We start from the raw sequence: 70,340 nt of genomic DNA, 5'->3' as shown, positions 1-70,340 counted from the left end.
CTCTTGGAGAGACTAGAACTGGAAGTACGGTCGCCGGGATGATCTGGTGATGCTGACAATCGGCTCTTGGAGAGACTAGGACTGGCGCGCGGTAACCGGGTTTCAACAAGGTTGAAGGTTTGCTCCGGGGAGGCTTTGTAATCGCTGGGATTGATTGATTTGAGAGAGGTCCTTTCTTTGTCCTTGAAACCTGGTATTTATAACAAGGGTTTCGACTGTTCCTTGCTATAGAAGGATTATTGATTGAAGTTTCCTATTCAATCTCTACTACTTGACTCCAATAAGGTTTCGTTTTCCTTATGGATCACAGAATGGGCGAAGCTGTAACCCAAACACAAGTAAGCTTATTTTTGGGCTGCAGGTATCGGCCCGCTGTGCTAAATCCACTAAAGGATCTTGCCAAAATTACTTTTGGGCTCAAACATTGCCCCCCAGGCCCCGAAATCAGGCCCGCGAAGATGTAACTGATTGAAGGGGACTAAAACGACACGTCGATTGCTTGATACGATATTATTAATGAGGGTTGCGTCATTTCGCTTGCGAAAACACCTTTATGTCGTGTCGTTTCCCTCACAAAATTTCTTATTTAAACCTGCAGCCATTTCAGACCTGTCACATCAGAAACTCTTTTAGTCTCCTAAACCCAGAAACCCTCTTACTGCCAACATCTTCCTCACAGAAACCCATAAATGGCTCCCCCAAAGAAGATAGTCATCGATCAAGAAGAAGAACTGAGTGAACAGGTTGCCCACTCTTGGGGAACCAGCATTGGTGCCCGCATTCGTCTCCGCACCACTATCCAGAGACCCCTACTCATCCAGTTCCCAAACCACCATGTCGGACTGGGCCCAGCGCCGCGAGACTCTATTCCGGCCGATGCCATCGCCTTCTATGGCCTGCTCGTTCGTCGGCCCATCCCAGTCCTCCGAAGGACTCCTGGGGATTTCAACAGTTGGGGTGATGTGCCAGAAAGTCTGCGATGTCTTGTCCCTTTACTGCTTTCTAGGGAACGTATTGTAGTGAGAATTCGGACATGGCTAGTACCCACTTACCAATGCGGCCTCTCAGAATAGGTCACGACAGCATGTACTTAACCAGGTCGGTTTGAGCGATGATGCAAGTAGTAAAGGCTAACATGTAGTGTCGCAACTTGTATGCTGAGAAGTACAATGTGTACAATGTAAGACACATATTTTCCATAGGAGTATACCTTGTTTCGCAATCTGTAAGTGTCCTACTGCGGTAGAAAATGGCGTGCTCGACGCCTTCCTCATCATCCTGGGTAAGTAGGCTGCCAATGGAAGCCTCAGCTGCTGAAATATAGTTTTAATGGAAATCCAGCTCTCGAGGGAACAAGCACTGGCGGGCTCGCTAGGTAGGCCTTGATTCTGTCGAAAGCCTCTTGATGTTTAGGCTCCCATACAAACTCGTTCTGACCCTGCAGCTTCAGCAATGGAGAGAAGGGCTGGATTTTACCTGCAGAGTTAGAGATGAAACGTCTCAGAAAGTTGATCTTACCCAGTAAATGCTGCAATTCCTTTTTCGTTTGCGGAGGGGATGCATTGATGACTGCGCTTGCCTTGTCTTCAGGGACCTCAATTCCTCTCTGATGGACAATGAATCCCAGAAAATCTCCTGCTTGAACTCCAAAAACGCATTTAGCGGGATTCATCTTGAGCATGTGTTCCCGCAGGCGCTCGAATAACTTTCTGAGATCTGTGATGTGGTCTCCTCCCTTCTGAGACTTCACAACTACGTCATCAATGTAAACCTCTAAAATCTTCCCCATGATGTCATGGAAGATCAGGTTCATGGCTCTCTGATACGTTGCTCCAGCATTCTTCAGTCCAAAAGGCATAACCACATATTCAAAAACGCCCGCGAACCCAGGACACCGGAATGCGGTTTTATGTCTGTCTTCTTTTGCAACAGGAATCTGGTGATACCCTGCGGTGCCGTCCATGAAGGATAACAATTCATGTCCTGCTACGACATCTACTAACATATCCGCGACCGGCATGGGGTAGACATCTTTAGGTGTAGCGATATTAAGGTCTCTGTAGTCTACGCAGACCCTCATTTTGCCATTCTTCTTGCGAACAGGCACTATATTAGATAGCCACTGATTGTATTTGGCTACCTTGATAATGCCTGATTTATGCATTTTTTCGACTTCCTCCTTGACGAGGACTTGGGTTTCTGAATTCATTCTTCGTGGCTCTTGTTTCACAGGCCTCTTGTCAGGGAGTGTTGGCAGTTGATGGCAAACCAAGTCCGGTGATAGGCCGGCATGTCTTCATACTTCTCCGCGAAACAGTCTTTGAATTCTAGTAATAAGTCAATGAGCCTCTGTTTCTCGCTAGGTTCTAAGCAAGTGCTGATAGCCACTTCCATAGGCTCATCTGCTGTTCCAAGATTGACCTTCTCGGTAGGGTCTCTGACCTTAGGAGGTGTATCGTCCAGCGCTGCCAGAGCGAGCTGAATATCTACCTTATCTTCTTGTTCCTCATCAGAGAGTTCTTCATTGACGGCCTCTAAGGTCGCGACTTGATCATAGGCCTCTTTTTCCACTAAGTACGATGATAGTCTTTCGTACAACGAGTGGAAGGCCTCTATCTCTTCCTCTGGGAGGTCATAATCCATTAATCGTTTAAGGGTTTGGGCACAGTGTGGCCAGGCCTTTCCAAGCCTTCTTTTGCGAGCGTAAGCCCCCACCGTGCCAATTCAGAGGCCGTCACCCCTGTGGAGCAGCCTTTGTCATCGATGCCACTGACCTGCAATGGAGTGATAGGCTCCAAATAGTACCTGGCATCTACATAATTAGCGGAAACTGGGAATGGATGAGGATCCTCTTTAATCACCTCAGCTTTATATGTCTCCCTGTTCCACATAATTAGTTCCTGATGGAGAGTTGACAGAACACAGTAACTCCGGTGGATCCAGTCTCTGCCCAAAATAGCATTGTAGGCCGCATAACAATCTGTCACAAAGAAAGCATAAACTCCCTCTGCAGGGCCAACCTTGATGCGTAAGAAAAGTAATCCCACGGTCTTTGTCACAGTCCCCGCGAAGTTCTTGAGCGTGAGGGACATAGACTGGATTTTCTCTTTCTTGATTCTGAGCAAGTGCATGGTCCTGGTAGTGATGACATTAATGACAGCTCCAGTATCAACCATGATCTTGCTAACTTTGATGCCGCCAACTTCTGCTGTGATATATAGAGGTCTCATGTGTTGGACCATAGCAGGTGTTGGCATGGTGAAGCTCATGAAGAATTCTTTGCTGTAAGCATCCTCCGTTTCAAGAAAGACAGCCTCTTCCACAGGTGTCGTGACTGCCGATGTGATCTGCAAGGGCTGTGCACTATTTTCCTCAGCTTCTACGCAGTCCTGAGCGGCGACTGGTAATGCATACCTCACGGGGAACAGGTAAACCATGTTGCAAGACGTGTCCGTCATATCTGTCTCCTCCATGTCATCTTCCAAGTTAAGCTTGGGTTCGTTGACAAGGGTGTCAGTGTTGAATTTCTTAGCCAACCGATCTACCAACGACTCCTCTGTGAGGCCTTTTACCTCACACTACTTGTGTTCCTGTATCACGGGAGCCTGCTTAGGGGAGTCTGACTTCGGTTCCCTTGCTATGCTTACCTCTAGGGGAGCGACTACTACACTCTGGACCTTTTTTGGTCTCCACTATAAAGTATCGGTAGTCTTGTCCTTGCCCCCCAGTCTCTCAAAAACCGAAGATTTAGCTTCTAGTTCTTGGCGAAACAACCTGCGCCTGACATGTGGTCGCCGAGTCGGCGAACTCTCCTTTCGAGCTAGCGGAGGTGTTCTCTCCTCAGTGATCCTGCAAAAAACACTGGGCTTAGATGCCCCTGTTGCTGAGCTCGCTTGTTTTTGAAGGCTGCGGGGAGCCATTAATGGCTTAGCAGCTAGTGCCTCCATCTCCTTCTGATACTGCTCAGGTGATTTGACCAATTGCGAAGGCTTGATCAGGCCCTGGTCCAGAGCCTCTAGCGCGCGCTTGGCTTCCCCAAACCTGCGCTGTAGTTTCCTCTTCTTGGAAAGGCTTATTTCTACTGCCTTCTACCACTTTCCTTTCTTGATGGTGGCGGTTGGAGCAAGCGGGATATAGGGCTTGGTCAGAATGTCTTTGTGCTTGTTCGTAGCCTTCTCCTCTTGTTTCTGATCAACCACGGCCTCTTTCAGCTTCTTGAACAAATTGGAGTCCTTTGGGGATGGTGGTGACTCCATTTTCTCTTTTCTCTTGGGCTAGAAGGTTGATAGTTTCGCGATGGCGAGGCCCACCTGATGGGCGGGAGAGAGCCAAAACGAAATGTCTGCTCGACCTCTTCATGTGACACTTGGATGCCACACTCTTCCTTGCATCGCGAGCATAGGACCACGGGTGAAGCATGACCAACTGGTTTAGCTTTCTTCTTTGCAGGGGTCTCATCCTCGGCAGATTTTCCTTCTCGCCCCTTTGTACTCAAATCCAAGGTTGGTTTCCTCTAGTTCTGCTTGGCCCAGTTCACATCGACCATATTGATCCCAATGTCAGGAAAAGGGTTCAGGTCTACAAGCGCTGTTACACCCCATATCTGAGATACCCTTTTTACTGAGTTGCATGAAATTCTTTATGGTTACCGTTTGCGGTTATAATTTTAACGTTTAGGGGGTGGTTAAAAATTGACTTTTTGTGAGTTAATAATTTGAGAAAATTTCCTTCATGAAAGTTGTAGAGGGCGTTAAACCGAGCGCGTGCATATGTGGTACGTAAAAATCGGAGTTCGTATGCAAAAGTTATGAGTGAATTACGAAAATTACTGTTCATGGTAAATTTTGAATATATATGGAAAGTTACCCGGGTAGGTTTCCAAAACCGGAAACCCACCCCTCTTTCTCTCTCCTCTCCCCCGACTCTCCCCCTTTCTCCTTCGGGTTTTCTTCCTCCCTCCGATTCCTCACTTTCCGGCCACCATCCGGCGTGCAACCGGTCACCACAGGGGCGCCTCAACCCGCTCGTGATACTAGTGACCTGGGATTGGGGAGTTTTGGCCGTGAAAGCCTGGATCGAAGCAAGAAGTGCTCCGGTTGCAGTTTTGGGATTTTGCCGATTCCCGGCCATTCCGGCCACCATATTCCCATCGAAGGTTCGGTTTTTGATGGAGATTATTTCCCCTAAGGTGGTTCATTCCAATTTGTATTGTAGAAGTCGAATTGACAATTTTTCATTTCTAGGGTTCTTGAAGCTTCGGGGCTTTCCTTCACCGGCTTGATTCGGCCACTTTGAGGTAAAATTGGATGATGTTGTAGTTTGGAAGTTGTTTGGGCTTGTTGTGTAGATGCTAGTGCCGGAGTTTGGTGGTTATCGGAGGAGGTCGCCGCCGGCGCGTGGTCCCCACGCGCCGCCACTGTAGGTAGCGCGTGGAGGCGCGTAAAGCGGTGTTTTAATTGTCGTTTTAACCCCTTATACTCTATAACGATCGTAGTTTGTAATGTATGAAGTTTGGTGGAAATTGGAGGAATTACGAATTGTGTTTAATTGATTAATTAACGATTTATGTGAATTCGATCGCCGGAATTCTTTCGAATTCACTCTAGAATTTATTTATCGATGATTGAATATGGATGGAGTATTAAGGATGGAAATTGTAGAGGGTTGAGGAGTCGAATGTTAGGAAGGGGGATGTTTTAAATTTCCAATTAAGTATCGTAAAGTTAAAGTTCCGTCCTGTGAATTATATATTTATGATTGTTATTCGTACAGGACGAGAGGAGTCTCCATACGAGGAGAATCACGAGCGACGTCAGGATTGACCGCATATAGTGAGTGGACCTTTGATTTTAATTGATGCATGCAAATTATATTCCGCAAGTTTTGAGTTTATCGATTTATCAATTTAATTATCGAGCATTTTATTTTGGTTTGGATTATTGAATGATTTATTGGTTTGAACTTTTGAATTTAGATTCATTATGCTCGATTTGAGGATTTTGATTTATGCGGATTCGGAAATCTATACTTATTTATACCCTATTTATATTTGAACCTGAGATGAGCTTGGCGTGCGGGGTCACGTCTTTATTCATTGGATTCCGATTTTTCGAGATAAGTGGGGAAATTATACAGATTTACTGGCTTTTGATGATCTTCTTCCTCACCATACGCGGGTCATGTGAATAGGTCTCCTCCTCACTTACTTTGTGTTTGTGAGTGGCAGTGAGGTAGCTTTCTCCTCCTCACATGGGTGGTAGTCGAGGTGATATTCTCCTCCTCACACAATCTATGTGTGAATGGAAGTTGAGGTTATTAGTTCTCCTCCTCGCACAATCTATGTGTGAGTGGCAGTCGAGGGTAGGTTGAGCCTGAGGGGCTCCATTCCTGTATGGTGAACCCATTTTTCCCCATGTTCTTTTATTGTTGTTCTTGACTAGCGGGGCTAGTCGGTTTTTTTTTTAATTATCGCATGCATCGGGAGTTTTATTGAGATAAATGTGGAAAAGTATAAAACCCTTTTTCTTTCAATTATTTATTTTTGTCCACTCACGCTAACGTTTTTATATACTTTTCCCTGGGCCCTTCGGTTTCAAATGCCCAGATTGCAGTATTGTTGCTCGGTGTACGAGTGTGAGCCATAGTGACCACACCTGCTTCCGCCATCACCTTCCGTAGGTTACCTGTTTAACCTACTGCACTCCTTGTCTATTTATATTCCTAGAATGCTCTGATTACTAAGGGATATGTAACCCAAACTTGTATGAATTATATTTGAGGTCCATGACCTAACTTTGGTGATTGTAGTAACTTGTACCCTTTGGAGATTATGTATGATGATATTAGCTTTGGGATGATTGTTTGAATTTGGGAGCAGGGTGGCTCCAGGAGTTGTGGTTGGATAATTAGAAGTGAATTTTGGTTTTCCGCAGGTTTTTGGGTTAACCATTTTTAAGGGAGGTTATGCCGAAATTTTTGGTAAATCTCCTTCAAAGGTGGGTCCCGCAGGGCCACTTCGGACTCCAGGGTGGAATTCGGGGTGGGTCTTGTCAAGCGCTGCCGCCGTTACTAGAGCTTCCACCTGCAAACTGCCATTATTAAGCCATACCTGAATCTGGTCTTTGAGCTTCACACAGTCCGCGGTATTGTGATTCCACAAGTTGTGGAATTTGCAGTATTTCTTCCCTTTCAGCTGGTCTGGTCGAGGAAAAGGTCCAAAGTCGGTTTTCACCATCTTCGCGGCGATCATCTCATCCAGAATCTCATGTGCCTTATTGGCATCATATGTATATGTCGCGAATTCAGGTTTGGTGAAGGCCATCGATTTGAGCTTGACAGGTTCCTTGGAAATTTTCAGTTGCTTCAGGGATGGATTCTTCCTCCCGATTAGTTCATAAGCAGCGATATCATTCTCCTCTTCCTCATCGTCATCCTGAAGCACTTCTTCACTGTGATGATGGTAGTAAGGGTCATAAGTAGCCGGCTGGTAGCTCAGGGCCGCTACGGTGCGATGTTTTCCTGGTACATATGTCCCTTTGGACTCATTCTTCCTTGCGTCAGTTTCTCTGAGGAGATGTTCAAAGCTGCCCACCTCTGTGATGAGTTCTCCCATTGACTGGATCATGCTGCCATGTTGCTTCTTTCGCTGACGAGATTCTAAACCCTTGACCGCCAGCTTGACTAACTCTTTCTCAGGCAGGATGACGTTCAGCTTGGCTTTCTGAATTTGGAAGCGCTGAAGATAGGCCACAGCGGACTCTGTAGGTTGTTGGGCCATCTGAGTGAGAGAAGTCAAGTCAACCTCAGGCTCAATGGCTCCGAAGGTTTCTCGGAAAAACTTTTCCATTGCGGGCCAATCCTCCACTGTTCCTGGTCGAAGTTTGGAAAACCGTCTAAAGGCAGCTCCCGAAAGAGAAGTACCAATATCCTGCATTTGAGGATATCATCATTCTGGTACTGGCCGCATTGCACCCTAAACCTGGCCAAATGGGTTGCCGCATTCTCGGTGTCTTTCCCTGAAAAAGTAGAAAATATGATATTTTTATAACCCCTAGGAAAGGGCGAGAGCATTATATGCGGTGGGAAAGGTCCCTCATAGACCTCATCCATTTGGGCCCTAGGATTAGCCAGCATGATCATTTCCTCTACCTCTTCACGTCTTACATATTCTAGGCCCGGAGGAGGAGGAGGGGGTGTTGCCACAGTATGGCCAGCAGCCTGCAAGGGTATTGCTTGGTTTACAGTCACTGTCCCTTCTCCTACATGTACAACGCGGGTTGTAGCTGGTTGCTGAAGAGTCACTGCTGGCATAGGCGTTTCTTTTGCCAAGGCTGTTATCTTAATTAGGTTACCAGCCTAGTTATTCCCATAATAGCTTCCTGGCAGTTCTTGGTATATGTTTTCTGCCCCATCGCTGTCGTATTGAACAAATGTGGTAGAGTCGGACGAAGTTCCACCAACTTTTGATGCCTGATGCTTCTGTCTGGTGGTCTGTCTGCATGACGAGGTGGCATTTTCTTTGCTGCCGCTGATAACCAGAGCTTGCTCTTTATTTTTTAGTGGTGTAGCAGCAACGGTTGCGGAAGGTGTAGCGGTATTGCTGCTAACCTTCTCTCGCTGATTCTGCCGCTCGTACTTGCTCGAACCAGACGGCTGGCCAAGGGAGCCAAGGATAGCGTTAGGATCCCCTAAAGCTTTGTTCAACACTTCTCGTGCCTGGTTCAATTCGGCTCTTTGCATGGCCACCTCGGTTGCGAGGTTAGCGCCATCCTTGCGAAGACCTGCCATATCTGACGCAGTCTGCTTGGTTTGGTTCGTGATAGCCTCCATGATTTCTTTCTGGCACTGATTCTGCTCACTAGCAATACCTGTGGCATGAGCCCTTACTACATTCTCTGATTCTGCGATTTGTTGCTTAGTATCCTCTGCATGTCGGGTAATGCGCTGGTCTAGTTCGCGTATGAGCTAGTCTATTTTCGCTGTTTCCCTTTCAAAATCAGCGGCCATCTTCTTGCGATGATTTTCAATATTCTCCATGATGATCGCGAACCGTACCTCGGAGGTCGCTCCCTCTGGAATAGGCTTCGCAACGAAAGCCTCTCTTTCTCCACTTTCCACTGTATTGGAGACAGCGGTAGTGATAACAAGCTCACTGGCCTGATTGGTAGTGACACTCTGACCCTCAGTAGCGGTCGGGTGATTCTCTTCCCGTTCAGTTGACATATCGGGTGATTGGGAATGACGAGAAAATCTTTGAGTCACTTGTTCTTCAGAAAGACCACAACAGTCCGCGCGAGAATGCGGTCTGTAACTGGAGGTCTTATGCTTTGAGCAGTTAGCGTAAACTTTTTGGCAAGGGTTTTTGCTTGACTTCCCAATGGCTACGTTCACGAAGAGACACTATTGGCGTCCCACTGGGCGTGCCAAAATGTTTGGCTCCAAAACCAGTTGGCGTGCAAACTGTCTCTTTTGAGCGTGTGGGCGGGCGTGCCAGCACCTTGGGGTGCAGTCGTCGGGGGAGTCCCTTGACCTGACTTCTTCTTCAAGCGTTGTGGACGAGGAGAGCACCAACCTCGCCACAAGGTTCTTCTCTAGCCTTCCGAGAAAGGACTTCTTGCCTTACGGATAAGGACTTTGGATGTGATCTCTTCGCGTCACCGAATCGATACTCAACGTTGTAGGCTGAGCAGAGCAATCACTGGGAAGTTTGGAGAAAGCACGGGTTTTGCTAAAGCGTGACTTTAGCTTCGCTGGGTTGCGAGGGCATTACCCTTACTTCGCTGGTTGAGGGAGTCTCGGTGGCAGTGGTACTGGCAGTCGGCTCTTGGAGAGACTAGGACTGGAAGTACGGTCGCCGGGTTGATCTGGTGATGCTGACAATTGGCTCTTGGAGAGACTATGACTGGCGCGCGGTTACCGGGTTTCAACGAGGTTGAAGGTTTTCTCCGGGGAGGCTTTGTAATCGCTAGGATTGATTGATTTGAGAGAGGTCCTTTCTTTGTCCTTGAAACCTGGTATTTATAACTAGGGTTTCGACTGTTCCTTGCTATAGAAGGATTATTGATTGAAGTTTCCTATTCAATCTCTGCTACTTGACTCCAATAATAAGGTTTCGTTTTCCTTATGGATCACGGAATGGGCGAAGCTGTAACCCAAACCCAAGTAGGCTTATTTTTGGGCCGCAGGTATCGGCCCGCTATGCTAAATCCACTAAAGGATCTTACCAAAATTACTTTTGGGCTCAAACAGTTTCATATGCCCCCTCCTTGTTCCGTTGTAATTCAGGTCAAAACTAATAAATCTCTGCCACTGTAAGTTAACTGAATTTTGATTAGAAGACTGTAGATATTTATACACCTTGGTGAAATATGTTCTCAGGAATCAGAGGAAGGGGACTGGCACATTCCAGTGGTGTCAGAACATGGTTATGAAGCTGAAAGAATGTGGTTATGCATTATGCGAGCTAAATCACATGAGGCAAGGAAGGATTATGTGTTAGAATCAACATGGACTTGTCACACATTAACATATAGTAAATTGATAATTAGCTTAATGTCAAGACTAGTTCAACATGGACACAAACTGTAAATCAATATTGTAACTTAATGAAAGAGTGTATCAATTCATTATGGTAAGTAATCCTATTCTTGGTCTGCAAGAAAGACTACAATGATGTGATACATTAAGAATCTAACTAGGAAACCTAAACCGATAAGGACTGCTTTAATGCATGGGATGCTTCTTGAAGTTTAAATCTCCTATATATATGGATGAATTGGTCCCTATTGCCACCGACGTTAATTGCATAAGTTCTGTCCATTGAGAAGCAAGGTTGGTAAGCAACAGAAGGCTATATTCTAGTGATCGAATTTGCAGCTGCAGAAGATGGAATCCATGCCAGTAATTGCTGAAGGTAAGTCTTGATCCTTGTGTGATTGTTGTCGAGTTGATTTGCATATGTTGTGAGCATGAATGTATGGTTTTACAATTGGTATCAGAGCATAGGCTCACAAATATGAATTTAGTTTTGCTTGACATGAAAAACGTTTTAGGGTTTTGCAAAACAAAAAAAATAAAAAAAAATCTTTTGCTTTACGAGTTAACAGGCAGTGTAATAGGCCACTGCCTGTTAACAACTCTGTCCCAGTCGCAGCAAGGTCATGATCCAGGCCCAAACCCGACCCAAAACCTTAAGAACAAAGGATCGTTGTCCTTGCAACGGTCAATTTTGATCAAGACGAAGGTCTGGAACTAAATTTGGAAAACACGCGAGATGTTTTCATCTCGAGAGGGGATTCAAAACCCCGATTACTGTGAATCAAGAAGCCAATAGAGTCGATTGCTGCATCTGGATATCGAATTCATGCTTCCGTTGTGATTTTTAAGCAGCAAATTGGGGAAAAAGCAAAATCAGGTTTTTCTGAGAAATTGGTTTCGATTTATAGCATGATTATTAAGTTTTTTGATTGTGGTCAAGAACCCTAGTTGCATTCCCAGCGTGCATTAGGCTAGAGTAGATGGTGACCGGATGAAATTTACAATTTTTTGATTGTTTATATGGTATTGCATCTGTGATCGTGTGACAATGTATGAAGAATTAGAATCTCCCAAAATTTTACACATTGTTGAAACTGAAGATGCAAGAGCTTAATTTTCTTATAAAGACTATGATCTGGGTAGAATGTAAGGTTAAAAGCTCATGAGTTTTGTGGTTTTCTGTTGGCATAAGTGAACATGGTGGATAAAGCATCCTTCATTGATGTTGGCAGAAAACATATGGTATAACAAAACTAAAATTGTGTCTAGTGTTTTAAAACTTTGCTTTTGTTTATCTTCCAAAGAAGTGGTCAAGTGAAGTTTTAGAATTCAAGACAGCAGTATGCGTGCTTAATGGAAATATATTTGGATATTTGGAAATTTTTTCTTTTGTCTAAAGATGGGTATGAATTTCCTTGGATAACATGTTTCGATTCTGCAACTAGACCTGAAGGTAATTTGTGAGTGTAACAAATTCATGGTTTTATTTACAAATATATGGGCCGGCAACATAAGATGGTTCAAATTAAAATCGCGAATGTCTAAATGAGTGTATTTCATTTTAGAGTGATGCTCATAAGATGTAAAATGATTAGATTCACATATTTCTTAAACCATTTCATAAGGTTTGTAGATCATGGTATTCTCTGCATCTTTTTGAGTTATTGATTCTAAAGTCATATATCAAGCGTGTATCGTGTGAATACTCTAATGCTTGAATTGTCTGTGCATTATATTATCCATATCAGGTTGTTTTTCATTAGTGCAATCACTTATGGTACATTAACTGAATTTCTGTAGATGCAGAACCTCATAACAAGGGATTTGCTAGGTCAGCTACCAGAACTGGCATTGAGTCACAACCGTTGAAAATTGCGAACCACAAATATACTAAACACCGACCCCAAGAAATTCTCAAGAATCTCAAATATATTCTATCAGGTTCCACAATCTCGAATCATCGTTCCATAATACCAGAAATTGAGACTGCAGAGAAGATTGGTGGATGTACCATTGACTTTCAAATATGAAGTTAATGGCTATCTTGTTCAGAACTTTCACCTAGGCACATAGGTCACAAACTCCCAATCAATGTTTTTTGGATTAATTTCAGTTTACCCCCCTGAGGTTTGGGGGTGTTATCATTTCATCCCATGTACTTTCAATTTTGAATTTTTACCCCCTAAACTTTCCAATTTCAATCAACCGTATCCAATTTCTACTATTCCGTCCAAATTGGACGTTAAGTTTGACTTTTGAGGGCTAAAATGGTCATTTCGACATAAAAAATTAAAAAAATAATTAAAAATTAAAAAAATAATTTATTTATTTATTTTTATTTTTATTTTTTTTCTGTTTCTTCATTTTTTTTATTTTTATTTTGTCTTCAACCTATACACCACAAGTTATAATAGTTTTATAAAAACAAAAAAATACTCTACGTGGTTGAAAGCCGCTCGCTGGTCTATGATATTTGTGATATATCTCTGATAAAGTGAAGAATTTTAGGATATATCCCCAATAAAGTGAAGAAATATTTGTAAAAAATAATTTTACACTTTATCTGTAAATAAATATCTGTATATCCCCAATAAAGTGAAGAAATATCTGTGTAAATCATTTTTGGTTTACGATATTTGTGATATATCTCCAATAAATTGAAGAATTTTATGATATATCCCCAATAAAGTGAAGAAATATTTGTCAAAAATGATTTTACACTTTATCTATAAATATCTGTATATCCCCAATAAAGTGAAGAAATATCTGTGTAAAATTATTTTTTACAGATATTTATTTACAGATAAAGTGTAAAATATTTTTTACAGATATTTCTTCACTTTATTGGAGATATATCCTAAATTCTTCACTTTATCGGAGATATGTCACAAATATCGTAGACCAGCGAGCGGCTTTCAACTACCTAGAGTATTTTTTTGTTTTCATAAACCTATTATAACTTGTGGTGTATAGGTTGAAGACAAAATAAAATAAAAAAATAATAAATAAATAAAAAAAGCGAAGAAACAGAAAAAAAAAAAAAAAAAAAAAGAAGAAAAAGAAAAAAAAAAGCGAAGAAACCGAAAAAAGAAAAAACTAAAAAACTAAAAAACAGAAAAAAATAATTTTTTTTAAATTTTTTAATGTTGAAATGACCATTTTAGCCCTCAAAAGTCAAACTTAACGTCCAATTTGGACGGAATAGTAAAAATTGGACACGGCTGATTGAAATTTGAAAGTTTAGGGGGTAAAAATTTTAAATTGAAAGTACAGGGGTGAATGATGACACCCCCAAATCTCAGGGAGGGTAAACTGAAATTAATCCATGTTTTTTTTTATAGCTGGGAGCTGAGTTTCTAGTTGGAGAAGTATGTAGATTGCCACTGAAGAAAGCACTTTTTGCTATCAGATTTTTGCAGCTTAGAGCTAGATTTTGTTCTTCTCCTTTTGCACGCGTATTAGTGCAAAATTGAATTATTGGAAGAATAATAGGAATATGATGGTCCTCGTATGGACCATTATCTGTATACTCTTTCTGTAGCATTTGACTTCATATTCATGGTGCTTTGTATGTAATTGCAATTTTTTTAATTTTTTTTTTGGGGTGAAATATGAGATATATATGATTTATGATTTAAACTATTAGCTCAATTAAATAATCTAGCCTTCTGAATGATAATATAGATTAAGATAATCCAAATAGAATCTAATCACATTGTGCACTGCAGCTCAGCCATGAATCTCCTACTGAATAAATCAGGAAATAAAAAAATTACCAAAACAAAAAGTAATAATATGTAAATTCTCTCACATGCACATTTCATGTTTGATCAAGCTAATCTGTGACTACAAACAATCATCTCCTATTAGTTAAAGCAAAGTAGTTGATTAGTTTTGATTGGATTTGATTTGAACCGAGGAAATCTTATAATTTTGTCATAACCCTAGTAAAAGAATAGTTACAGAGATTTCATCCACAAGTCACCGTAAATATTTTAAAGGAAATTTCCTATGATCGAGTTGTCAGATCGATACTGATCACTGCATGATTTTTTAAACTGTTCTCTTCTAAATTGAAAAGTACGAGACTAATGAATTTTCAAGCGCTGAGCTGTGAATCAATTGCCTCAAACAAGTAACTATAATCATCATCATCATCATCATCATCATGTAGTTTTAGTTAAGAATTTATGTACTTATTGCATCAGTAACTAAAGAATGAACTTGCTTTTGTATTTGATAGAGAATTCTCCTATGTGAACAATTCACCCACAAGCTTGCTCTTACAAGAACTAGATGGCGTGAGACTTTGCCGAGGCATAGCGCACGTTTTTCATGTGCCCGTAATTCTTCCGCATACCATTTCACTTTCATCTTTATTAATATTGAAATTCTGTCACCAACATGTGTGTAGACCGAAAGTAAATAGATCTTAAACTAATAACTTAAATATGAAATAAAAATTGAAAATAAAATTTCCCTTTTAATACTAACAAGAAGAGAATATCCTGAATCTGAAAGGGACCCAAAGTGCTATTTAAACCAGTGACAAAAACCTCGTCCTCCACTCCCTTAAAGCTTCTGCCTTTTTTTTAGTTGCAGAATCTCACTCCCTCACTCTCTGTCTTTCTCTCTCTTAACTAATATCTACAAGTACAAACATGCTTACCCTGAATCTCAACAGTCCTTCCATCACTGTCACTTTCTCCAAATCCACCCATCACTACCCCATCAATGCCTCCCCCTCTTCCCTCCCCAACACAAGATTCCCCACCTCATCTGCTCTGCTCCACACACCCACCAAGCGTTTCACCAGAATCTATGCCCACCCATTTGGATTCTCCTCAAAACCCACTTCCCAGATCCATGGTTTGAACCCAAAGTTCCCATCTTTCTTCTCCTCCAAACCCAGATCCCAAACCCCAAAAGCTTCTTCTGCATCAGAAGCCAACCCCAATGGAGATATTGAACCCACAGTTCCAAAGCCTAAAGTCACAACCGCCCAGCTTTCCTTAATCTTTGGGCTCTGGTACTTCCAGAACATTGTCTTCAATATCTACAACAAGAAGGCACTGAATGTTTTCCCATTCCCATGGCTTCTTTTTATGTGCACGTTTTTTATTACTTTCGTTTTTAAGTCTTTGGTTTTGTGATCAGCTATCTCTAGAGATGATGAAGAATCAAATGAAAATATAAGGTAAGCTTGTCATTGTCTAGATATTGTTGAAATGTTTCCTCCTTCGGTCCTCCTTTTAATCAGATTGCTAAATTTTACCCATTTTATGCAGGGATTCTGGAAATCCGGCCTCTCGGAAAACTATTGACAAGCATGAATTTGACAGAGAGGAAGCAATGCCACTTTTCTTGTACACTTACTCACACAAACCGTCTTTGTCCAAGGATAATGCGAATTCAGCTTTAGGTGACATTGTGTTTTCATATGTATGGTATTTGTATTCTTTCATGAATTGTCTGTAATTAACATGGACTTCCTCCATGTAGTGCCTGTTCGTGATGGTCTATCAATCCTTTCCAAAAGTCCAAATCCCGCATTTCATTTCCAGGTGTTAATGTCTAAAAGTCTAGCGGTAGCTGGACCTTAGTTAACGCTGATCCGGCAGGCGGATCGATACCTTTGTTGTGAATGGTTCCCGTTACCTGTCAAATAAAATACAATGGGCGTCAGAGGGAGACCGCGCCGGGCGGTCTTCAACTCTCCGATGCCTAAGTTAGTCAATGTATTTATGTTGACAAAGTAACAGTAGGTAAGTATTGAATGCGTAATAAATGAGGAGAGAGGAGAGGACCTTTTATAGGTGAGGAAGAGGATGATCTTCTCCTTGTTTTCGATGTGGGACTGATGGTGCTTCAGTTCCCAGTTTCAGTAGCTTCTGATGCCATCTTGACACGGCGCGTGGCGGCGCGTCGGCGGTGCTTTGGGGTTGATCCGGGGCTCAGGCGGTAACCCGGCTAACTGTCTTTACGTCAGTCACTCATATGGTGGGCGTTGGTACCCCCGGTGGTACCATGAGCGTGGCTCATTACAGCTAATTATGCTTGCAAATGGACATGCATGTACAAGTCCCCCAAATTCCCAGTCAAGGAGGGCAATCTTGGTTGGGGAGTTGATCGGCGGTTTGAAGCGTTTCTCCCGCTAGACTTTGCAGAAGCATAATTAGCGTCAGTGCGTTGTCAACCATGGATTTACTGAGCAAACGCTTTGTGCCCTTTCGGGTGGGCCCCTGCTAGGCCCCCCAGGGAGTCCCCCACTCCCCGGCTAAGATGGACCTCCGGATGGTCGTTGTTATTGTTTGTTGAGGGGGAGCTGCACGGAGCAGCGCTGCACGGAGCAGAGGGTGTTGGGTTGCGAGCCCAATCTTAGCACCCAGGTGACGGGGGTCAACGTACCTGATCAGGGCTGTCGTAGACTGTTGACTAGTCCCCGTGTCCCGTAGGGACATTCTGACCGTAACTCCGCGTGGCGGCGTTGTCAGAGAGGCGTGGCCTCGGGATCCGCCGCTGGCGGAAGTCCCCCCGCTAGATGTAGCAGGAAGCAGCGTTAAGTAGACGTGCTTGGTATTTTATTGAGCGGTGTTGCGCTGAATAAAGTACGCAGCTTGTCAGATGAGAAATGGGGTCAGCCAGCGGTGCGCTGTGTAGCGGAGGACGCCCCGTTTACCAAATGAGGAGAGAAGCTCCGCCGGCGGGGTTTCGCTCAGCGGAGACTCCGTCACTTGGAAGATGACAAGTGAGGATCCGCTGGCGGGGTTTCGCTCAGCGGAGACTCCGTCACTTGGGAGATGCAAGTGAGGATCCGCTGGCGGGGTTTCGCTCAGCGGAGACTCCGTCACTTGGGAGATGCAAGTGAGGATCCGCTGACGGGGTTTCGCTCAGCGGAGACTCCGTCACTTGGAAGATGACAAGTGAGGATCCGCTGGCGGGGTTTCGCTCAGCGGAGACTCCGTCACTTGGGAGATGCAAGTGAGGATCCGCTGGCGGGGTTTCGCTCAGCGGAGACTCCGTCGCTTGGGAGATGACAAGTGAGGATCCGCTGGCGGGGTTTCGCTCAGCGGAGACTCCGTCGCTTGGGAGATGACAAGTGAGGATCCGCTGGCGGGGTTTCGCTCAGCGGAGACTCCGTCACTTGGGAGATGACAAGTGAGGATCCGCTGGCGGGGTTTCGCTCAGCGGAGACTCCGGCACTTGGGAGATGACAAGTGAGGATCCGCTGGCGGGGTTTCGCTCAGCGGAGACTCCGTCACTTGGGAGATGACAAGTGAGGATCCGCTGGCGGGGTTTCGCTCAGCGGAGACTCCGTCACTTGGGAGATGACAAGTGAGGATGGATCCGCTGGGCGGGGTTTTCGCTCAGCGGAGACTTGCCATGGTTGGGGGGTTTACTTGTCAGGTGGTGACTTCCCTTGGAAGCCAAAGAATGATGACGGTGGACACGTGGCTAACTCTGAGAGGGTTAGCGTCTGGAGGCTTGCCTCCTAAGCCTAGCCGTCTTCTCGTCATTAATGCGAGTAATGATGGATCTCGTAACCGAGGCGACGCCTCGGTTAATCCAGGGAGTTAATGAAGACGTGGGACACGTGTACGGTTGGTACGTGATGTAGTTTTGTAGCGGACGGCTCAGGATTATTTGATGTTGACATAAAAAGGGGGAACTGAGCGAGTTTCGACATTTCTGGAAAATCTTCAAATCTGAGTTGCCTGCTTCGAGCCTTGTTCGCCTGCGAATTGCGAAGGAGATCTCCGGGCTTGCGTGGAGTAGTCGGACTGGAGAGGACGAAAACTGTTAGTGAAGACGAACTGCACTCCAAAGTCTTCGACGTGAGGTTGGTATTTCGGATCCTCTTCCTGTTTCATTGAATCTGCAATGGTGGTTTCTGGGTTTTGGTATTTCTGTTAATGGTATGATATTGCCTCTGTGCTGTTTTCGGAGGGTGTAGGGAGAGATTTGAGGGAGGTTATGGTGTTTGACAGAAAGTTGGGGTTTTGGGTTTTGCTAGACGGTCTAATCTGGGTTGAGCGTGCGGTTGTTTTTGTTTTGGTATTTTTGTGGGTAGTTGTTCTTGGCATCTTTGGCTGTATCTGATGTGAGAGTAGGTTAGATCTGTATTTGTGCTAACTGATGTGGGTTTTAGGGTTTGGGATGGCCAACGTCATAGATATTTCGAGCAGTGAGGATTCCGGGTCTGACGTGTCGTTCAGCGTGGCGGATATGACCTTTATTGACTCGTTGCGTCCGTCTGCCCATGCAGGAACCTCACTGCCAGAACCGCTTGAAGTTGAGCCACTTCGGACCATCCCCTGGGAAATAGCTATGGATCGTGGCTCGCGTCCAGAGAGCTCTAGGGCGGGTGAGTTGGCTAGGCGTGACGAGCGCTTGGCGAGCAATAGCGCTGCTAGCGGCTCCGCTGGCGAAGGGGAAGCGCCGGGCCAAAATGTCGAGTCGGCGTGGTACCTCTCAGATGGCACCGCCGTTGACGAGGCAGGTGGGCGGATGGATGCCGCCGCTGTTAACCGGATGAAGCGGACGTTCCGGTTGCCGGGCTCGGTGAAGCTGCGCCCCCCGACAGCGGATGAGAAGGCCTCGATGCTCCCAGCGGGATGTGCTGCCGTGCACGAGGCCATATTCCGCCAAGGAGTGACATTCCCGCTAGTGCCCAATCTCCAAATTCTTGTGTGCGAGTTTGGGCTTGCCTTTGGGCAGATCTGTCCCAACATGTGGCGGTTGCTGTTGGCGATGAACTCCCTGTGGCGCTTGTCGGGGTGCGAGGGGCCTACCGTGGCGGAAGTGCTTCACTTCTACGAGCTAGTGTATGTGAAGCGCCGAGGTTGCAGAGGGTGCGTGAACCTAAGCCGCCGCCAGGGAGCGCCCAAGTTGATTGAGAACTTAAGGGACTCAATGTCCTACTGGCGGGGGACCTTCTGCGTCGCCACAGATGGCTGGGAGTACCATACTAGGTCGAATGTGGAGGGGCCGACGTTTAAGACTAAGTCGGAATTCCAGCCCATCCGAGGTTGGCAACTGGTTTCCGCTAAAACTAACTGGCGGTTTCAAACTTTTGCAAACCTGCGGTTTTTGCTAATGATTATTGTGTTTGTGCAGCGGGACTAAGGTATATTCTGACGCGCGAAGAGGAGTGTCGCGTGGCGAGGATCCGCGGCTGCTGGCGGAACCGCAATTTGCTTGACTTCCGTCTTCTGACCGGTTGGGAATTGCTGGTTGACCTGGGGCTAACTCGCTCTATTGGTGAGAGCCACTCCGCCACACCTCATCATTTTTTTTTTTTTTTTTTTTTTTTTTTTGATCCGGACTGACGGGTGTTTGTGTTTTTCTTTTCAGAAACCCCGCCCGGTAACAAATCTAGTCGCGACGCTTTCGAAAAAGCAATGGATCGTGCCGAGATAGAAAATTTTCTGGAGGCTATGTATGCCGAGGGGTTGGCGGCCCAGCAGACGGTGGTGAACCCGGAGACGCTGGTGCTGAGCCAGTCTGAGGTTGCGGTGGAGCTGCCGATGCCGCACCACTCCCATCTGGGTGAGGATGGCCTGCCGGTAGTGCAGGCGGACACCCAAGTGGGTGGCGGGGAGAGGGGGAATGTTGGTACAAGGCCGCGGGAGCGGATGCCTACCACCCGGCGCGGTCCTCAAAAGAAGACGGTGCAGCCGACGGGGACTGCCACCGAGTCCCGGGGTGAGCCGCCGGTGCGGGTGACGAGGACCGCTGCTGGGACACAACGGGCGTTGGAGAAAAAACGCCGGCAGCCTGACTCCCCCGTCGAGGAAGAGGAAGAAGAGGTGGTGATCGGAGTCCGCCAACAAAAGAAGGCTCGAGAAGCTGCGTCGAAGGGTGCAGTGGCGGAGGGGGAGGCAGCAGCCGTCAGTGATCTGGACTCCTTTGCCGAGTATGCGCCATTCATGACAGAAGGGGAGCGGGCGTTCCTTTTCCATTTGTGCGAGCGGCTGGGGTTCGGGGGTCTGGCGGGCATATCGCGCCCGACGGCAATTGACCAATCGCCCTTCAGCTCGGCGTTTGGTCAAATATCTGCGGGGTTACATGATATGTTCGAGGCGGCGTCTAAGCAGCCCCGGATTGAGGAAGAGCTCAGGGGGGAGATCGGAGGTCTCCAGAGGGAGCTAGCGGAGGCCAAGGAGAGATTGGCGGAGGCCGAGCAGGGGCTGGCCAAGGCGGAGTGTGACTATGCGGACGCCCGCGGCAAGCTTAATGCGGCCATAAGGCGGGACCTGGAGAGGAATGAACGCGTCTCCCAGTTGGAGCAGGAGATCGCATTGCTGCAGGAGCGGATAGCCGCTAAAGATAAGAAGCTCATCATTGTGCAGCGGGAGTCTGCCGCCAGACTGGGTGAGATGCAGCGGCTGGACGGGGAGGTCAACCGCCTGAAAAATGAACAGAGTTCTTCTGCAGCCGCCGCCGTTGAAGCGTTCAAGATGTCGGCGGAGTATAAAAAGACATTGACCGAAGCGGCGAAGTCTGGGGCCCGGGCAAATATAGACATGTTGACGCGGAAGGGCGCCATTGACTTTGTAAAGGCGTCACAGCCCGACGTGCCGGTGGTCGAGGGTGTCCCGCCGGAGACAGAAGTCGTGCCTCCCACTGCGGCAGGTACCCATTCGGGCAGCGGGGAAAGTGGCTCCCATCCGCCGGAAAGGTCCCGGCAGACTCCCCAGCAGACCCCGTCGGAGGTGTCACGTGCCGGATTTCTGGAGGCACACACCCGGGCGGATGGTACAATGGAGACTCCCAGTCCGACAGCTCGAGGGTCCGATCAGGCGAGCCGATCGGTCGTGCCGCCGCCAGTTGAAGCCGGAGAAGCCGAAGACAACCGCTGAAGCCAGCTGAGACTTCCATAGGGTTTTTTTTTTTTTACACTGTAATAATGAACTATTTTGGGTGGGGAGTCCCAGCCCTGAAATGAAATTTCAGAGTTTGACGTTTGTCATGATGTGTTTGTACCGCTAGAGTTTTGACGTAGAGATTTTTCTTTTGCCAAGCAATGAAACATTAAAGGAATTAAAATTGGTCCAAGTGCACCACGTAGCGGACGTGGTCCGCTGACGATTCCTGGCGTTGCCAGTTGCCCTCAGTGCTAGACTTGGTAACAATGGTTTGAATAATTCCTCGTTTCATTGATAGCTGACTGATCAGCGTTTACAAAAGAGGGGTAGTACCCGTTGGGTAGCTTCCCTTAGCTAAATATTGAACAAAAATTTAGCTAAGTCAAGATGCTCTTGGGTAGCGGCATGACTATTTGTAATAATACCGAAGGTGTTCGATATTCCAAGGGTGGGTCGTTGTGACGCCGTCCTTGTCCATTAAGTAGAAGGTGCCCGGGCTAACGACTTCCACAATTTTGTATGGACCTTCCCAAGTTGGGCGAAGCTTTGTTGGCGGTGGAATGACTTCCTTCATTACCCAGTCCCCCAGTTGGAGGTTCCGGGCCTTGACTCTGGCGTTGTAGAAACGCGATACCCGCTGCTTGTTTTGCAGGTTGCATAGGTGGGCCCTGTGTCGCTTTTCCTCCAGGAGGTCCTTGTCCAGGTTGATGCCGTCAGTGTTGGTCTCTGGGCGGTAGCCCTCGACTCTGGCGGTAGGTTGAGAGACCTCAATGGGCAGGACAGCCTCCGTTCCGAACATCATGCAGAAGGGAGTTTCACCTGTTGCGGAAGTTGGGGTTGTTCTGATGGCCCATAGAACTTCCGGGAGTTTCTCCGCCCATAGACCCTTTGCTTTGTCGAGTTTTTTCTTCAGCAGCCTTTTGATTATCTTGTTTGCTGCTTCGACCTGACCGTTGGTCTGGGGGTGGGCGACAGATGCAAAACTCATCTTAGTACCCAAGTTGGCGGTGAAAGAGATGAGCTCCTTGTTGTTGAATTGTGTGCCATTGTCGGTGATTATCGTGTGTGGGACACCGTAACGGCAGTAGATGTTCTTCCAGAGGAAGTGAATTACCTTGGCGGTAGTTATTGCTGTTAGTGGTTCCGCCTCTATCCACTTGCTGTCGTAGTCGATAGCCACTATAATGTACTTGAACTGGCCCTTGGCGGTTTGAAATTTTCCCATCAGATCCAGGCCCCAAGTTGAGTGGATCCATGGGGCGACGATGACCGATAGTGGTTCCGCCGGTGCATGCGGGATGTCAGCAAATTGTTGGCACTTGTGGCATGATCTTGCTACCTGGCGGGCATCGTCGCCGAGAGTAGGCCAAAAATAGCCTTGTCGCATTGTGCGATTGGCTAAGGATCTGGCGCCTGAATGGTTTCCGCATTCTCCGCTATGAATTGCTGCCAGAACGACCTTTCCCTCCTCTGGGGTTAGGCAGCGGAGGTTGGGATGGGTGAATCCCTGGCGGTACAGCTTGCCGTTCTGGATGTTGTAGCGGGTTGCCCTCCGCTGGAGTTGTCGCGCCTTAACCTTGTCGTCCGGCAATGTGCCGTTGCGCTTGTACTCAATGACTTCGTCCATCCAGCTGGTATTGACCTCAATGTTGAAGATCTCCGCCAGGGTTTTTGTGATACTTGGCTTGTCAAGACATTCCACTCTTGTGTCCGCTGGACTCTGATGTGGCTGGGCGGTTGCTAGCCTTGCCAGTGAATCAGCCTTGGCGTTCTTTTCCCTGGGGATTTGTGTGATGTTATGAAATTTGAATTTCTTGAGGAGTGTCTTAACGTACCCCAAGTATGCCGCTAACTGTTGGTCCTTGGCCTGGAAGCTGTCATTGACCTGATTAACGACCAACTGGGAATCACTAAAGATGTTGACGCTGTCAGCCCCTGAATCGATGGCGAGGAGTAGGCCGGCAATGAGTGCTTCGTATTCCGCCATGTTGTTGGAGGCTTTGAAGTTGAATTTTAGTGCGTATTCCACATTCAGCCCCCCAGGGCCTGTGAGGATGACTCCTGCGCCGCTGGCCTTGGCGCTGGCGGAGCCGTCCACATGCAGGTTCCAATCTGATTGTAGGGGAGCTGGCTCCTTAGCGGTGACCATTTCCGTCCCGGGCTCATTCTCCGTGCTGGGACTGGGCTGGCGCTCAGTGAGCTCGGCGATGAAGTCCGCTACCGCCTGACCCTTCATGGCGGTTCTTGGCTTGTAGTCTATGTCAAATTCACTGAGCTCGATGGCCCACTTGCTGAGGCGCCCTGAATGTTCAGGGTTCTGCATTACCTGTCTCAGTGGTTGATTGGTCAGCACGTGGATTGTGTGCGCTTGAAAATACTGGCGGAGGCGCCTGGCGGCAACGATGAGTGCAAGAGCTAGCTGTTCTAAGGGTGGATACCTTGTTTCTGCCCCGTTCATGCCCCTGCCGGCGTAGAAAACTGGGAGCTCGTCCTGTCCCTCCCGCCGGACAATGGCGCAACTCACCGCTGATACCGATACCGCTAGGTATATGAACAGTGTCTCTCCTTGCACAGGGATAGAGAGTAGTGGGACTGCCGCCAGGTAATCCTTCAAGCCCTGAAACGCCGCCTGACATTCTGGGTTCCAGTTGATGACTTTCTTGTGAGTTGTTTTGAGGAGTTTGAAAAATGGGGCACACCTGTCAGTGAGCCTGGAGATGAATCGAGAGAGGGCGGTTAACTTGCCTTGGAGGCATTGGACGTGTACCTTATACTCAGGGTCTGCCAGGTCGAGTATGGCCTGCACCTTGTCCGGGTTAGCCTCGATGCCTCGTTCACTGACGATATAACCCAGAAATTTGCTGGCGGTGACGCCAAAGAAGCATTTTTCTGGGTTGAGGCGCATGCCATAGGCCAGGAGGATGGTAACTATGATCTTGAGGTTTGCCACGTGTCCGCTGGCCTTTATACTCTTGACCAACATGTCGTCCACGTAGACCTCGATTATCTTGCCCAAATGTTCAGCGAACATAGCATTCATCAGCCGCTGATAAGTTGCTCCGGCGTTCTTCAGACCGAAAGGCATAACATTGTAGCAATAGAGGCCCTTGTCGGTGGTGAAGGTGGTACACTCCTGATCGCTGGGATGCATCTTGATCTGATTGTAGCCGGAGAAAGCGTCCATCATGCTGAGGAGTTCATGCCCGGCGGTTGCGTCAACCAGCTGATCAATGCGTGGGAGAGGGAAACTGTCCTTTGGGCACGCCTTGTTGAGATTTTTGAAGTCGACACACATCCGCCACTTGCCGCTAGGCTTCTTGACCATGACCAGGTTGGAGATCCATTGGGGATAGATTACCTGGCGGATGAATCCAATGCCCTGGAGTTTGGCGACCTCTTCTCCTATGGCGCGGTATTTCTCCTCGTCGAAGGCCCTTCGCCTCTGCTTGATGGGATGGAAGGATGGCTTAATGGTTAGTTTGTGTGTGATGATTTCGGGAGAGATACCTGGCATGTCCGCATATGACCATGCGAAAACGGCGGCGTTGTCCCGCAGGAATTGAGTGAGTTCTGCGGCTACTTCTGGGTCTAGCTGAGCTCCTATGCGGACTGTCCGCTCTGGGTGCTCGTCAGAGATGCTGATGACCTTCAACGATGTTTCAGGATTGACCGGTTCCTTCCTTACGTATTTCTCCTCCTCATCCCTAGGATCCTCGAAGATATCCGGTGGCGGTGCCTGATTTCCTACCGTTAGGATTTCGTGGCGGCGGGTTGACCGCGCAATGGTGGTAGAGTAGCATTCTCGTGCCAGTTGCTGACTTCCCCTGACACAGCCTGTGCCGTTGGGTGTGGGGAACTTCATGAGAAGCATGTATCCGGCGATGATGCATTTGAGCTTGTTGAGTGCCGGCCGTCCTATGATGGCGTTATACGAACTGAAACAGTCCACAATTATAAATTCGGTATGTACCTCCGCCATACATGGACTGGAGCCGATGGTTAACCGCATGTAGTCAGAGCCCAGCGGCTGAGTGATATCGCCGGAGAAGCTAAGCAACGGCTCATGGTCTTGTAGTAGTTTCTTGTTCCGCTTAAGGTTGTTGTAACAACCGCTGAATATGACATTGACAGCAGATCCGCTATCCACCAAGATTCTTCCTACTGACCATCTGTCGAGAATGGCATCGATCAGGAATGGGTCGTCATGGGGTAGATGCACTCCTCGCTCCTCCTCCTCTGAGAAGGTGATGGGCTCCCAACCAGACTTTGGGAGTTTGGTGGATCTCTCGTAGCGGATGTTACAGACTTCCTTTGGGTGATTGGCGCGTGCGTAACGCTTTCTTGCCCTGTGAGACATGTTGGTGATTGGAGCCCCGCCGTCGATGGTGTTGATGCGGCCCAGTGGCTCAATGTTGGCAATCACAGGTGGCGGTTGGCGCACCTTGAATTGATCCATCTTGCCGTCCCGGTATAGGGTCTCAATGGTTGTTTTGAGAGCGTTGCAACTGTTGGTATTGTGACCGCTGTCCTCGTGGTACTTGCACCACATGCCGGTGTTTCTTGGCTTACCCTTTTTGGGGAATCTCGGCGAGGGTGGCGGTGGTATCTGATCCTTGCACTGATTGTAAATCTCCTCGTACGAGGCTGTGAGGACGGTGAACACTGCATACCGCTGAGAGGATTCCGTCTGCTTGTTGCGATTGTCCCCCTGGGATTGGCGGTTGCCCTTGTAGTGGTTGTCTTTCTGCCTCTTGCTTTGGTAACCGCCCTGCTGCCACTCCCTCTTCTTGTCAGCTGGCGGTGCAGTGGGGGCTTTGCTGGCGGTCTCTTGATGGCTGGAGGAGGGTTGAGATGACTTTGTTGGTGTTGCTGGTGGCGGTGGGGTTTCTCCATATGTGATAAACTCTGCCTGGGCATGAATGACCGCCTCACTCATAAGGTGATCATACGCCGCATTTGGATGATTGTAGTTGAGGTGATATAGGAATGGTCCCTTGAGGAGTCCCTGCTTGAAAGCCGCCGAAGCCATTGTTTTATCGAGATCGCGGCACTGAGATGCTGCCGCTCGCCATCTTGTGACGAATGCCTTCAATGATTCGTCCCCTCCCTGTCTGACGCCAAACAACTGGCTCGTGTTGTGATGACCGGCGGACAACAAGATGAATCGAGAGAGGAAAGCATGAGATAATGCGTGGAATGAGTCGATGGACCCTGGCGGACACTCGAAAAACCAACTCATTGCCTCACTATCCAGCGTTTCGCTGAACAAGTGGCACAGGGTGGCGTCATCAAATCCCTTGTTGTTGGTGACCTTCTTGAACGTGTCCATGTGGACGAAGGGATCGGTCTTACCGCTATAATGTGACATTTTTGGGGTCTTTGCAAACGCTGGTCTGACGGCTTGCAAAATTGTGGCGGTGAATGGGCCTGGCCTGGACGCGAAGAGTGGGTTTGGGGCTGGCGCCGGGGTGCCTGCCTCCGCCAGGATTAATCTCCGTTCTAATTGCTGCATCCTCTCCAAAATTTGGGTGGTTGCGTCGCCAGCGGGGCCCGCTCGGGCGTTCCGCGGAGCGAACACCCGCCCGGGAATGGGTAGATTACCCTCAGTCCTTGTTCTAGTCCTCGAGTGGTGGGTGCGCAGCGATGACTCCGCCTCCTGCTCCGGCAGTTGTGGGATAGGGGGTGGTCCCATTCCTACCAGCTCAGGTGGGCTTAGCGGTACCTGCATTTGCACGATGGGTCCTATACCAGCGGTAGGCCGGCTGTGTCTGGTGCTGTGTGACTGCTCACTTCGTGCAGGGTTGGCGTTTGCGTCCAGCGTTCGCCTTAGTTCGTCGAAACGTGTCATCAGCGTGGCCACTTGGTTTTGGGCCTCCGCCTTCTCCTTGCGTTCCTGCTCGCGCTCTCTGTTTGCTTTGTGGAGGTCCGCCAGCGCCAATTCATACAAGGCGGTGAGGTCCTGACCTGGGGGACGGCTGCTGCTTGGATTTGTTTCACCGCCTGGGTTGACCGGGGTGTTGAATAGTGCACGGTTGATGCTTACCGCTGGGCGGGCGGGTTGGGGAACGGCGGACTGGTCTGCCTGCTCCCCGATATTTCCCCCGCTACCGTTAGTCATGGTAACTGTGATGGGATGACCTTCCGTTCAAGGATTCCCACAGACGGCGCCAATGTTAATGTCTAAAAGTCTAGCGGTAGCTGGACCTTAGTTAACGCTGATCCGGCAGGCGGATCGATACCTTTGTTGTGAATGGTTCCCGTTACCTGTCAAATAAAATACAATGGGCGTCAGAGGGAGACCGCGCCGGGCGGTCTTCAACTCTCCGATGCCTAAGTTAGTCAATGTATTTATGTTGACAAAGTAACAGTAGGTAAGTATTGAATGCGTAATAAATGAGGAGAGAGGAGAGGACCTTTTATAGGTGAGGAAGAGGATGATCTTCTCCTTGTTTTCGATGTGGGACTGATGGTGCTTCAGTTCCCAGTTTCAGTAGCTTCTGATGCCATCTTGACACGGCGCGTGGCGGCGCGTCGGCGGTGCTTTGGGGTTGATCCGGGGCTCAGGCGGTAACCCGGCTAACTGTCTTTACGTCAGTCACTCATATGGTGGGCGTTGGTACCCCCGGTGGTACCATGAGCGTGGCTCATTATAGCTAATTATGCTTGCAAATGGACATGCATGTACACCAGGTTAGTTGTAGACTTGTAGCAGATTGCAGAATAGTGCATATATAACATTTTATTTTAAGTTTTAGTTTCATTCCATTTATGTCCCTAGTCTCCATTTAACTCGTGTGTTGGTGCTCTATTGCAGGAAACTCGGAAGAACGGACGCAGTACCAGGAGATCTGGGCAGAGTGGTGACTTTTTTTCACTCATGAGACGAGCTAAACGAGCAATGTGAAGGCTCTTAAAAGGCTCTGGCCATAGATGAACTTAGTGTTAGCTAGGTTCATGTTGATGCATATATATATATACACACACGCGCGCGGACGCAATCACAATTCAAGACTAGTGCTTGTTCATATTCGTAAAAATAGGTGGTAACCAGATATTATATAGCTACCGATGGCAACTTAAAGTACAAAGAATTTCAATAATGATTTCTTAACACTACATTACAAATTCAGTGGATTTTTGGCTGATACATAATGCAGACAACCTACGAGATATGTTGGTTTACTATCGAGGAAGATTTGGAGTTGGGTCACTCTCCAAGTATAATGAGAAATTCATTGCGGGAGCCACTATTTGTGCTTTACAAAAGAGAAGGGAAAGGTGGAATTCACAAATCCTTCGTTTTCTTTATAACTAGCCTTCCTCCACGCGCGTGAGCGCGTGCGGAAGTGCGGTGCTCGGGTGTGCAATTAATCTTTGTTTGATTTATTATGATTATTTTGTATTGTAACAAATCCTGTAAATGAAGTTGGATTTTATTGCAAATGGAAGTGTTTTACAATCCAGCAGGAGTAGAAGCACTGACAGTGGAGATAATCTTGCATATACCTGAAGATATCATTGCAAATTAGTAAGGCAAAAGTCGGCCAATATTACTCTGGTAAAACTTATCAAAGAATTTATCAAATAGATGTTGTAATAAAACAGGAGAGAACTAAATATCATTTATCCAAGAACATGAGGCAATGATAAACTGTAACGTACATATTTCGGGGGAATGTGTAACAAAAAGCATTGCCAAATTATAAATTTTCTATAATACCCTATATTTATAATTCAATTCAAATGCATTGCAATAATTTATAGTGTGTTCTTACTTAGACTTTGTAATCCATTTTGGTTAGATAAAGGTGTTGTAAGGTTTGACCTCGATAGATCTAAGCATATGTACCTGAGCAATAATCATAGGACCTCCTTGAGAAGCAAATGGTTTCTCTTTTTTCATCATATCCACGATCAATCTAGTGAAATTCATCATGTCATTCTGCCAAAAACAAAAAATAATGTTACCTACAAAGGTTGAATACTTGAACTGAATTAGGTAAAGTGAAAGTGATTTCAATTACCATGAAAACATCATTTTCTGTTAGAGGGAAAATTTATACATTTACTTCTAAAAACAGGCATAAAACATGACCAAACTTTGAAAAGTTAGGCTGGTTTCCAAAGCATAAACATTTAAAAATTATCTGCTATGTCAACGAAGATGTGAGGGTTTCTAAAATCTAACCTTCTCATCTCCTTGATTTTCAAGCCCCAAATGAATAGCCGTCTACTGAATCCTTCCCTCTGATTCATCTAGACAATGGTCCTTGGAACTTCTATCGTCTAGTTTCACCTGCTTTTCACACATTAAGAGAGAAATAAGTCAAGATTTCACACAATGGTTTACATAAATTTAACATCTTTTAACTGATATCTATTTTTGAGATTTTACATATGTAAAGCATAATTATTCTTATTTCCAAACTAAAGTTTTAATTCCTCTATGCAAGAAGTCAATTGGATGTCTTCAGAACCTAATCTATACATCAATTAATGTGATTACAAAATAGATGCAGCCAGTTAAAGCAAACATATCAATTCATTTGGTATCAGAGCTACATATGTATGTGTATACTTCCAGACTTCAATATAGCAAGGAAATAAAGGCCACATGGTTATCTTGTTCTCTCTAGTTATTAGTTAATAACCTTTTGGCAGACAAAAGCAAAAACCTCAACAATCACATATTGGTCGAATTATTGGTAACACAGGCATAACCTTTTTCCTTACCTTCAGTTTCTTCTCTGACCTTTCTGCAATTCCCACTATTTCAGAATATAATTAGCTTCCTCTGCTCGATTTCAAAATAAGAAGTATCTCCCTCTTTCTTCTCTTATCTATAGGCATGCTGCATGCAACTCTATCTCCCTCTCTCTGCCTCTCTTTAACACAGTCTAGTATTATATTGTGAAGAGTGAACTGTTCAAATTAGAACCACAAATTGACTCAAAATAAGAAAAAGGGGAAAACCCAGATCAAGTCAGAGCAAACCCTTCACTTTGAAAGCGATCGTACCATTCCCCATGATCAATCATTTTCTTTGTCCACCAAAAACTAAGAACAAATATTACAACATCGCATGCATCCAAAAAAAAAAAAAAAACTATCCATTAAATTCATCAAATTACATAAACGAAACCTATTACAAATCTTCTTCCTTTTTGTTCCTTGTATCTTCTTCCTTCCATTTAGGTAATTCTTTTGTACTTTTCAACTATATAATAATAAGCAGACGTGAAGGAAAACCCAGCACACTTGCAATATGAGTTTGATTTCAAGTGAGAGAACACAGACAAAATCTCTGTCACCCACAAAACCGCAGTCACAACTAGCCAAAATTGCATCCAATCAATCGCACCCAAAATTCAAAACCAAAATGTCAAACCAATCGACCAAATAAGAAGCTTACCTGAACGGTTGAACCTCAATATATCAAAGATATATGATTGCTCAATCGGATCCTCCGATTCGATCAAATGGATGCTCAATCAGATATTCCGATTTGACCAAATGAGCTCAATTACGCACGCATTGGTCTGGGTTTGTTTTGGATTCTTTGTTTTTGATCTGAAAATCTTGCCGATTGGTGTTTGGCGCTTGCGGTTTTGGATTCTAGTTGCTTCTCTTCTTTCTTCTGAACTTTTTCTTCTCTCCCTCACTCTCTGTCTGGCTGAACTTTTTCTCTATGTCGGCAGAATCCAGATCGAAGCTCTCATTGATATCTCCGTCTCCCATCATATCAAAACCACGGGAAACACCGCGCCAAAACCATCCACAGAAGCCACCTGTCTCCTTTCTGTTTCTCTGTAAATCATGAGCAAAAACAGGGGCAAAGTCGGAAGTTCGAAAGTTTCTCAATAGTACCTAACGGTCAACAAATTATTAGACCAAATACCAAAAAGAACACTAATTTCCCAGCAAGAAACAAAACCCCCACAAAACTCATTCTGCCAAGACCCATCTGCTATAAGAAATAATTTATTCAATGAAAACCTTAATTCTTAAGAAAGGAAAATTCCCACTACTTCCTAGTCACTCCTTAAAACTTAGAACTTGCTATATATATATATATATATATATATATATTCCCTTTAGTTGTTCGCTTACCTTTATAATTGTGAAGTTGTCACTTATGTAGTTCTTCTGCTTAGGAATGAACGTGTTCTTCAGTATGTGTGAAATGAGGAAATGCAATAAACAAAAGTTTTCAGCTTCTCTTTCCTTATAACCTTTGCTCCAAATCTTCAAATGAGAGATAAAAATATTGTTTGTTGATAAAAACCACCCCTAGCCATATCATAAATTCTCACTTCACAGTAGTATCTTTCATGCAGTATGGTTTTCTAAAAATTGCAAGTAGATAAAAAACAGAAATAATTGATAAGAAACTCTGGGTATGTGCTTCATAAGTAGTAATGTTGGATCCCGTAAGCTTATTTCATAAGAAATCTGTTTCAAAGGAAAGACGCATTTAGTATCCTATTATTCTTAATTTGGTTTGGTCTAATAAAAAGGACATTGTAAAGCTCCACAACTCCTCAGAGCTGAACAACCAAATCGGACTAAGAGACGAAGAAATATACCTAAAAGTTAATGATAAACTAAAATTGCATAGGGTTTTCATCGAACTATAAAACATGACAGCAATAATACAATCAGTACCTCTACTGGCCAATTAGCTAGTCATTCATCAACTTATATATATCAAACACAACTACATCCTCTGGCTCTACAATTTTGATCAAGTTTCAAAAAGCAATTTGTAATAAAAAGAAGACAGCCGTAACTAATTTATTGGAAACTCAAGCTACAAAAACAGGAGATACAGAGAAAGTTATAAAAGGGAGAATCCGTCAAAACCGAGCCATCAAAAACATTTGCTATAGCTTTCTTTTTCAATCACGAAATAGTCTAACAAATCAATACAAACCAACAAATCAAGTCACCAAACCCAAATAGATAAACCCACATACCCACATTCATAGGCATCACCCAGAATTGCATGCACCGAAATTTAAAACCCGATCAATCACACCCAAAATTCAAGCTCACCTTCTCTTTTCTGTCTTCTTCTTTCCCTTCTTCCTTTGCTTCTTCTCTCTCTCTCTCTCTCTCTCTATGGAGCGAAGAAACACAAAAGCGAAAGATGAAAGCGGTGTAATCGATCTCTCTCTCTCTCGAATCAGTCGTCTCTTTCAGTTTCAGATTGGAAATCGCATCCTTCTTCCTCTCCCGTCGCCTAAGCTCTTCTCCCCTCTCTTTCTCTGTCTATCACTGTATGGAAATGAAACCATCTGTCTCTCTATCAGAGCGAAACTAAACCATCCCTAGCCACGTCTCCTCTCTTTTCCCCTGTGTCGGCAAACCCCAGTTTCTAAGTTTCTATTTTCTTTGTAAATCATGGACAATATCAAGGGCAAAATGGGAAGTTCGAAAGTTTCCCCAAATATGAAAAGTAACACCCTCTTCGCTTTATTAATAGAGATTTCTATATATTTATCTTTTGTGTGTCAATTTATCCTTTACAAAATGAGAAAGAAAACATGAAATTCACACTCTCCATTTAAGATCTTTTAATATATATTTATCTTTTACGGGTCAATATACTCTTTACAAAATGAGAAAGGAAACATGGGATTCACACTCCCCAATTAAAATCTTTTGCTTCTTCTCCTCATTGGCGGTGTCTTCGGGACTTTATTACGTGAGGCAGCGTAGAAAAGTGTGCAGAGGGTGCTCGACCATGCATTGGTACGCCGAAGTTCGTTTGGAAGCAGGTGATCTAAACTGAAAGCAGGGGAGATATGGCTACTATGGGTTAGCCTTTAGGACTGAACAATGTCTTCTCCATCTGTCTTGCCCGGCCCAAATGAGGGGGTAAGAAGTAGAGCCTTGGGCTTTATGCCTTTGGGCCTATGACCTAATTTCTTTTCTTATTGATACTTTTTTGGAGACAAACTTTTGACTTTTTGATGGTACATGTGTGACAAACTCAATCCGGTGACTAGTATTGATGTGCACCAATTATGGTCTTAGGCGGTTGTACTAGGTTTATTGATTGGATCCTATAACATCAAAACCTATTAGGCTTTTAGTTTTCATAGCAATATAACTTTAAATAAGTGTGCAGGTAGTTCTTTGATGGAATTTACTTTGGAAGGGGTGTGTACCCCCGTTTAGGATGAGTAGGCATGGTAGTCTATAGTTGTAGGGACTTTGTTATGGTGTGTGTATTTTGCTAGCGGTGACTTAGTGAAACTGTAGGTGTGAATGTATGTAATCGAAAAATGTATCTCACAAGCGATCTCTTAAAATGGCTAGTGGTTTGTAGTTGAGACATTGGGATATTTTGATCGATTTTGCTACTATCATTCTTTTGTGTGCGGTGCTTTTAGTTTCAGGTAGATTGCTCATTATTACACTTTATAATAAGTCTCAGTACATGTAATCACGATGTGAGTACTGCAATTGTGTGCCTTGATGAGCAACGTCTTCTATGTTGGGGGCAAATATAGTTTTGTTTGGTTTGCCGATTTCTTGCATGGTGGGATAATAGATTTTGACAATTTGATCTGAATCAATTGTTGGCAAATATCTTGAGGAGGTTGAGAATTTCTCTATACGTATTTGAGAGTAGAGTTCTACATGTTTGGCTCTAGTTTTTCTTGAGCTGGTTAACAGTCTCTTTTCTTGCGTGGGCGTGCTAGCACCGTTCAGGTGCGGTCGTCGGGAGTGTCCCTTGACCTGACTTCTTTTGAGCAATTGTGGACGAGGAGAGCACCGACCTCGTCGCGGGGGTCTTTGTACCTCGTGGTGAGGACTTTGTCTTGTATCACCAAGTCGATACTCAAAGTTGTAGGTCGAGCAGAGCGAAATCACCGGGAAGTAAGGAGAACTTACTAAAGCGTGACTTTAGCTTGGCTGGTTTGCAAGGGCATTACCCTTGCTTGGCTGGTTCCGTAATCGTTGTGGTCGCAGTACTACAGTCGGCTCCCAAGAAGACTAGGACCGAAGCACATTGACAGAGGGTTTGGTGGCACTGACAGTCGCCTCTTGAGAAGACTCGGACTGGAGTGTTATCACCCGTAAGAGAAGGAGAGGAGTTGCTCTTAGAGAGGGGTTGCTCTAGAGAGGCTTGGATAATCTTAGAGATTGTTGTTGAATTGTGTTCTTCTGTTACTTGTTGTAGCCTCTATATATAGGCTACCAAGCCATAGTGGTTGGCTTTAAACAAATCATGATGGGTTAGGTCTGAGCACTTAAAACACTAATGGAATGTTAGGTTTAAGCACTTAAAACACTAATGGAATGTTAGGTTTAAGCACTTAAGCACTAATATATGGAATGTTAGGTTTAAGCACTTAAACACTAACATATGGAATGTTAGGTTTAAGTACTTACTGCTCCTATTTTTCTGCAGCTATATCTCCACTAAGAACTCAAAATGGGCCTTTGACTTCTTCATATAAAATTATCCACAATGAGTGTAGATAATTGTGGCAAATTTTCAGAGCTTTCTTCCATGTGGTTGGGCCAGAAATGCTGCTGGACTCCTTACAGGTCCAGCTTTCCAGTTTTGCTTTTGCAGAAAATTGGACTGATTGTTTGAAGGCTTTCCACTCATAACTAGCTCTAGAACTCTTCATAAGAAATGATCCTTGGGATGTCTACAATTAATCTGGAAATTTTTATCTCATTTTGATTTCATTTGGTTAGTCTTCCGCCCCTCCTTCCTTGTTTAGCTCGGTTTCACCTAGCCGAAGTAGGAAAATGTGCTAAAGTTGACTTTTCATTTCCATGCTTCCATCATTTCCTTTTCTTGCAGCTCGCATAATCTTCCACAGTAGGCTTTATTTAGCCTCTAAATAATATATTTCAAACTTGTCGGCAATATATAGCTTGAGCCACTGACTTTGGCTCAATTTCTCTAAGACACGCCTTGTCATGCCAAAATGCTCATTTTGGGTCCAAACATTGCCCCCCCAGACCTCGAAGTCAAAGGTCTCCGTCTTGACTGAAGAGGTCTTGAATCAGCACTGCTCTTATAATGTTGTTGCTCCAAAAGTCACTTTTGTTGGCTTGATTGAAATTACTTGACTGATTCCATATAGGCCTCTAAATAGGCCATAAAGCTTGAATGCCACAATCTGAATTGCCTTTGTCATGAACTGACGCTTTCTTTGCCAACTTTATTGCCCCCCATGTATCTGATGTCTGGTATCCTTTGGGCAACCTTACTGAAATGGCCAGGTGGGGAAGAGCGAACAAGAGAGGCAGAATCCATTTTGGCATGAGCTACTCCCACATAGTGGTTTAGGCCCATTTGCACTCACTTCTGGATTCAAGAACCTGTCATGAACGTTGTCCCTTTTCTAGACACCATTTCACATAGGCTATACTTACTAATATGAGAAATGTCATAAGTGTGAAGATAGTTCAACAAGTGTTAATAAAAGCAGCCCTTAACCTTAAGGGACCTGAACTAGGCACCAATAAGGAGTTTAGGTCAATATTAACAAAAGAGACTTCACCTATTCCGTTATGATTCACAACCCTTTACCAACCTCAACTTCTTCATAGTGGTGTGATTTACATGGAGATTTTTCAATCCCCGGCAACGGCGCCAGAAATAAATAATTGTTTCCACCATTCGCCGCCTCTATAAGATCACGGGGGAGGCCATCTATGCTTCACTCCAAGCTCCGATGTATCAAAATTTGCAGGGTAAAAATCCCTCCTGTGAGAGCTTGTAGGAAAAGAACAAAGATACTTCGTGTTGAAGAATTTGAAGGAATTTGGCTCGTGAGAGGGGAAATCTTGCCCCCCAAGTATCCTTGTTGGTTGGCGAAGCATGATCTTCAATTGCAATTGACGAGATAAAGATAAGTATAGATCGACTTTGTTACCAACTACCATATCATAGAACATGATGTCTTCAGAATAAGCCACGAATTGGCTTTTGCATTTGACCACTTACAGATTGGCTTTCCAAGACCACAACTTAATTGATAATTAAGTTGGCCATGGCTTAGTTGGTTAACTCCACCATGACGTCCAGAAGCATGGCCAAGGCTAAATTGATAATTAAGTGGGCCATGTTTTGATTGGTCCTCTTCATGATCATGATGACGTCCAGCCGCAGAGTCACAATTAAATTGATCATGAACTTGCTTCTGTTGATCAAAAGGATGATCATGGGCCATATCTTGCCCCCCATGCATCTGATCAGTAGCCACGTATTTGGCTTGATCAGTGGAGAAATCAGATATTTGTTCAAAGACAAATTCATTGTGAGAAGAACCATCTTGTGGATCGTCTTCTCCATGCACAACCTCTGTGTAAGGCTGTAATTCATCAGTGAAGTGTGTAGGTTTATCGCCACCTATAGGAAATTCAACCTCAGAAACAACCTCTTTGCGTGCAGATTCTTGACTTTCCAATTCGCTTTGATGTGAGCTGACTTGAATAGCCAAGATGGAATCTTCCTTGCGAAAGGTCGCGGACTCTGCTATAGCCTCTTTGCAATTGCTCGCGAGGAACTCTTGGGATTGCTCTCTAGCCTCCCGAGCACACTGGGAAATGCGCTGATCGAAGTCGCAAAGACGTTGTTCCGTCCTCACGATCGACGTAGCCAGATGCTTCCGATAGTTACCACTGTTGATCATAAGGATGCGGAGTCGCTAATCGATGCTAGCACCCTTTGGGATGATGACGGCTTCGAACTCATCATCAATGTCAGTATTAACAGTGGTGGCAACATTGGCCATCTTGTCACTTTAGGAAGTTCCTTTGATAAAGATCTTCCCCTCGCATCGCAATGATGGTGAATACAAAAAGACTCTAGTGCAAGTCCCACTGGGCGTGCCAAAATGTTTGGCTCCAGTTTTTCTTAAGCTGGTCAACAATCTTTTTTCTTGCGCGGGAGTGCCAGCGCCGTTCGGGTGCGATCTTCGGGGGTGTCCCTTGACCTGACTTCTTTTGAGCAATTGTGGACGAGGAGAGCACCAACCTCGTCGCGGGATTCTTCTGTGCCTCGTGGTGAGGACTTTGTCTTGTATCACCAAGTTGATACTCAACGTTGCATGTCGAGCAGAGCGAAATCACCGGAAAGTAGGGAGAACTTGCTAAAGTGTGACTTTAGCTTGGCTGGTTTGCGAGGGCGTTACCCTTGCTTGGCTGGTTCCGTAACCGTTGTAGTCGCGGTACTACAGTCCGCTGCCGAGAAGACTAGGACCAAAGCACATTGACAGAGGGTTTGGTGGCACTGACAGTCGGCTCTTGAGAAAACTAGGACTGGAGTGTGATCACCGGTAAGAGAAGAAGAGGAGTTGCTCTTAGAGAGGGGTTGCTCTAGAGAGGCTTGGATAATCTTAGAGATTGTTGTTGAATTGTGTTCTTTTGTTACTTGTTGTAGCCTCTATATATAGGCTACCAAGCCATAGTGGTTGGCCTTAAACAAATCATGATGGGTTAGGTTTGAGCACTTAAAACACTAATGGAATGTTAGGTTTAAGCACTTGAAACACTAATGGAATGTTAGGTTTAAGCACTTAAACACTAATGGAATGTTAGGTTTAAGCACTTACTACTCCAATGTTGCTGCAGCTATATCTCCACCAAGAACTCAAAATGGGCCTTTGACTTCTTCATATCAAATTATTCACAATGAGTGTAGATCATTGTGGCAAATTTTTAGAGCTTTCTTCCATGTGGTTGGGCCAAAAATGCTGCTGGACTCCTTACAGGTCCAGCTTTCCAGTTTTGCTTCTGCAGAAAATTAGACTGATTTTTTGAAAGATTTCCACTCATAACTAGCTCTGAAACTCTGCATAAGAAATGATCCTTGGAATGTCTAGAATTAATATGGAAAGTTTTAGCTCATTTGGATTTCATTTGGTTAGTCTGCCACCCCTCCTTCCTTGTTTAGCTCGGTTTCTCCTAGCCGAAGTAGGAAAATGTGCTAAAGTTGACTTTTCATTTCCATGCTTCCATCATTTCCTTTTCTTGTAGCTCGCATAATCTTCCATAGTAGGCTTTATTTAGCCTCTAAATAATATGTTTCGAACTTGTCGACAATATATAGCTTGAGCCACTGATTTTGGCACAATTTCTCTAAGACACGCCTTGTCAGGCCAAAATGCTCATTTTGGGTCCAAACACTACAAGTTAGCTCTAGGGTTGAAACGATTGACTTATGTTTTGTATGCTTCCATTTTTATCCTGGAAAAAAAAAAGAAAAAAAAGAGGAATTGAATATTATTATTATTATTTTAGAAGAATAAATTATCTATACTTTTATTAAAAGATGAGAGCTTGCACTCCATAATTGATTTTTTTTTTTACCTACTAAAAATAATCAATAGGAAATCTAAAGTCAATTTAGAAACCAGAATAATAAAAGAGATAAAAAAAATAAAATTAAAATGGCATGAAATGTGGGTTTCTATCAGGTCCCACTACTTTAACTACCTCTCCACATTTTTTTTCTTTCTAAATTCCCTCACACATAGTTTGAGCCTTTGAGCCAACAAACTTGTTTCCTTAAAGAAAACACAACTCAAATAAATATTTGAAAAAAAAAGAAAAAGAATAAAAAAAACATAATCCCGCTCAAAGGGTAACCCTTATGGCCTTATCATAGACTCGACCGCATTCAATACCCACGATCCTTACTTGTAACGGCTACCTCTGCCTTTCTTTGTAATTTGTATGCTCTGCTCTTCTCCCATTTGCTTCTTGTTCATAGCTCAGTTAGCCTTAAAATCCCTAATTGCCGAAGCTCTTCGTTCTCTTCTCTGTTAGCCCTAAAATCCCTAATTCCTAAAGCTACTTTTTTGGAGACATACTTTTGACTTTTTGATAGTATATGTGTGACAAACTCAATCCGGTGACTAGCATTGATGTGCACCAATTGTGGTCTTAGGCGGTTGTACTAGGTTTATTGATTGGATCCTATAACATCAAAACCTATTAGGCTTTTAGTTTTCATAGTAATATAGCTTTGAATAAGTGTGCAGGTAGTTCTTTGATGGAATTTACTTTGGAAGGGGTGTGTACCCCGTTTAGGATGAGTAGGCAGAGTAGTTTATAGTTGTAGGGACTTTGTTATGGTGTATGTATTTTGCTAGCGGTGACTTAGTGAAACCGTAGGTGTGAATGTATGTAATCGAAAAGTGTATCTCACAAGCGATCTCTTAAAATGGCTAGTGGTTTGTAGTTGAGACATTGGGATATTTTGATCAATTTTGCTACTATCATTCTTTTGTGCGCGGTGCTTTTAGTTTCAGGTAGATTGCTCATCATTACACTTTATAATAAGTCTCAGTACATGTAATCACGCTGTGAGTATTGCAATTGCGTGCCTTGATAGAAGTGGGGGCAAATATAGTTTTGTTTGGTTTGCCGATTTCTTGCATGGTGGGATAATAGATTTTGACAGTTTGATCTGAATCAATTGTTGACAAATATCTTGAGGAGGTTGAGAATTTCTCTATAGGTGTTTGAAAGTAGGGTGCTAGTGTAACTTTAGCTCTAGGGTCGAAATGATTGACTTATGTTTTGTATGCTCCCATTTTTATCTTGGAGAAAAATAAGAAGAGGAATTGAATATTATTATTAGTTGAGAAGAATAAATTATCTACACTTTTATTAAAAGAAGAGAGCTTGCACTCCATAACTGTTTTTTTTTTTTTAACCAAACAAAAATAATCAATAGAAAATCTAAAGTCAATTTAGAAACGAGAATAATAAAAAAGATTAAATATAAAAATAACTGACTTTTATTAGCTCACACTACTTTTAAATTTTTAGTTCTCCACACTTTTTGAATTTTTTTTTTAATTTTTTTTTTATTTTAAACTTCCCTCACACATAGTTTGAGCCTTTGAGCCCACAAACTTGTTTCCTTAAAGAAAACACAACTCAAATAAATATTTGAAAAACAAGACTCGACCGCATTCAATACTCACAATCCTTACTTGTAACGGCTACCTCAGCCTTTCTTTGTAATTTGTATGCTCTGCTCTTCTCCCATTTGCTTCACGCTTCTCCCATTTGCTTCTTGTTCATAGCTCAGTTAGCCCTAAAATCCCTAATTCCCGAAGCTCTTCGTTCTCTTCTCTGTTAGCCCTAAAATCCCTAATTCCCAAAGCTCCGTCTCGTCACTCGTTCCCAGAGTGAAACGTTCATTGCTGTGAGCGAAACCCTATAACCCGATCTGTCATGGCCAAATGGGGGAGATCATCTTCAGCCGAGCGAAGCCCTAAAAACCGATCTGTGGTGGCCAAACGGGGGAGATCATCGGTGAAGAGACTGCCGCTCCATCCTTTTCTTCAAGATTATGCCGATTTCTACAAGAACTGTCTCTATTACGCCGTGTATAACTCGGCGAATTCCTTTCTGTTCGACATTCTCCAGCCCATTCTCTAGAGTCTCATCAGGTAATTTCATGTTTTTGTTTCCACAAATTTTTGATACGGATCTTCACGATTCAATTTTGGGGTAGTAATTATCGATTCTTTTACATCCATCCAGGGATTTATTGAGGGGAGTTTTGATGAGATGGGAGGAGAATAAGCCAGTCGGGTCCCTGCTTCCGAGTTGCGTGGAAGTCAGTGATCACGTCGCAATTCTCCCCGCAGTTGGCTCTGGTCTTGATGAGGATAAGGATTATCAGAATAAATTCAGGGAGGCCGTGGAAGCGTTTCTTGGATTTAGTGGAACACATCACCACGATAGAGACAACTTCTTCCGCCGGCTTCGAACCCCCCTATCGAGGTAACGGCTCCTTCATTCTCCCTGATTCTGATTCTATAATGTCTATTACAAGTATGTATATATTCGTTTTAATTTCATACTCTGATTCTGTAATGTCTATTACAAGTATGTATATATTCGTTTTAATTTCATACTCTTTGTACAGGGAAAGATTCGCTGCTCTTTATTTTCATCGTTTACTGCTCAATGAAGCACAGAGGGCCGATTTTCCGGCTGATACCGTAGAGAACCTCAGGAATAGTGTTGTTTGTTATAGTGTGAAAATACAAGGACAGAATATGATTTTCTGGAAAACGAGGATTGCAGTGCACTGATCAATCCTTACTGGGCAGCAGAAACCAAAATAACAAACTAAACACCAGATTTTGGTTACGCAGTGAAAACCTCAAGTATGAGATTAAAAACACTGCGGGGCTCTTACTCTTTGAGAACCCAAAATAAAGATCATCATATTGAAAAGGATATGTTCTTTTACAAACTTTGAATAGCACTAGCTCGGCTATAAGATTCACACAAAATCTAATACAAAGTTTGTCTTCCTTCTAGAACTCCTTCACTTAAACGATCTTCAAATCTTGTTCTTCTTTCTTCACAGTCTCCCTACTGATCTTGAGAGTGTATTATGCATATGAAACTATGATCACAAACACTTATACATGGACCAAGTGTTTCGGTTCTTTGTGAAGACACAAACTCAAACAAACATGCAAGACTCTATCACCAATTCTTGCGTTTCTGAATCACGTTTTTGCCGTGCATATTTTCTGAATATATATCAAGCACCAACGGCAAAAACTCTATACCAAGATTCTGACCTAATTCCTCTTTAATTGAGAAAGAGACTTTCCATATAAGAAATACAATAAATCTTAAAGGAAATCAATTACACAATTTTATAAACAGAAAAATATCTTTAAATGCTCAAAGATATTTTCTCGTTTTATATGGAATGCCAACACACCAAGTTAATCAAAACTTGTACCTACATAGTGGCGTGTATTACAGTGGCTACAACATCTGGGAGATGATCGAGTGGAGGGGACAGTACAATTTAGCAGTTACCAGTCAGAAGAACAAGTGGTTTAGAGATGCATACAACTTCCGAACCTACAAGGACACTGCCCTTGATGAGGCGCAGCTGGTCCGAAATACTACTCGACATTTGAATGACAACAGGAATGTTAAGAGTTTTTACTGCACTAAGCCCTACGTTGGTGCGATTGTCTTCGATACAATCCCGGATATCATTCCAAAGCTCTACTCCTTTATGTGGACCTGCAATATAGATATGGATTTAAAAAAAATATTGGTTGCACCCCCGGAAGAGGACAGTCCCTAAGATGGGGTTTCCGGGGTGCTCTCTCAAAAATCTGATAGGGTGTGTCCATTTGTTAGGATGTCCTGAGTTTATAAGAGTCAGTCCACATGTCAAAGTTTTTTTTTTTTTTTTTATACTTTACCTTCTAAGGTTCACTTTGCTTTCTCCTGTTGTAGGGTCTTTTGATAGTCTTTTCTTCTACATATCTCTTTTCCTTTTGTAGTGAACACCAGGTTCACTTTGCTTTCTCTGTTGCAGGGTCTTTTGATAGAGTCTTTTCTTCTGCATATCTCTTTTCCTTTTCCAGTGAACACCAGGTTCACTTTGTTTTGCTTTTGTGTTGCACTTTTATCTAATTGTTGGTGTTCACTTGCCAATTCAGGTATGTCAATCCTCCTTCCTCTCTCTCTCTCTCTCTCTCTCTCTCTCTGATCAATCACTCTGTTTGCATACTAGTGACAGCGCCACTAATTACCAATTTGTTTTTTGTTTAGATGTTCATCCTCTTTTACATTTGCTCTTTATCGTTGCTTTGTTTACAAGTATCAATTTTGCTGACCCAATTACTCAAACAAAAACTGACTTAAGCATCGGAGTTTTTTTTTTGCAGGTACCCCCCTTCTTTCTTCTTCCATCAGCGTTCCTAACCAACTCCACTTGTTACCTGTATCTTTTACTTTTGGTAAGTGGTTCCTTTTGGGGTCGTGCTTCTGTTTGTGATGTATTATGATACCCTTGGCATATTGGAATTACATTCACGGTTAATATAGTTGTGATATATGAAGATATACTAATGTCTTCTTTATACAGGATTGTTATTACTTTTGATGAAGGAACCATTTTGGTAAAGATTGGTCGAGCAGTACACATTTTGAGGTTCAATCTCCCTACTTTGCAGACTACCATGTTTCTTTGAGATGGTCCTAGATTTATTCCCCAAGAGCAACATAACAGGTAGGAGGATTTTGTATTCGCTAACTGTTGTGCATCAAGCAATGTTAGATGTAGGTCCTCATCTACCTGTGATCTTATGGATTGGTGCGTTATGATGAAAATCTTATTTTGCTTTCAGTAATTTTTGGAGTCCTGAGGGATGTTGGAGGATGCACCGGAAGTCGCTACATGTTCTGATTACAAATTTGATCTTGCTATACAGCTAGGTAATCTGGAGATTGCCGAGGTAAGATACCATCTTTATTGTTGAGTTGGTAGAAAGCTTTGCTCCAGAGCTTACTTTTACTCGGGTGTTTTATTCCTTTGTACACAAAACTCTTTATTTTTTTGTACACAAAACTCCTTATTTTTATCTGCTTTTTTGAAGATATTAAGTTCTCTTCTGTTGCTGACAGGATATTGCTACTAAAGCGCACAGTGAATCCAAATGGAAGCAGCTGGGAGAATTAGCTATGTCCTCTGGGAAGGTATATCTTTACCTGTGTCTTCGGTCTAATTTCCATAAATAAACTTTAAAGACCTCACGTCAACTCACACCTAAAGAATCATTCATGTATCCATCCTGATTGGAAGTGCTCATAGCTACCCCTACTTAGTGTTTGATACTACTAGATATTCTTACTATCAGTTGACTTTTTGTGATACATCAGTTTATGCCTTTGCATTTTATTTTGTACATCCAAATCTTTATTCATACCCTTGTATGGCTTATGCAGTTAGAACTTACTGAAGATTACATATTACACGGGATGGACTTTTCTGACTTGTTACTTCTGTATTCTTCTCTGGGAGATGCTCAAGGAATGTCAAAGCTTGAAGAGCAGGGAAAGAATAATGTTGCATTCCTTGGGTTGTTCATGCTGGGTAACTTGGAAGAACGCATCCAGCTGTTGCTAGATAGGTAAATTTCTGTATAACATAATGACGATCCCTCAACTTCTCCATGTATTGTGATGTTTGTTTGTTGAAGTATTTACATCTTTCCTTACAGTGAGCGAATACTTGAAGCAGCTTTGATGGCACGATCTTACGTACCCAGCATGGTGTCAGAGATAGTTCAATTTGGAGAAATGACCTGGACAATGTCTAACTTCCAGTCCTTTTTTTTTTTTTTCTTCACTTTATGGGTATGAAACTTTATTTACAAAAAATCTGTCATCTGAGATGTAGAAGTTATGCCAAGAAATAATAACTCGCTTTCTGTCAATGGATTGTGCTAGGTACCTTTTGCCCGTGCTGCTTCAGTATGACTCTACTGCACAGGAATCTGATACAACAGAATCACATACTACAGAAGAATCTGATATAACAGAATCACATGCCCGTGCTGTTTTTTGTTTAGATGTTCATCCTCTTTCAAATTTGCTCTTTATCATTACTTTGTTTACAAGTATCAATGTTGCTGACCCAATTACTCGAACAAAAACTGACTTAAGCATCGGAGTTTTTTTTGCAGGTACCCCCCTCCTCCCCTTTCATCAACGTTCCTAACCAACTCCACTTGTTATCTTTATCTTTTACTTTTGGTAAGTGGTTCCTTTCGGGGTCATGCTTCTGTTTGTGATGTATTATGATGACCTTGGCATGTTGGAAGTTCACGGTTAATATAGTTGTGATATATGATGATATACTAATGTCTTCTTTACACAGGACTGTTATTGCTTATGACGAAGGAACCATTTTGGTAAAGATTGGTTAACAAGTACCAGTTGCTAGCATGGATAGTAGTGGGAAACTAAACTGGGCCAAGCATAATGAAATCCAAACTGTGAATATCAAAAGTGTGGGATCACATTTTGAGGTTCAATCTCCCATACTTTGCAGACTACCATTTTCTTTGAGATGGTCCTCGATTTATTTGTTTGAGTTGAATTTAATGGTGTCCTGTTTTTCTGAAATTTTACAGATGGAGAAAGATTACCATTGGCCGTGAAGGAGTTAGGAAACTGTGATCTTTATCCTCAAGCATCTATGTTTGATGAATCTTTAATCCAGTTGATAATGATGCCACTGTAGTTGTGCCATGCCACCTACTAGCCTTCTTGACGTGTTTTGCTTGCATTTCTGCCATGTTAATCTTGTTATTAGTAAACAGAAAATTCCTCTTTGCATGATGGTACACGGGACACCAGCTCTAGTATGGACTATTACCCATAATGCATTACTATTTGACTTCAATATTCTTTGACATGAGAGATTTAGATTAGAGTCAGGAAGAGGCATAACTAGGAAATAATCTTCTTACCCCCCCCCCCAACCAACACCAAAAAAATAAACACTCCCTCTCAGTTTGGCTCTAACTCATGTGGCTATGGGTCCAGTTGCATTGACACCCTTATATTAATTCAATTTGAAACCGTATTCCAATTGATTATGTTGTGATTACTTAACGAGGCATAATTGCATGGTTCTCTTTACTAGCAAATATAAAGGTAGATCTTTGAAGCTATACTATATGTTTATCAATTTAAGAAGTTACTATCTGTAAGAAATTTTGATCTGCTCATAACCACTGCATTTCAGATTTTCAGCAGAAAATGTACGTTAGATGTGTGTTGTTAAGTTTTCTATTGTATCTGATTCCAGAATTTGAAGCACAACACCCCAATGGAAGGTTTGTTGTTGTTTGTGGAGATGGAGAGTACATAATATACGTGGCTCTAGCATGGAGAAATAGAACCTTTGGCTCGGAATTGGAGTTTGTCTGGTCATCAGACAGAGAATATGCTGTTAGGGAAGCGACATCAAAGATCAAAGTTTTCAGCAAAATGTTCTAGGTATTGACACTTATAAATTAGAGAAATCGTTGATTCTACATTAGAGTTTTTTTTGTGAAAGCAATTGTTATTGGAGAAGATAGTGTACAGAAGTATAGTGTGGTTGAGTAAGGCACTGCCTTGATTTACCACCAAATTGGAGAAGATACCCTAAACATTGATGCAAATTTGGAACTTGGAAGTGTTGATAGTTATCAGCAGGGCTCTACTTGCCGATGGCAGATTTAGCTCTTGCATAAAACAATTATTTGCTTTTCAAAAATAAAAAAGTTTGCTAAATTGGATAGGTTTGGAGTTAAACTGGTATTTACTGTGCAGGAAAAGAAGAATATTTGACCAACATGTTCTGTTGAACACATTTATGGAGGGACACTATTGGCAATGTGTTCAAATGACTTTGTATGCTTCTATGACTGGGCAGAATGCAGATTGTTTAGACGAATTGATGTGAATGTTAAGGTATCCACTAGCACCACATCAAACAATATCACTATCAAACCTCTGATTTTGGCCACACCAATTGTAACCTTATGTTTTACATTGGTTTGTTTGACTCTTCTAGAATGTTTATTGGGCTGATAGCGGTGATTTGGTGGCAATTTCTAGTGATTCATCATTCTACATTTGAAAATACGATGTAAGAGCTCTTCCTTTTCAAGCTTTTCCTACCTTTATTAGAAGTTTCTCAGTTCTTTCTATGCATGTTAGCTTAATCTAGATCACATGATTAACTTAGTCTGGTTAATTGCGGAGGGATGTAGTCTCTTCTTATTTGGACAGTGGAAGGGCAGTCGACGAACTAGGTGTTGAGGATGTTTTTGAGCTCCTCTTGGAGAGAAATGAGCGTGTCCAAACTGGATTATGGGTTGGCGACTGTTTTGTTTATATTAGGAACTGATTGTACAAGCTGGAAATGTCATATACCTCACTTCCAACACAGGGCTATACCAACACAAGCTGGAGATTTAGCTCTTGCATAAATATGAGGAGGGTATGACAGATTCTTGATCGGGGGGGGGGGGGGGGGGGTCATGAGTTACAATCAGACAACTGATTTAAACAGATTCTTGAACTGAAGATTAGGAAAGCCGATTCTCATTCTTGACTCAAGTTTTGAGTGCAAGATCAGAGAAAATCTTGTGACAGGGTTCTTTACGCAAATTAATACTCTAGAGACAATTAAAATAGCAAAGAAACAGAACTTGCAAATCTGCAACTTTACCTTGCCTAGGCCTTTTCTTTTTTCTTTTATTTTCCTCTCGTTTGGGAAACTATTAAGGCATTGTTAAGAGATCATTTTAATTACTTGCTGGTTCCTTAATCTGAATTCTCATTAATTAAGAGATTGTTTTTATGTTGGGGAGATCATTTTAATTACTTGCTGGTTCCTTAATCTGAATTCTCATTAATTAAGAGATTGTTTTTTTGTTGGGCATTTTTTTTTTTTTAAACTTGTCGCCAATTCATAAAGTCTATCCTTTTAATGGTTTGTCTAACTGTTAAATGTGTTTGTCTAACAATTAAATGTCGTTTGAAATCTTACATTCATCTTGAATCAAGTCCCCTAAAAATGTAAGGCCTTCTATCATCAAAGCCAGTTATGCTCTACTCTTGTGGAAGTTTTTAGTGGAGGAAAGCCAGTTATTCTCTAACTTTGGTTACATAGTATTAGCAGCACATTTAGATGAGGGTGTATGCCACTTGTTTTACTATGAAAAGAAAACCTTACCTGCAACCTTGCGACCAAACATACCTTCCCTGCACGTAGTACACTGAGACTTTCATTGTATCAGATGATGTAAGATGATGATAGGTAGGGTGCCTGAAGGCATCAGGAAACCTGGCCAACCCCACTGCGGACTGCCTCTGCTAGTCACTCTTCTATAAGGCAGCAGCCTGCGACCAAGATTGTATTTAAAATCTATCCAACTCGGGCAGTTCCACTGTCACACCTGACTGTAAGCTTGAAATCAAAATCTGCAACTTTTAATCACTGTTGAATGGGATTCTCCTGCTCGTCTCCAATTCCTTTGTCATATAGAATAAGAATACTGATCAAATCTTACAACAGAGTTCAAAATCTTGTTTCATCAAAGCCGAAAGAATGCCTTTACTGAACAAGTTTGATGGCAGAAGGTGAAGCCTTTCTACTCTTGGATGTGCAAACATAACAGTCACAATTAAGCTTCCATCTTGCGAGAATAAGGAAATTAAGGTTCCGTTTAATATATATCACGATTCAGTGATTCACGACATGAGGAAAATTAAGGAAATCATATTTCATCAAGGCACGGATTGTTAAGAGTTCGTGCATTTAGATAACCATATTGTTCATCCAGAAGAAGAATATGTAAACAAGCAGGAACTAACAGTACAGAAAAACAATGCAGATACAATTCTTCCAGACAGAGAGTCTAAGAATAGGAAATTTGTACAATCACACAACCAAATTAAGAGAAGGAAAATATTATTATCATTCAGTGAAACAAACATCTGATACGTCATTACAGAACATCAAATAATTCTAGTTGTTACAAGGTCCTCCTCTGATTCCTCGAACCAAGATTTAATTTAAGAAATGCAACAAACTTATCACAGCACAAAGCAACCAAGCGGTCCAGGTTCTGGAAAACTGGATGGGTTGGTATGGTACTCGAAGATGCGAAGAGACATGAATTGGAGGGTGAAACAATTCTTCTTGTCCTTGTCCACCTTGGTGATATCAAGGTCAAATTGAAATGGTATGGCAATTCCCCACGTCTTATGAGTCCCAGGCTCATGTTCAGCTTTGTATTCACTTGGGACGCCCAACCGGGTGATAACAAAGCATGCTTTCGGACCTCCTATGTGCACAATACTAAATGCTGATAAGTAACCAAATTCATAAGGCCACGAAGGGATCTTCCAATCACCAATTTGTGTGATAGATTCTTGATTTTCATCCAAGGCCAGAATATAAACTCCTAGACGCCAATCATTGGTGTAGGCAAACAGTAACTTCTTCTTGAGCATAAGAGATCTGATAGTTTAATGCACCGCACAGCATAAGCCGCTCGTTCTCCCTCTTGGTATTCAATGGTGCACAGGTAGAGTGACTTATTACCCTCCACCTCATTCAATTTCAGTTTCTTCTTCTTCTTCACCTTCTCTGTCCCTCGGCTTTTCTTCTTCTTCTTCTTCATATCATGCTCATGAAACTTCTGCCCATGATGTACACTGCTAGGCCGAAGCCGATGATGGTGCGTCTCCTCTTCGCCATTGCTGGTGGCGGAGGCTAGGTTATGAGTCTTTCTAGGGGCCATAGATAATTGGGAATGAAGATGAGAGATGCCTCCGACTCCCCGGGCCTGCTTTTTAATATATACACACGACACCGACACCGACTCCGACTCCGACTCCGACTCCGACTCCGACTCTTCTAATAACAATGGGAGTGGACTAAATCCTACTCTTGTTCGGAATTGGGCTCAATTAGAAGTCCTACTATTGTTCGGAAACATATGCGAAGACATCAGCGGGCCCAATATTCCGTGGACTAGTCCTTCTCTTGTTCAGCTGATCAAATCCAGGTTCAACCTCAATTTTAAGCTTTTATCTCTTGTTGATAATCAAGAAAACAAACTTCTTTTTAATTTTTTTTCACAATCATATTGTCTTTCTCTTTTATTGCTTTTAATATCATACTCATAAGGATCTGGGAGTATTTTGGTTCTTAAAAAAAGTCAAATTTCCTCTTCTCAAGATTTACACAGGTTTGAGATATCATTTCATTTATTTGGTTATCTTACCCATAAAAGCAAGTTCACCCGTTGGGTCAATAGGTCAGGGTTACTGTGTCAATAGGTCATTACATTGTTCACTGCCACTGGACATCTGTTTCCACCGGTTGTGTCTGGGTCACTGATTCAGTTACTGTTCATTGAATATTCTGTTAATTTATTTAGTATAAATGAATTTTATGACATAAATAAATAATAGTGATGAACATTTTAGAATAGGTTTTGTCCATTTACCCCATTTCTAGGGATTTTTTTCCCACTTACCCCATTAAGTTTTTTTAATTCTCTCTTACCCAATACACTCTAAGGGAGTCTTCCTTAATGCTCCATTAAGATTTTTTTTTTTTTTTTTTATTTTTTTTTAATACCATTTTACCCCTCACCCCTTTGTTACTTAGAGAGAGAGATAGAGAAAATGGAAGAGAGAGAAACCATAGGAGACTTCGCCGGAGCCCGTCACCGGCTGCCGGAATCCGATCACCGGCCGCCAGAATTCTGTCACATGCCGCTGGAATCAGGCCAACTTTCGCAGGATTCCGGTCACCGGCTGCCGCCCACCGGAATTTGCTGAAAATCTCACCGGAAAGTTTTTTTGCCCCCAATAGACATCTATTGCCCCCTAATAGAGGGGCAATAGACGTCTATTGGCCATGTATTGCCCCCCAGTAGACGTCTATTGGGGATTGCCCCCCAATAGACGTCTATCAGCCATGTATTGCCCCTCAATAGACCTGACGTCTATTGTCCCCCAATACACCTGTATTGCCCCCCAATAGACGTCTATTGCCCCCCAATACAACTTTCGGTCGCCGGAATGAGAACTAATTTTTCTAAATTAAACAAATAAAACTTCCATTAAAGAAAAAAAATGAAGAGATTACATCAATTCAAAACGTCTATTGCCCTCCAATAGACATTTACTGTCCCCCAATAGACATTTTACGAGCCTCTATTGCCCCAATAGAACTTTTTTTTTCTTTTCATTTTGGGCTTTTGACCCATTTTACCGCAAAAAAAGTGCTATGGCTCCATCTTCCATAGTATTCCCAGAAAGCCAGCCACATATCCATCTTCCTTGCTTTTCAACTTATTATAAACAACAATATCAATACAACGAGAAAAACACCAAGTTGTTGTTATTTGTATAAGCAACAATTGCTTGATAGACCTACATCGAGACATAGATTCACATATGTAGACAATATCCAACAAAATTTCTAAAACAAGTTTCGTAAATAACTAAAGGAGGATAATTCATGCAATTATGCAGTTCTAATGCAGAACCATCTGCAATTTTCTAAATACGAAGCAAAATTTCATTCTTAACTGCATCAATAGTACGCAACGGAAGCAATTTTAGTGTGCAATCACAAACAAACTTCTCTGACCACAAAACACGGAGCAATATTGCTTCATTTGCCAATAATCGCAATGAATCCCAATTTTGGTCGAGCTCGAGCGCCAAATCTCGCCGGAGATGAGCCAAACTTGCTGCTAAGCTAGCTAGTTGGACTATCAGAAATAGCAAACGATGTTCGAAGCATTAAATTTGAAATCAAATCAGAACCCTACAACCCCAAAATCAGAGTCGCCGGAGACCAAAACGGAACGGGCCGTTACCTGAGACTGCTGGAACAGATCCATGACGAAATTGACCTGGTTCTCGCGGTCCAACGACAAGTCATCGGTGTAGGAAATGGAATTGGGCTCCGAAACGACGTTGTTGCGGTTCTGCTCGGCGTGGATTGTGGAATGGTATTGGGAAAAGATGTCGTCTTCGCCGTCAAAGTCTTCGTCGTCTTCTTCCTGGAAAGTGACGAATTGGGCCGGCGGGAAATCAGGATTGGAGGAGATGTAGAGGTTGAAGTCGTTGGAGGACCAGTAGGGGAGGGATTCGAAGGCTTGTTTATATGGTTGTCCTCGTCGGCGAGGGTGAGAGAGAGAGAGTGTGTTGCTCGTGCCGGAGAGAGAGGAGAGATAGAGGAGCATGGCATCGATGTCTTTTTTCAATTAGACTGAGGGTAAAAATGTCATTTTACTTCAAATAGAGTAAGTGGGAATAAAAATCTCTTGCTGGGATAAGTGGGATAACTTTGGCTCATTTTGAGGTTTTTGGTCAAGGACCCATTTAGTATACCTCTATATCAAATCTAGTCTACCACTGTAATGACCTAATTTACTTTTAAATCGAACTTTTTAATTTTTTTATTTATATAAACAAAGAAACTAATCTACTCAATATATGAAATATATGAACCTGTGCGGATAAATGTTAAGAAATGATAAAACAGATTTGAAGAATTTTAACTTACCATGGTTGAATCACCTGCCACGTCATCGAAGAGTAGTCACCGTCTCTCTCCCGTGTGACGGTAACTCTTATAACGCAACCGGATGTTCTCGTCTTTGACAGCAGGGTAAACCCGAAACAGCGAAGCACAGCACTACCTTTCTCCTCCCAGCTGTCCCTTCTCTCTTTCTTTCCCAATTCAATTCTCCAAAGTCCCTTTCAATCCAAATTCTCCGATCCCAAATCAAACCCCAAAATCCAGATGATCCAACCACCTCCCACTTAGGGCAGCTCGATCAAGATCAAACCTCTTGCAGAGTGGCACCGCCCGTAAATATCCGTCAGAGCTGGGGGCGAATCACTCTCGTTCTCGGGCTCCGGCCGCGGCTCCTTCTCCCCTTCCTCCCTGGCTCTTCTTCCTCCGCCGCAACAATGCGCCTCGCCCTCACACCCTCCACTTCCTCCCGCACGTAGATTCCGTCTCCCGCCACCACGTCTCCGATCACCGCCCTCCTCCTCCGCCGCCGACTCAGCCACGCATGGACCAACCTAACACCTCCACTTCTTCTTCCTCTCCCTCTTCTTCCCGCTCTGCCCCTGTCGAAGAGCCGGAGTACCTCGCGCGCTACTTGGTCGTCAAGCACTCGTGGCGCGGCCGCTACAAGCGGATTCTCTGCCTCTCGAGCGCCTCCATCGTCACCTTGGACCCGTCCACCCTCGCCGTCACGAACTCGTACGTCGTCGCGTCGGATTTCGACACTGCCGCCCCGATCATCGGCCGCGACGAGAGCTCCAGTGAGTTCAATTTAAGTGTTCGGACTGACGGCAGGGGGAAGTTCAAGTCGGTGAAGTTCTCGTCCAGGTATAGGGCGAGCATACTGACCGAGCTGCATAGGATTAGGGGCAATCGGCTTGGGGTAGTAGCGGAATTTCCAGTGCTTCATCTCCGGCGACGGACTGGCGAGTGGGTTCCTTTTGTAAGTTTGACTACTCTTTTGCAAGTTTTGCTTTGTGCAATGTGTTACTTTACTGTTCAATAGGCAACTGCTAAAGTCAGTAGGAGTACAAGATCAAGTGACTAAGAATTTGATAGAAAACTTGATAGAAAACACACAAGATTGCCAAGTTATGGATTGGAGCTAGAAAGGAAATAGAGACGTGTGTTTCTTTACCTAATAAGCTTTAGTATAGGAATTATGGAGTTGAGAGAATAGATGGGGAGTGGGGTTGCTGGTAGTGGTAGTTATTGCATGGATAAAAGAAAAAGTGGAATTGAAGAATGTTTGCCAGATTCTAAAGGGACACACATGTGTTTTGAAGTATAAAACGTCGAACATTATGCATCTATATTTTGTACCTGAATATTTCTCGGCAGAATAAAAACCATTGATAGGAAACAGTTATGAGAAATTTTATTTGAATTGTTTTGAGGTAGACGAATGTAACTCATCTTTACAAGGGTGGGCACCTGCATTTTGTCTATGGTGTTTACATGCTAAACATTTAACTGGAGTATTGCTTTTGATAGTGTAGAGATATTCTAATTTTCTTTTTCGTCCGGATTGTTGTTGATTGGGTACAATGTTTTGCACTTCTTTTTATTTAGCACTTAATGGGAACATTTACCTACTTTGAACAAATTAAAGCCTGGTGAAACAAGATGATAAAACTAAGTTACTAATAGTCATTCTTGAGCTTATACATTATTGAATTTATCAACCTGCTATCAGTGCTAATAATCTTTTTTTGACTGGTATATGTTTATTTCACGCTTTGCAACTGTCAAACTGATTTTCTTCAACAATTGATTTCTGTGCAGAAACTAAAAGTTACTTATGTTGGGGTTGAACTTATTGATTTAAAATGCGGAGACCTCCGCTGGTGCTTGGATTTTAGAGATTTTCATTCCCCTGCCATTATTTCCCTTTCCGATGCTTATGGGAAGAAAGGCATTGAAGGAGGTTTTATTCTTTGTCCTTCATATGGAAGAAAATCGAAAGCTTTTCAAGCTGCTTCTGGAACGACAAATTCTGCTATCATTGCTAATTTGGTACGGCTGACTTTGTAACGTTCAATTTCTGACTTTGTTACACGCTTTTATGGATCGGCACTTATGTTATTATACATTTTATGCAGACTAAAACAGCAAAATCTATGGTCGGGGTGTCACTAAATGTGGAAACTTCTCAGTCTCTCACTATAGCAGAGTATATAAAGCGACGAGGTAGCACATTATAGACACTTCCTTTTGCTCTTGTAAAGTGGTCTATCTAGCTGTTCATTTATTAATGTTATGGACAATGCAGCAAAAGAAGCAGTTGGAGCAGATGAAACTCCATGTGGAGGTTGGTCTGTGACAAGATTGCGCTCTGCTGCTCGTGGAACTCTAAATGTTCCAGGATTGAATTTGAGCGTTGGCCCAAAAGGTGGACTTGGGGAGCATGGTGATGCTGTATCTCGTCAATTGATTCTTACAAAAGTTTCACTTGTTGAAAGACGCCCAGAGAACTATGAAGTAAGCTGATGAACTTACTAAAATATATATCATTGGCTTATATCAAAACCTCCATAATTCCAAACATGTCCAACTTTATGCATGTACCATAGATTGGAGCATTGGGCAGGAATCTTGGAATTGGGTCATATTTTGTGAATGTTGTTCGTCTAATCAACTTAGTTCTATATGCATGTTTAGACGTGTAATGACTATGCATGCAGAACAATCGGTCAATAAAAAAGAGTAAAGCTTAAATCTTCCTTAAAGTCCCTTGTGGTTTTACTTCTGCATAAATCTGAGTCCTATTTTGTGGAATTTTATCAAATGTTGAGAATAGTCACTAGATGTGTGCAGGCTGTCATCGTTCGACCTTTATCTGCAGTAAATGCCCTTGTTCGATTTACTGAGGAGCCTCAGATGTTTGCAATTGAGTTCAATGATGGATGCCCCATCCATGTGAGCAATTGTTACCCTTACCTTTAACTTGTGGTTCCTTTCGGGGTCATGCTTCTGATGTTTGTGATGTATCTTGTAGGTATATGCAAGCACCTCTCGTGATAGCTTACTTGCGGCAGTTCGTGATCTGTTGCAAACAGAAGTAAGTAGATGTGTTCTCTTGTGGGTATTGAAAGATTTACCCAGGACTTTTTGCCATAATCTTTCCACTTCATGTTGTTTGGCTGACCTCTGGCTATAATTTCTGCAGGGTCAATGTGCTATGGCTGTGTTACCAAGACTGACGATGCCTGGCCATCGCATTGATCCACCTTGCGGTAGAGTTAATTTACAATTTGGACTACAACGGCCTATTGCAGATATGGAGAGTGCATCCATGCATTTGAAGCACTTAGCAGCAGCCGCCAAAGATGCAGTTTCTGAAGGTGGTTCCATTCCGGGATCAAGAGCTAAGCTCTGGCGCAGAATAAGAGAGTTCAATGCATGCATACCATATACTGGAGTCCCTCCTAACATAGAATTACCTGAGGTGACTTTGATGGCTTTAATAACAATGCTTCCAGCTACGCCAAATCTTCCTCCAGAGTCCCCTCCCTTGCCACCCCCTTCACCTAAAGCAGCTGCAACAGTCATGGGCTTTATTGCATGTTTACGTAGATTGTTGGCTTCAAGAACTGCAGCTTCACATGTCATGTCTTTTCCTGCTGCTGTTGGAAGAATAATGGGCTTACTCAGAAATGGTTCAGAGGGTGTAGCCGCTGAAGCTGCAGGCCTTATTGCAGTTCTTATTGGTGGTGGTCCTGGGGATACAAATATATTGACAGATTCTAAAGGTGAGCATTATGCCACAATCATGCACACAAAATCAGTGTTGTTTGCGCAACAAGGTTATGTCATTATACTTGCCAATAGACTGAAGCCTATGTCTGTATCACCCCTATTATCAATGGCCGTTGTTGAGGTTCTTGAGGCAATGATTTGTGATCCACATGGTGAGACAACACAGTACCCAGTGTTTGTTGAACTATTACGCCAAGTAGCTGGTTTGAAACGTCGTTTGTTTGCATTGTTTGGACATCCTGCTGAAAGTGTTCGGGAAACAGTGGCTGTGATTATGCGTACAATTGCTGAAGAAGATGCAATTGCAGCAGAGTCCATGCGCGATGCTGCATTGCGTGATGGTGCTTTGTTGAGGCATTTATTGCATGCGTTCTTCCTTCCGGCTGGTGAGCGACGTGAGGTTAGTCGACAGCTTGTTGCTCTTTGGGCAGATTCGTATCAACCCGCTCTGGATTTATTGTCTAGAGTTCTACCTCCTGGACTTGTTGCTTATTTGCACACAAAATCTGATGGAGTTCTATCAGAAGAGTCTAATCAAGAAGTTTCCTTGACCAGTAGAAGACAGAGACGCTTACTTCAGCAGAGGAGAGGCCGTACCGGAAGAGGAGCAACATCCCAGGAGCATTCCTTGCCTTCTGTAAACAATTATGATGTGAATGACCCCATGACACAGACAAGTGGTGATGTCTCGAAAGTGTCAAATAACTATCAAAGATCTGCAATGGATCCAAATTCTGGACAGGCTCCGACCATTCAATCTTCTGGTGCTCAAACTGGTGAAAACTTGACTGGTGAAGTATCCTCTACTGGGGCTCCGCAAAGCAATAATACATCTATTGTGGCTTCAGCTGATGCTCCATCAACAGGTGTTCATGCTTCATTGGCAGCAAATACTGCAATCTCAACAGATTCTGACTCCAATGTTGCTGGTTTCCATAATACGGGTCTCCCTGCCCCTGCTCAGGTTGTTGTGGAAAACACTCCTGTGGGATCCGGTAGGCTTCTGTGTAATTGGCCTCAATTCTGGCGAGCATTTAGCCTTGATCATAATCGTGCAGATTTGATCTGGAATGAGCGTACCAGGCAAGAGTTAAGGGAGGCCTTGCAGGCTGAGGTTCATAACTTAGATGTTGAGAAGGAGCGTACAGAAGATATTGTTCCAAGAGGTTCTGCAGTAGAGATGGCTGGGCAAGATAGTGTGCCACAGATATCTTGGAACTACTCTGAGTTCTCTGTCGGATATCCTAGTTTGTCTAGAGAAGTTTGTGTGGGTCAGTATTATCTCCGCTTGCTGCTTGAGAGTGGCAGTGGTGGCAGGGCACAAGAATTTCCACTGCGTGATCCTGTTGCCTTCTTTAGAGCACTCTATCATCGTTTCTTATGTGATGCAGACATAGGGCTTACAGTAGATGGTGCTGTTCCGGATGAAATGGGTGCATCTGATGATTGGTGCGACATGGGAAGACTAGATGGTTTTGGAGGTGGAGGGGGATTTTCAGTTAGGGAGCTTTGTGCAAGAGCAATGACAATTGTATATGAACAGCATTACAAAACAGTAGGTCCCTTTGAGGGTACTGCTCACATTACAGTTCTGTTGGACAGGACAGATGATAGGGCTTTGAGGCACCGCCTTCTGTTGCTTTTGAAGGTACACATTCTTTTATTATCTTGACATGAGTCCCCTTGATGGTACTTTTTATTCTTTGTGGGAGCTGCTAGGTGAAGCACATCTATGTGTTAAGACTTTTACGGTCCTTCTAATCATCATTTGCATCTTTGCATTTTGTAATTAAGAATAACATCAAACAACACATGGGTTCTACCTTATTTTTGGTTTACACATGTATTATAATTTTATATGCTCAGCATTTTACTCTTTTTAGTGCATCCGTGTGACTAACTGCCTTGGTGTTCACTGGAAAGCCTCTACATTCACAACTTTTTTTTTAGTATCATACAATAAGTTCTGCCACCATTTAGTCTTGTATTGTATGTTCAGCATTAAGCTGACTGATAGATCCTTAATATAAGGTAATAGTTAAGTGTTTCATTAAATGAACCAGATAATCAGATAAATATTAAGCTGACAATGGCCTTTCAATTGTAACTCATGTACATTTTACCATTTGTGAAGGCCTTAATGAAGGTGTTATCAAATGTGGAGGCTTGCGTCTTGGTTGGAGGATGTGTGCTAGGTGTTGACATGCTGACAGCTGTTCATGAAGCTTCTGAAAGGACGGCTATTCCTTTGCAATCCAACTTGATTGCTGCTACTGCCTTCATGGAACCGCTCAAGGAATGGATGTTTTTTGACAAGGAAGGAGCACAAGTTGGACCTGTTGAAAAGGATGCAATAAGAAGATTCTGGTCCAAGAAGGCAATTGATTGGACAACAAAGTGCTGGGCTTCTGGGATGCTAGACTGGAAGAGGTTACGTGATATTCGTGAACTTCGTTGGGCGCTAGCTGTTCGGGTTCCTGTTCTCACGCCAGCTCAGGTCTAGTTATAATATATATAGAACTTAAACCTCATCTATTTTGTAATTGATTTTTCATTTGCTGTTGTTTCTAGCTGTGGTTTTTCTCCACAGATCTTGGTTTTGAATAATTGGACTTTGTGAAAGTTTTGGATAAATTGATCAGTTTTATATAAACATTGTATAGATATGTTAATGCTCAAGTTCTTGACTCGTAGTTCAGTTGGAAGATTTTCATTGATTCTATTAGCCCGTTTATATCTAAATTTTTAGTTCAGTTTGATTGAAAGCATGAGAAGATAAATATGTTATCGGCATATGCTTTCTCATTTTGGGTGAATTATTATTATTATTTTTTTGGAAGAACTCTTTTATTCTTGTCTTTCCTGTTTCGATTCTTTTTCTTGACTTGCTTTTGTATTCAGGTTGGGGAGGCGGCATTGTCCATATTGCATAGCATGGTATCTGCACATTCTGATTTAGATGATGCTGGAGAAATAGTTACCCCAACTCCTAGAGTAAAAAGGATATTGTCAAGTCCGCGTTGTCTTCCGCATATTGCTCAGGTAATTCTAGCTCATTTTCTTTTCAATTTGCTTATGTTGCCGATGTGAAGAAAAATGCTCGATAGAATATTGATATCACTATTTTATTGTCCAAATTTATATAGGCCATGCTTTCTGGAGAACCAAGTATTGTAGAGAGTGCTGCTGCATTACTGAAGGCTGTTGTTACCAGAAATCCGAAGGCCATGATTCGTCTATACAGCACAGGCGCATTTTATTTTTCCCTGGCATATCCTGGATCAAATCTCCTTTCAATTGCCCAACTCTTTTCAGTGACTCATGTTCACCAAGCATTTCATGGTGGCGAAGATGCTGCAGTTTCCTCTTCCTTACCTCTGGCGAAACGCAGTGTATTGGGTGGGCTTCTTCCTGAATCTTTGCTGTATGTATTAGAGCGTAGTGGTCCAGGTGCATTTGCAGCTGCAATGGTATCTGATTCTGATACTCCAGAGATTATATGGACTCACAAGATGCGAGCAGATAATCTGATACGTCAGGTATTTGGATACTTCCAAATCTTATGTGTTTTGTTTGCTTACTATACCTAAAGAGGATATTAATGAACTCAAACTCTTTTCCTTTCCACCAGGTTTTGCAACATCTTGGTGACTTTCCCCAGAAATTGTCACAGCACTGCCATTGTCTATATGAGTATGCTCCTATGCCGCCAGTGACATACCCAGAGCTAAGAGATGAAATGTGGTGTCACCGTTATTACCTCCGCAACTTATGTGATGAGATTAGATTTCCAAATTGGCCAATTGTTGAACATGTTGAGTTTCTACAGTCATTACTGGTAATGTGGCGTGAGGAACTTACAAGAAGACCGATGGATCTTTCTGAGGAAGAAGCTTGCAAAATATTAGAGATTTCCTTGGAAGATGTGTCAAGTGATGATGCCAATATGAAACATTCTGTTGAGATGGTTGAGGATACGTCTAGCATATCCAAGCAGATTGAGAATATTGATGAAGAAAAGCTCAAGCGACAATATAGGAAACTTGCCATGAGATACCATCCAGACAAAAATCCTGAAGGAAGGGATAAGTTTCTTGCTGTACAGAAAGCTTATGAGCGCCTGCAGGTAAAAATGTGCCTACAAAACTGCTTATTTGGTATTCGTTTATATGAGCATGCTTACATTTGTGGTTATAATCAGAAGTCTATAATTTCATCTTGCTGAGAATCTCTTGAAAGACCGTCTTACCTGTATAGGGGGTTTCTTGCTGCTCGCCCCTATCTGTATATATGTTTATGTTTGCCATGGGGACATACCTTGGTGCAGATACAATTACATGTGCACACTTGTTTTTGGTCTTTATTGTGACGTAATCATAGGAATCTTTATGTATATACTGTCCTGTGTCGACAGCAAGTAACAATCTTCACTATGTCAAGATATTTGAAAACTCAATTTTTAGTTTCTTTTTTCTGTTTTGAGTTTGCTAAGAATGCTGATAATGTTTGTAGGCCACTATGCAAGGCTTGCAAGGCCCTCAGGCTTGGCGGTTGTTGCTTTTATTGAAAGGGCAATGCATCTTGTACAGAAGATATGGAGATATATTGGAACCGTTTAAATATGCTGGGTATCCGATGTTGCTCAGTGCAGTAACTGTGGACAAGGATGATAACAATTTTCTTTCCTTAGAGAGAGCACCTCTCCTTGTTGCAGCATCAGAGCTTATTTGGCTTACGTAAGTACCCCTTATTCCAGATTTCTATTATTCGAATTGAATTTTGATAAATAGAGGTGATATAAGTTCTTTTCTTAAAATATTTAGGTGTGCATCTTCTTCTTTGAATGGTGAAGAGCTTGTGAGGGATGGTGGCATACAACTTCTTGGAAATCTTCTTTCCCGTTGCATGTGTGTAGTTCAGCCAACTACTCCTGCAAGTGAACCATCTGCCATAATTGTTACAAATGTTATGCACACCTTCTGTGTTTTGAGTCAATTTGAGAGTGCCTGGGCAGAGATACTTGAATATTCTGGACTAGTTGATGATATTGTGCACTGCACTGAGCTGGAGCTTGTACCTACTGCTGTAGATGCTGCCCTCCAGACTATTGCCCATGTTTCTGTGTCTACTCAATTGCAAGATGCCTTGCTTAAGGCTGGTGTCTTATGGTAAGCCAGCTTATAAACTTGATCAGGTTCATTGCTTAGATAAATCTATTAGTGGTCTGGCATTTCCACAATAAATTTTATCTACATTCTTCTCCATTATATGTGTAAAATTTTCGGACCAAACAAAAAAGCGTAAATATATAACTGGAAAGAAGACTTTAATCATAATGTAGATAAAAATTCGAACTATTCTAGCAATAACCTGCTGCAATATAACTAGTGCTGGATATGTGCTTCTGCATTAGCTGACATGCCTGTTTCAAGTGGGTGTAGAAAGGACCGTCTCTTGGCTAGAGGATTGTTTGAAAAATCATTTCCAACCAGTTAACTGTTGCTCAACAAGTGGGTTTAGGTTCCTGATAGAGGTGGAAGAAAAGTAACTGTAATATTTCTTTATGAGATCCCTGCTTCCAACATCAGGTTTTCGACGAGAATCATTTAACCATGTTCTTTAGAACAAATTTTTCCCTCTGACACACTAGTTTTAATTATGGACCTTCCTAAAATTCAGAGCCCTCAACATGATTAAGGACTTCTAAGGTTTATACAGGAAGAGTAGAAATGCTTGTTATTTCTTGGTGCTTGTTTGTTAGTGGTACTTGAACCTGATTGTGATAGTCTGTTACTTTATCAATGATTAGTTGTCAACTTCTATAAATGGATTGTGCTAGGTACCTTTTGCCCGTGCTGCTTCAGTATGACTCTACTGCAGAGGAATCTGATACAACAGAATCACATGGTGTTGGTGCTAGCGTACAGATTGCCAAAAATATGCATGCTATACGTGCATCACAGGCGCTATCAAGACTTAGTGGTTTGTGTAGTAATGAGAGTTCAACACCTTATAATCAGACTGCAGCTGATGCCCTCAGAGCTTTGTTGACTCCAAAACTTGCCAGTATGTTAAAAGATCAAGCTCCTAAAGACCTACTGTCAAAATTAAACAATAACTTGGAGTCTCCAGAGGTAATATTTTGTTTCTTGATGTTGCACCTTTTTTGTGTGGAATAAGCGGTCATATGGTCACATAGTATGCTATGTTACTATGTAGTTCATTTGGTTTTGCTTCAGTGTTATATTTCCTTAAGGTTGATTTTAAAATCTATTTGGTTCTAGATTATCTGGAACTCTTCCACCCGAGCAGAACTACTGAAGTTTGTGGATCAGCAACGTGCAAGTCAGGGTCCAGACGGCTCATATGACCTGAAAGATTCGCATATGTTTGTGTACAAGGCACTGTCAAAAGAACTTTATGTTGGCAATGTTTACTTGAGGGTGTATAACAATCAGCCCGATTTTGATATTAGTGAACCAGAGGTTTTCTGTGTCGCTTTAATTGATTTTATATCATATCTAGTACACAATCAATGTTCTCAAGATTCAGAAGTTCACGATGAGCCAAAGCAGGATGGCTCATCCCTTGAAACATCTGAGCATCCTAATGATATGGCTATTAGATCAGTGGATGAACTTACTGCTCCAGTTGAAGATTTGACAGTATCCAACGGCAAAGTGGCAGACAAAGAAGAATCTAAAGTGGTCAAAAACCTTAAGTTTGCATTGAATTCACTCAAGGTATCTTACTCACTTCTGTATGCTGATTCACAAACAGACTATTCAACCCATGTATCTGACCATTTTTTTGATGATCTTTTTTTCTTGTAGAACATACTGACAAGCAGTCCAAATTTGGCGTCAATTTTTTCTACTAAAGACAAGCTTTTGCCTCTTTTTGAATGCTTCTCCGTGCCTGTTGCACCAGAAAGTAACATACCTCAACTTTGCCTGAGTGTGTTGTCACTCTTGACAACGTATGCTCCCTGCTTGGAGGCTATGGTTGCAGATGGATCTAGCCTTCTCCTTTTATTGCAAATGCTTCACTCAGCCCCAAGTTGTCGTGAGGGGGTTCTTCATGTTCTATATGCTCTGGCAAGCACACCAGAGCTTGCTTGGGCAGCTGCCAAGCATGGAGGAGTGGTCTACATTCTTGAGCTTCTCTTGCCTTTGCAGGGTAAATAGATTTACTTATCTTTCTTGTTGCTTAAACTTTGTTTTGGAATATTGAGAGTTGATGGTATAAATCATTATTTGCAGAAGAAATTTCCTTGCAGCAAAGAGCAGCTGCAGCCTCTTTGTTGGGGAAGCTTGTTGGGCAGCCAATGCATGGGCCAAGAGTTGCTATAACGCTAGCAAGGTTTCTTCCTGATGGCTTGGTATCAGTTATTAGGGATGGACCTGGTGAAGCTGTTGTAGTTGCCCTTGAACAGACTACTGAGACTCCAGAACTTGTATGGACTCCAGCGATGGCTACTTCTCTGTCTGCACAAATCGCGACGATGGCAGCAGATCTATACCAAGAACAAATGAAAGGCCGTGTTGTTGACTGGGACGTACCTGAGCAGGCATCTGGGCAGCAAGAAATGAGAGATGAGCCGCAGGTAGCACATGATTATGCAATATGTACATTTTAAGTATATCTTTTTGTTTTAAAAACTCACAGTTTCAATCTCATGCAGGTTGGTGGAATATATATTAGGTTATTCTTAAAAGATCCTAAATTCCCTCTCAGAAATCCAAAGAGGTTCTTGGAAGGACTGCTAGATCAGTATTTGACATCCATTGCCGCCACACATTATGAAACACAAGCTGTGGACCCTGAACTTCCTTTGCTCCTGTCTGCTGCTTTGGTTTCATTATTGCGAGTACATCCTGCCCTTGCAGATCATGTTGGATACCTTGGATATGTGCCCAAACTAGTGGCTGCTGTGGCTTATGAAGGAAGACGAGAAACAATGGCATCGGGGGAGGTGAACAATGGAAACTATGTGGACAGAGCAGAGGAGTCTGATGATACACAGCCTGCCCAAACTCCCCAAGAACGTGTGCGCCTCAGTTGTCTGCGTGTTCTACATCAATTGGCAGCTAGCACCACATGTGCTGAAGCTATGGCAGCAACTAGTGTAGGAACACCTCAGGTGCGTAGCTTATTTTGTTCCCATGGACATACTATTTATTATTTTACTCGGGTATCCAATAATTTCATGCACTGATTTAAAGGTTATTTAAAGTATGAAGTTTGCATACACAATTCAGAATTGTATCAATTGGATACTTATCTTTGGCTTTTTCTTAATGGATTCGAAGTTTTTACTAGAGTTAGCGTGTCATTGGTGTCCTTGATGGTGCTGTTGACTCATTTTTCAATTCTCTGTTACACAGGTTGTTCCTCTTCTAATGAAAGCTATAGGATGGCAAGGTGGAAGCATACTAGCTCTGGAGACCCTAAAGCGTGTTGTTGTTGCTGGAAACCGAGCTAGGGATGCACTTGTTGCACAAGGACTTAAGTAAGTGGAAATAGTACTTATTGATCATATTATTCTAGATGCATTGGATACTTTATCTTTCCATGATATGGTTGCATATTCTGCACCCTACAAACCTGATGACTTTCCGATGCCAACCTACGCTAACAATGCACAAGCATACACAGACTCGATGACAATGATGTGTTTTGTAGGCCAAGCTCAAATTGGGAAGAATTTATTTAACTGATTAAGGCACACATATGCCTGTCAATTCTTGTATTAATATGAGTTGCATGTTCTGCACCTTACAAACCTGATGACTTTCCAATGCCAACTTGGGCTAACCATGCACAAGCACACACAGACTCGATGACAGTGATGTGTTTTGTAGGCTAGGCTGAAATTTGGAAGAATTTATTTAACTGATTAAGGCACACATATGCCTGTCAATTCTTGTATTAATAAGAGTTGCATGTTCTGCACCTTACAAACCTGATGACTTTCCAATGGTAACTTAGGCTAACCATGCACAAGCACACACACACTCGATGACAATGATGTGTTTTGTAGGCTAGGCTCAAATTTGGAAGAGTTGATCAACTGGTTTTGAGGCAAATGCATGCCTGTCAATTCTTGTATTAATATGAGTTTCGGTAATAATGTAGGGTTGGTCTTGTTGAAGTACTTCTTGGCCTTCTTGATTGGAGAGCTGGGGGAAGGAATGGACTTTGCTCTCAGATGAAGTGGAATGAATCTGAAGCATCTATTGGCAGAGTGCTAGCAATTGAGGTTAGAACATTTGCATAAAAAGATGCAGTTAATTGTCTTATTTGTCATTGCCTTCATACAAATATTTTGTTGTCATTAAGAGATACTATATTTCAGTTCACTTCACTTAGATATTACAAAGATCTCGGCATTTGAGTCCCATTCAGTGATAATTTGCTCAAAATTGGAGGACACTTTGTGCTAGATAATTGTTGTCTTCAATATGATAAGCAAGAAAAAAATATGTTGTAAATGTTTTGACTGGTAGTATTCATAATGAAATCACAGATGAGAACTCTTTTGTCGGAGAGTTTTTCAGGGTTGAATTAGCATGTTTAAATTCTTCCTCGAGTTGCCCGTCTTTCTTTTTAACTGAGCATATTTAAATGTTGTTTATCTTTTGATCCAGGTTTTGCATGCATTCGCGACGGAGGGGGCCCACTGTACTAAAGTGCGGGACTTATTGAATTCCTCAGATGTAAGTCCATATGCATATCTACATTCAATGCACTTTGTTGCTGCTTGCTATTAGACAACGCAATTACCTAGCCGATGGGTTATGTGTGGTTTTGTTACTAAAATTGGATTGACTTGGATTTAAAGCTGCTCAATCCGATAATTATCAGTTTGGTATCAACTTAAATTGACGAACTCATCTGAAATGTTGTCACTTTAGGCTATAATACTGGTTCCTTAAAAAGTTAGAATTGGAAATCAAAATTCTAAAGATTTCTCCTGTTGTGAATCATTGCTAACCCGTTTCATGTATTTGGGGCATACTATAAGATGATTTGCTACCTTGTGTTTTTCTTGTGTTAAAACTGGATCAAAATCCTCGATTGTTTTAGTGAGAATGAAACACTTACGGTTATAAAAAAAATGCTCATTCTTCAGGTTTGGAGTGCTTATAAAGATCAGAAACATGATCTTTTCCTTCCTTCAAGTGCTCAATCTGCTGCCGCTGGAATTGCTGGGCTAATAGAAAATTCATCATCAAGGCTCACTTATGCCATTACAGCTCCTCCACCACAACCCTCTACATCGAGACCTCCAGCGTCAACTACATTTGAATCAAATGGAAGATATGATCAGCTATCATAGTGTTTTGAAGATATACGCAAAAGACTCGTACATCTCTGTATAGCACACTGTACAGTTTTATCACTTTAATCCTGTATACTCAAACTCGCTGAGTGTAGACAACTGGTAGCTTTAGCAATTTTCTCAAAGATTGGTGAGGGACAAAGAGTTTACCTTTTTCCCTGTAAAGAGGGTTCCCCACTTGTATATCGGGTCGAGTTAGTTTCTGATTTGCCCCCTAGTAACTTTGTGTAATTTAATGTCAATTTTAATCTGTTTTCGGAAGAAATTGTTTGTTTTTCTCACTTTTCTTTTGATTACTACATTCTCTCGAGATGTTTGGACTTCAGCTGAGGTTGTAATTTGCATTTGTGTTGAGCCTATGTCATGGCAACTCAATTGATAAATTCCTACACAATCTCTCCAGAATTCAAGCACTGCAAATACTATAAGCATACAAATTCTATAGTAGAAGGAACTTCCAAGGTGTTGCTTAGCATGCTAAGAGCCTTTACTTCCTCATCAACTACTTTAGTCCCCCTACCCATACCAGGGTTCCAAATCCAACGCCGAACAGGATCAATTATAATTTTCTCCAGTGCAACAGCATTCTGAACCAGGTGCACACCATGTGCAGCCGCGATAACCAAACTATTTCTACTACCTTGATGCCATGATGGGCAGGTTTGGAAGCTTTGCCTACTGTTATTTCGTCGTATGTCCGGAAATCCAACTGCACAAAGGCAAACAAGAACCAGAGGGCTATTAGCATGCATTCTTTATCAATTCCACAGAAAAATTGAAGTTTTTCATTCCAGCAAAATTTGTAGTGTCATGAATAGAAGACAATCAAAGTAACCCAAAACGAGGTAATGCACCAAGTATATACGTATGATTTTACCCAAAAAAAGTATATATGTATGCAGACCTTCAATACAAGTCTCTCAATTTAAGGACAAGCCTACATGACATGAGTTAAAGGATACAACTGTCATGACACTTTCTCCCCCCTGACCACTAAAATTAGATTGAGATTTAACTTTATTCAGCGTCGTGGGATGTGGGGATTGCATCTTCTTCTTCTTCTTCTAGTATTATTGAAAAATTATTGAAAAGAATAGAAGTTCTTGCATTTACAATAGGATTTAGAGTCATAAAGGGTAATTATAACCCTTTACCTTCAAGGATATTGAGGAAGCTCTTATATTTTTCCAAATTTTGTGATCTTTGAATCCTGATATATTTAAGTAAACCAACTAGCAATTGGAAAGAACCAACTTATTGTAGGAATAGACTATCCCGGATGGTAACCAATTAGACTATATAAGGAGCTTTCCCGCACCTCAATTCTCAACTTCTCTCGGCAATCAAAACTAACAATCTTCTAGGGTTTAACTCACAAGCTTCAACATATTATGGCTTCTTGTTTTGATGAACGCAAACCAATCTGGGCAATACCAAAAAGAGAAGAGGTCCGCCTATTAATGAACCTACACAGCGCAATGTACACCAGACTGATGGCTTATGAGAACGCTCTAATAGAAGATCCCAATCGTTACGAGGTCAAAGACCTCTCTATAGAGGAAGTACAGGAGAAACTTGAAGCTCTCAAGAAAAAATTAGATGATGGGAGCTTTAGTTGCATTTCACGAGACAAGTCCAACGTGACCTATGGTGAGTGTAGCGATGGCGTCAAACGTCTTACAGTGAAGGATATAAATAAACGCTCTAAACCAGGAGATGAAAAAAGAAAAAATATCCGTTTGATGGTTGATCTTATTCTCAAGTTCTTCCAAGCAAACAAGCGAGAAACACATCGTGGGGTGTTTTACGTAGGGAATAATACCAGTTCATTGTTCCGACAAAAAGATGAGTACGAAATTCTTGATGACATCTGTTCTACTATAAGGTGCAGCAGTTCAAGTCTCTACGTAGATGCTAGTGTAAGAGGCGTTGTTGCAGGTCTGCTTTCTTTCGAGCTGGGAGGGCATGAAACCTTTTGTACGAGCCGGGACGATGGGGTACCCATCCCGCTGAATTCAGATATTAAAATGAAGAATCGTGGAGCCAAGTTCATATTGGTGGTGGAAAATAAATCCGCTTTCAATACATTGATGCAAGATAAGTTTTACAATGATTATCCATGTATAATCATCACCGGAATGGGAATGCCGGAGGTGGCGACCAGAAGATTTTTAAAGCTATTGTCGGACAATTTTGGGCTTCCAGTGTACGGCCTTTTCGACTGTGATCCAGAAGGCATCAAAATGTTTACAATTTATACTGTTGGATCATATGAGGATGCCTTCGATAGTGTAAACTTAACTTGGCCGTATATGACGTGGTTGGGTGTTTGGCCGAGTGACCTATGTGCGCTTGATATACCCTGCAAGGATTTGAGTCCGAGTGAGATTGCATTGGTAGATTATCTTTTGAGAGAAGATTTTGTGAAAGAGAATCCGAGGTTGGTTGAGGAGCTGGAACATATGAAAATAACGGAGAAAAAAGCGAATCTTGAAGCTTTGAAGGAATTTGGGCCCACTTGTTTGTCCAAGTACTATTTGCCATATAAGTTGAATTATCTTTTGACCGCGCCGTGAGAAGTGCACCAATTAACAAGCTATGTTATGTGGAATTTATATTTCATTTTTTGTTTTTTTAATTTTTTTATTTGAGAGGATGTAGAATTTGATAATTTGTAATAATAGTATTAGAAAATATGTCTTATTAAAACTTTGTGGGAGTTTTCCAGGCTTTGCAGCCATTTTGCTAAACTTGAATTTTCGTGTGTTTTTAATTTTGTCTAAAATGACAAGTTATATATGTCAACTTTCTAAGAATTGTCTTGGTCACTCTCCCTTATTGTAACTTATCATGCCATATTAGCGTCTAAACTTTCAATATATTTCATCTTTTGGTTTATGGTCAAATAAAAAAATGTATCTGTACACATATCGGTAATTGCTAGCGAAAATCCTTGGGTTGCAGACTCAATCCACTTATCAATGGAGCTCCTACAGCTGCTATTTAGAAAAAAGAAGGAATTGAATCGTTCAATGTTTTGGCTATGTTGTAACAACAAACGATCCACCCAATTGGCGTAGTTATGGCTTCTCTGATCTTTTAGTTATTTTGCTTCTGCTTTGAAGCAGCGAAAATTGCCAACTGTAAAATCAACATTTTAAAGTTAAGATTAATTCATAGTATACTTCCACACATTTTCCCATCACCTAGAAAGGATACTAGTAGCTGCTGCTTCCTTTAGCGACAAAAGAGACACAATACTAATTAACAAGAAATGAACTGATTCGGTCCACAAGTTGTACTTCCCCTCACTTTTCCATCTTTTTCCAACTTGTATTCATCCTTAAAGTAAAAGAAACTAAAAAAAAAAAACGTTAAAACATAAAAAGAAGAACTAATTAGAGGGTGTTGCTCGGTAATCGATCTTCTCCATCAATTTATTTCATGATATTAATCAATTATTTTCAAACTCATATGTTTGTGTTTGAAATTTGATTTAAAATTTTTGTAAAAACAAATAAGTTGAAGTTTATGTAGCATAAGCAACATATAAGAGAAAAGAAACTTCAAGTATGCAGATTTCGATCAGCTGAGATTGCAGTAAAGTGAAAGGGAAAAGAAACATGCATGGCACTGATAAGAACATCAATAATAACCATATTGAATGTACATTTGAAATTTGGAAAATACATTTGAATGTTCTTGGGATTTACCATATTTATATTGTAATCAAGAAGATGATATCGATGATAAACTTAATAATAACCGTTTTTATAATAAAATTAAATAGATACTCGTTGTATTGTAATGCAATTCAAACCCTCAACCTTGAGTCTATTATATATGGGGGAAGTTTATTCAGGAGAAAACCATGCAAATTGGTCACTTCTATCCATATATT

General features: G+C 42.5%; 3 protein-coding genes and 3 long non-coding RNA genes across 15 annotated transcripts; 5 read left to right on the top strand and 1 right to left on the bottom strand.

The window, feature by feature from the left end:
* The first annotated feature begins 15,068 nt into the window (after positions 1–15,068).
* On the top strand, positions 15,069–28,328 carry LOC112189183. Its single transcript, XR_002931758.2, has 4 exons — positions 15,069–15,733; positions 15,825–15,958; positions 16,039–16,100; positions 28,219–28,328. It is a non-coding gene; the product is annotated as an uncharacterized LOC112189183 (long non-coding RNA).
* Positions 28,329–28,766: 438 nt separating this feature from the next.
* LOC112189185 lies at positions 28,767–31,163 on the bottom strand. Of its 2 annotated transcripts, none has more exons than XR_005806846.1 (5): positions 30,817–31,163; positions 30,138–30,326; positions 29,593–29,703; positions 29,254–29,346; positions 28,767–28,910 (listed from the first exon to the last, which is right to left on the bottom strand). It is a non-coding gene; the product is annotated as an uncharacterized LOC112189185 (long non-coding RNA). The 2 variants fall into 2 exon arrangements; XR_002931760.2 differs by having other exon boundaries at positions 29,593–29,700.
* A 9,776-nt stretch (positions 31,164–40,939) lies between these two features.
* On the top strand, positions 40,940–42,522 carry LOC121051157. Its single transcript, XM_040513194.1, has 3 exons — positions 40,940–41,183; positions 41,329–41,440; positions 42,208–42,522. Exons 1-3 carry the CDS (start codon positions 40,963–40,965, stop codon positions 42,520–42,522), a joined length of 648 nt encoding a protein of 215 aa, XP_040369128.1. The 5' UTR covers positions 40,940–40,962.
* A 144-nt stretch (positions 42,523–42,666) lies between these two features.
* Positions 42,667–47,577, top strand: LOC112186001. 7 transcript variants are annotated; one of them, XR_002930577.2, is made up of 14 exons: positions 42,667–42,883; positions 43,112–43,183; positions 43,312–43,455; positions 43,574–43,681; positions 43,851–43,922; positions 44,172–44,356; positions 44,447–44,582; positions 44,676–44,981; positions 45,106–45,256; positions 45,362–45,392; positions 46,042–46,232; positions 46,551–46,691; positions 46,795–46,869; positions 46,994–47,577. It is a non-coding gene; the product is annotated as an uncharacterized LOC112186001 (long non-coding RNA). The 7 variants fall into 7 exon arrangements; XR_002930576.2 differs by having other exon boundaries at positions 45,362–45,592; XR_005805861.1 differs by having other exon boundaries at positions 45,362–45,887.
* Positions 47,578–52,451: 4,874 nt separating this feature from the next.
* Positions 52,452–66,764, top strand: LOC112187182 (dnaJ homolog subfamily C GRV2). 3 transcript variants are annotated; one of them, XM_024325864.2, is made up of 22 exons: positions 52,452–53,278; positions 54,121–54,351; positions 54,438–54,525; positions 54,608–54,816; positions 55,153–55,254; positions 55,334–55,396; positions 55,505–57,742; positions 58,229–58,591; positions 58,996–59,136; positions 59,241–59,633; positions 59,726–60,220; positions 60,607–60,830; positions 60,918–61,262; positions 61,934–62,228; positions 62,379–62,837; positions 62,928–63,273; positions 63,357–63,700; positions 63,779–64,237; positions 64,482–64,606; positions 65,233–65,356; positions 65,745–65,813; positions 66,230–66,764. In XM_024325864.2, exons 1-22 carry the CDS (start codon positions 52,841–52,843, stop codon positions 66,434–66,436), a joined length of 7,758 nt encoding a protein of 2,585 aa, XP_024181632.1. In that variant the 5' UTR covers positions 52,452–52,840; the 3' UTR covers positions 66,437–66,764. The 3 variants fall into 3 exon arrangements, with proteins under 3 accessions (XP_024181632.1, XP_024181633.1, XP_024181634.1); XM_024325865.1 differs by lacking the exons at positions 52,452–53,278; positions 54,121–54,351; positions 54,438–54,525 and having other exon boundaries at positions 54,675–54,816; positions 55,143–55,254; XM_024325866.2 differs by lacking the exons at positions 52,452–53,278; positions 54,121–54,351; positions 54,438–54,525 and having other exon boundaries at positions 54,745–54,816; positions 55,181–55,254.
* Positions 66,765–67,917: 1,153 nt separating this feature from the next.
* LOC112183507 (DNA topoisomerase 6 subunit A) lies at positions 67,918–69,015 on the top strand. Its single transcript, XM_024321891.1, has one exon. It carries the CDS (start codon positions 67,918–67,920, stop codon positions 69,013–69,015), a length of 1,098 nt encoding a protein of 365 aa, XP_024177659.1.
* The last annotated feature ends 1,325 nt before the right edge of the window (positions 69,016–70,340 follow it).

The sequence above is a fragment of the Rosa chinensis genome, chromosome 2, assembly GCF_002994745.2.
Source record: "Rosa chinensis cultivar Old Blush chromosome 2, RchiOBHm-V2, whole genome shotgun sequence".
NCBI classification, from domain to species: domain Eukaryota; kingdom Viridiplantae; phylum Streptophyta; class Magnoliopsida; order Rosales; family Rosaceae; genus Rosa; species Rosa chinensis.
The sequence above is the reverse complement of the archived record's forward strand: the minus strand, read 5'-3'. Positions and strand labels throughout refer to the sequence as shown.

Coding starts and splice junctions, on each gene's coding strand:
- LOC121051157 (XM_040513194.1), top strand. CDS start 40,963: ATGAGATGGGAGGAGAATAAGCCAGTCGGGTCCCTGCTTCCGAGTTGC. Junction 41,184..41,328: donor CTTCGAACCCCCCTATCGAG/GTAACGGCTCCT, acceptor CTCTTTGTACAG/GGAAAGATTCGCTGCTCTTT. Junction 41,441..42,207: donor ATAGTGTTGTTTGTTATAGT/GTGAAAATACAA, acceptor AACATCTGGGAG/ATGATCGAGTGGAGGGGACA.
- LOC112183507 (XM_024321891.1), top strand. CDS start 67,918: ATGTACACCAGACTGATGGCTTATGAGAACGCTCTAATAGAAGATCCC.
- LOC112187182 (XM_024325864.2), top strand. CDS start 52,841: ATGGACCAACCTAACACCTCCACTTCTTCTTCCTCTCCCTCTTCTTCC. Junction 54,817..55,152: donor GACGCCCAGAGAACTATGAA/GTAAGCTGATGA, acceptor AGATGTGTGCAG/GCTGTCATCGTTCGACCTTT. Junction 62,838..62,927: donor TTGCATTGAATTCACTCAAG/GTATCTTACTCA, acceptor TTTTTCTTGTAG/AACATACTGACAAGCAGTCC.